General features: G+C 36.2%; 1 protein-coding gene across 8 annotated transcripts; it reads left to right on the top strand.

The window, feature by feature from the left end:
• Window positions 1-37,065: 37,065 nt before the first annotated feature.
• Window positions 37,066-55,511, top strand: LOC145673547 (uncharacterized). 8 transcript variants are annotated; one of them, XM_081743362.1, is made up of 3 exons: window positions 37,066-37,131; window positions 45,999-46,550; window positions 53,829-55,511. In XM_081743362.1, the coding sequence occupies exons 2-3, from the start codon at window positions 46,072-46,074 to the stop codon at window positions 54,463-54,465; spliced, it is 1,116 nt and encodes a 371-aa protein (XP_081599488.1). In that variant the 5' UTR covers window positions 37,066-37,131; window positions 45,999-46,071; the 3' UTR covers window positions 54,466-55,511. The 8 variants fall into 8 exon arrangements, with proteins under 8 accessions (XP_081599488.1, XP_081599486.1, XP_081599485.1 ...); XM_081743360.1 differs by having other exon boundaries at window positions 37,103-37,313; XM_081743359.1 differs by having other exon boundaries at window positions 37,103-37,341.
• Window positions 55,512-72,089: the final 16,578 nt, after the last annotated feature.

The following is a 72,089-nucleotide window of genomic DNA, read 5'->3' as shown; positions in this document are numbered from 1 at the left end:
TTTTAGAATTACTTTTTGATCATCATTTGGACCACTTGTATTACTAATGATTCTTTTCCAACGTGATTTGAATTCGTTTGTAGTAGATTGAAATCTGATTAGAGATTTTCGCCTAACACACCAGCGAGTAGGACAAAGAGGCAGCAAATGTTTAGGATCACTTTCGTTGATAGTTTTACAAGGTTCAAGAACAATGTCGGCGTATGTTGTCTATCGTTTTGCAGAATCCAGTTTGATGTTTGAAACGTCTTTCACTATGGCCCATACATGGCACAAAGATTCGCATTTTCGTGCTACTTCCTGCAATGGAAGATCTAATGCATGATTATTGCAATGAATGATAACAGCTTTCGGATGTTGAGTCGAAATTGTCTTCTGCACACCATTCACTCGTCCTGACATGATAGCTGCACCATTATGACCCTATTCGCGTATATTTTCTGCATTCAGGTTAAGTTTCGTTAGAATATCTTTGATCGTGAATTCTGTTTCCGATTTTGTGCCATGTGGGGTGATCATTCCCATAAATATTTTGTTGGGTTTGATGAATCAGAGTCTAAACAGCGCACACAGAGACAACTGTTCTTTCTTTGATATATCAGTTGTGGAGTCAGCTATGATTGTATAAAATGGAGACTCTTTAGCTTGTGCTACCAAGTCTCTATATTGCATATCCCATAATATTTAAGATTTCATTCTCTCAATAAGCACTAAGCCAGTTATCCCGTCGATTAATCCATTGATTGAGAACAGGCACATCCATTTTACTTTCAGCAAGGAGTGACATCAAATTATCCGTACTATGCAAATGTCCACTGATTGCTTGACCACTGCGAGCTAAATATCTAAGACTATTGGTTATTACAAATAGCGACTGTCTTGCTTGTTCTTGTTGTTTACGAACTTGGCCTGAAAGGAGAGTTAAAACAGGTGTTCTGTTTCTGCACTCATATCTTAACGCTTTCACTACCACTGGGACATATGTGTCCCACGATGCATTCTCAGAGGACCCGTGGTAATTTACCGCATGTTATTGCTATGAATCGATGTTCCACTAGTAAAGAGAATCCTGCTAATGGTTCACAGAATTCTTATGAACATTATCAAATAGGCAGTAGTGATAGTGAACGTGAACAATGAAAGTGAGAAACAATGTGCTAGTGATAAAGCAGTGGTTGCATGTACTGTCATTTGGAAAAGGATGCCGAAATGTAAAATATTTGTAATCATAAATACTATCCAATTGTTTTTCTGACAATATACGTATCATAATTGAAAATACAAGATGATCATTCATGCCTCTACCACTGGGACATATAGGTCGCACGTAAAAATATCAGTGGGATACATAATGTCCCACCCTTCCCACGTCGAAAAACGAAACGGCGGAAAATGTTTTTATATACATATTTATATGTTTGAAAACAACTTAAAGTAGCCATATATTAATGTTTCTCACTCCGAAAAAAATGGTAGTGAAAGGGAACGACAATGGAGTTCGCATTTTTCATGTGCTTTGAATTATTAATCCTACCTTATACATTTTTCTTCCTCACTATAAAACTTACTGCACTCTGCATATTGTTTGTAAGAACATTAAATTAACTTTATGGAAAATGTATTTAGGCCCTAAATGTCCTGTTACCAGGGGCGGATTCAGGGGTGCGATCGGGGCAAACGCCCCCCAGAAGAGGAAGCTTTCTTATTTTATATATATAAATTAAACCCATCCCAAACTTTGGAGCCCTTAAAAGTAGCAGTATGACAACCCACCGTCCCCCCCAGAAGTCGGTCCTGGATCCGCCCCTGCCTGTTACTAATTTAAACTGTTATATTTTTCAAACTTTAAAATCTCGCTCGACGACTCGTTTCATATTGCAGACTTAAGATTACTTAAACAACAATTTTTAAAGTATTTACAGTGTTTTGAGAATGTACACCAATGGAAATAAAGAGAATTTTCAATTATTTTTCCTAACTCTTTCTGTCTAACAGGGAGGCAGAAAAAGCGCCGGGCCCTTGTTTCAAAGAGAAAGATGAATCTGGAATAGAGAATTTTTTCACATTACCATAAAAAGCAAAATTTAATTCTTATAATCAGTGTTGTGTGATGTTCCTACAGTCTGAAAGTGAGGGGCAAAACGAATATCTTGCCCTCTCTGAAAATTTCAGGAGGGGCAACTACTCCCTTGCCTCCCCGGTTCCGGCGCCCCTGTGTATAGTTAATTAAATTACCTTCTGTAATACTAGTGCCTTGACGTTGCAGAATAGATGATAAGTGGTCGATGTTCAGTACACCCTCCAGAGCAAGGTGACCAGACGTCCCGTTTTAGCCGGGACAGTCCCTTATTTTCAACCGTTGTCCCGTTCTTTTCTGATTCTCAAACGGGACATCTAAATGTCCCGTTTTTAAGCAAACATGACCCAAGTGTCCCGTAATTATTATTCAAAATATAAATGGTCAATACTAATTCTACACTCTTCCGTACCAACACTCTTTGGGAAGGTTCAGCCGTGCCTAGAACTTCTGAATATTCAAATGAGAATTGAGTGTTCTGTGGTTCAAGTGGTAATTCTGAGTGTTGAAGTAGTTAAAAGTATTTTTGAGTAGTACTTAAGTTAGAAACGCTGTGTTAGCAATCTTACTTGTGTATTTTGTAAATTGAAAACATTGCTGAGTCCCAAAATGCAATGTGGAAGTCACCCCCTCCCCTTCCCCGTCGCCGATTCGTATGCATCCCGTTTTTAAAAGTAAAAGTTCTGGTCACCTTGCTCCAGAGGAAATATGAATAACCTGTAGCTGCGTTCTTTATTTTACTACACAACTTCTTGTTCATGACTATCCGAGACTTACATGAGGCTAAACTCTTGGTTGCATGACATCACTCAATGAATTTACAATTTTTAAAACATAAGAGTTTTAATCACCGACTTTATTTATTTATACAAATTTATACGTATTACTGGCTTCTACGGAATTAAACCCGTCCTGTATGAGAAATGACGTCACTCGGTGAGCACACTACACTATCCGGGGAAGGGGAAAGGAAACAAACGGCCTGGCCTGGGACTTGTATATTAGCTACAATCCCGGCATGAATGAGAAGAACCAGGGAAGAAACTCACTTAGGATGGCTAGCTTGGAAAAGCTGTTACACCTTTTCGACTGAGTGACCCATCGGATCTACTACCGAATATTCTGGAACGTTTCTAACTGAAAAGTGGATTTAGCACTTTACTACTTACTTCTCAATTTCACATTATATGTTTGAAGTTTTATCCAAAAAAGAAGTAAATATTCACAGCCCTTTCCAATTGCAAATAACTGATATGAACGGAACTTACGTGTTTCACTGTTATGATGATGCCCAATTACTGTTACGTACGAGCCAATACTTTCACTCGCACAGGTACTTTCGTAAGCAGATTCTTGGAGATTAGCATTGGCTGCAAGTGATGTCTTTCTGGGTTCAACTGCAGCATGATTTGCATGTAAATTAAATTTAACTGCAGCAACTATTGGCGTAATATACAATATAAATTGTGGGACACTCAACATAGGTGATTCTGTCGATGACAGTAAATCATTTTCAGTTACTGGTGTAACGTTGACTTCATTTGGTGATTCACTGTCTGCAACAAACATGAATAAAATATTTTATACTGTAACTGAACATATAATGACTAACTTGGAAAGGGGAGAGGTAATTTCAATAGAAAATGATATTGATAATTTTAAATACCAAATATATAGATAATAAAAAGCAAATTCTGAAGGAAACCAATATTCTAATCACACAAAGTAGGAAATACTTTTTTTTTTTTTTTGCTACGAGTAATAAAGTAGAATGGTCTTTGTACCAAAGTAAACCATGTATGACAATTACAAAGTATACGTATTTAATACAGGCTATAGCGCTGAACATAAATTTCTCATCTTCTTGTATATAAACACCAAGTGCTAAATTCGAACTTCTATCTACACTTTAAATACTTCACAAAATACAGGATGAGTCAAAAGTTCTTGGACACCTGAATAAGTTTGAAAATCTACTGGAAAAGTAAAAAGTGATTATGGGAACAGAGGTTTGATGAGAGGCTGCAACTTTAGGAGTGTATGTCATTCATGGCCACTATCTTGAAATCCGCTATTTTGGATTCAAGTCAATTTTTGTAAATGGGAAGCTGGGTGTATGACACATCAAATAACACTAGCTTGAGCTGAGGAATTTAGTGTTGTTTAGGAATTTGTTGTTTTCTATCTTGTACAGTTTAGAAGTTATTAATGTTCAAAAGTGGGAAATTACCTTGATACTGACCCAGTCCTCTCTTTATTCCAGGTGTTCTAAAATGGGTCTGACACGTGAACAGAAGATCGAAATCATCCTTATATCAGGGGAACGCAGCTACCGAACAATAGCAGCTGACTACAACAGACGGCACCCAGACAGAGAACCGGTATCACAGCCACAGCACGGTGGCTCACGTGATCACCAAATTCCGGGAGACGTGCTCTGTTCAAGATAGGACACGTAGTGGGCGACCAAAGACTGCTACCAATGAGGAAACTGCAACGGCGGTTGTTGCGTCGTTTGTGAAAAGTCCTAAACGAAGAACCCGTCGTGTGTCCCTAGCATGTGCAATAAGCCAATCCTACTATTACACGCCAATCAGAGGCATCCTTACAAGTTGCATATTCAACATAAACTGAACGAGGATGACCCTGATCGCCGGTTGGAGTTCTGCATGTGGGCTACTGAACAACACGAACTGGATCCTGCGTTTGCCAAGGGCATACTGTTCAGCGACGAGGCGTATTTCACTTTGAACGGGGAGGTTAATCGACATAATTGTCGATACTGGTGTGACGCAAATCCGAACTGGGTTGACCCGAGTCGAGAACATAGTCCACCGAAGGTGATGGTGTGGTGTGGCTGCATCATTGGGCCATTTTTCATTTACAACACCTTAACTGCACCACAGTATCTGATGCTGCTGCAGGACCTCGTGTTCCCTGCCACACTGAACGCTGACGGCATTTTCCCACCATATTTTCAGCACTATGGAGCCCCTGCACACTATGGACTTGGTGTCCGTGAATGGTTGGATGAACAACTGCCAGGGAAGTGGATTGGTCGCCGTGGTCCCGTGGAGTGGCCGCCCAGATCCCCTGACTTAACGCCCCTTGATTTTTATATATGGGGACATCTTAAGCAGATAGTGTATGCTCAGACAATCCGTGATTTGAGACACCTGGGGGAACGCCAAATTTCAGCCTGTGACCAAATTTCATGAGACATTCTCCTCCGTGTGCAGTCAGAGTGGTTGCGGCGACTACAGTTGTGCATTGCATGGGATGGACAACACGTAGAACATGCGTTGTAGCATTCAGTATCAAGGTAATTTCCCACCTTTGAACATTAATAACTTCTAAACTGTACAAGATAGAAAAAAAACAATTACACCACTAAATCCCTAAGCTCAAGCTAGTGTTATTTGATGTGTCATACACCCCCTTCCCATTGAAAAAATGACTTGAATCCAAAATGACGGATTTCAAGATGGCGGCCATGAATGACATACACTCCTAAAGTTGCGGCCCCTCATCAAACCTCTGTTCCCATCATCACTGTTTACTTTTTCCGTCGATTTTCAAACTTATGCAGGTGTCCAAGGACTTTGACCCATCCTGTAGTAACATTCCAAGAAGTAGACCTGAAGACACTTCTGCTAATTATGTCCATGGATAGCAGGGTTGGCTAAAACCATGGTTTTTATTGAAAAAATCCAAAAGCCCATTTTTTGGTTTAAACTCGTTTTTTTTTTTTTTTTTTGGTTTAAATAATTTGCTCCATGCATTTATATCACATATGGATAGAAACAAGCTTGTTTCGCCGTGGTGTTATTATGCAACAACCGGGTTACGCTGGAAGGGGTCACATAACCTTAAAGCGGATTGCAAGCCGCTTCTCGGTTTACATCCAAGAGAAATTGTCCTCCATTTGAACTCGAAAGGGGGACTAATTGACCACAATTGCGATACGTCTGCCGACTCACTCACAAAGGACTCCTGATAAAAATACGTTGCATTAATATAATATAGAACTGGCAGAGTCTTAAAAACCTTAGTGGGTGGTAATCGGAACTGTCCGAACAATCATATCCTCTTACTAGTGACATTGCAACTTAACTTATGTTCAACGACGTTACCATAGCTTTGGTCTCCATTACACTGTGATTAATGGCTTACACATGTGGGTTCTTTCTTTCTATATAGAGAAGGGGGAAATAAACAAACACTGACCAACTTGCCTACATATATAGATCATTCCTTCTCAATGGAAAAAGAAATATTCTGTTGAAAGCAGGGTGAAAGTGTCAAATAACAAAGTAACATCAAGCACTCGGAGTTTCCAGACTACGTTTTTCTTCCTCAAAACATTTAAAGACATTCCATTCCTTATTCATGTGACGGAGAAGATCAGCTTTTGCTCACCCTCTATTTTCGCTGCCGTCCAGTTCGAATTTTGTTCCTCTCTAAAGGAAGAAGGAAGATTTTTCCACTCAAAGTGTCAAATAACAAAACAACACAAACCATTCGGAGTTTCTACGCTACTTTTTCTTGTTTTTCGCCAAAACGTTTCTCAAGTGACAGAGAGGAATACACACTCCTCTGGTCGAGAATTGTCAGCTAGCTAGAATTTCTTGGTAACACCGGATTTCGGAGAAAGTATCTGTTTCACTACCATGTAGTAGGAGGAGAAGGTTAATAGGTCAATTTTCCATACCTCACCCTAAGATTTTTAAGATGTTTCTAAAAGTTTACATACTTGTTAATATAATAGTCAAGATTCATTTGAAAAGGACAAAAAATAAACAGTTGCACAAGTGAAACCATTATACAGAATTGCATATGGACAATTTCAAAATACTGTAGAGTACAGAAAATGTTATTAAGTTCAAGTTAGTTCACTACGACTTTTATTAGTCCCAGTTAAAGAAATACAAAACTTAATTTACATATCAATAAGAAAAGTGAATAAAGATACTAATTATTTGAGTCCATTTTGGCTTTGACCCATTTATACATAAATAGATACCAAAGATACTTCTAATTTCAATAAATGCCTCTCTGGGGTTGTATGAACCCTCAAAAAAGTACGGCATGTCGATGTATTTTGTCAATAGTAAACATTATTAAAACAAAACAATATTTAGAATTTTCCTTTGATTGCAATTGCATAACAATAATAACAAACTATAAAAAAATCACAATAGAAACATATATATATATATAAAGGTGATTTTGTAGTGTATCTTTGAGTAATGAACGGGAAGTTTAGGTCTGAATATAATACGAATAATATACGGGAGTGAAACGCGATAACCCACAAATGAGTGCTCATCAAGATTTTACGAACACTTACTTTTTTGGTTTAAACTTTTTTTTTGAACCAACTGGTTTAAACCAGACAATCCTGATGGATAGTACGATAACAATGTTGAATATCTGTTGGTAACATTATTTTCTTGATTTAGTAGGAAGATATCCTTTCTTTCACTACACATTTCTATTGAGTTTAGAAATTAAGATAATCTATTATCAAATCATATTTTACATTCGTGAACCATACGTCCTACATATCAGGAAGAAGATACGATATAATACATCACGTATTATTCGAGAAAAAATAATTGAAATTCCTTTTTAAAAAAAGCAAGATCAATTGAGTTTAGACTATCTAAGTATCTGGGTACGTTATCAAGAGCCATATACGAAGGTGTACAGAAAAATGCATATTATAACTTTTATCGATTATTTTACAATTGTACTCGCGAGACATACTGACACACATACCTTACAGCCTTTGAATGCGTACTCGATTATCACTATCTATTAATCTCTTCACTATACATAATTTCCAGCTTGAAGATACTACTTTATGAAAAAAATCTAACTTCAAAATTCGTAGGAACACCCCCCTCAGGACCCGAGGCAAATCTTAAGAGGTAGGGAGTCTGTTCACACCCAGACTCTTTTACACCCGAAGAACTCGAGAAGACAAAGTACACTTGCTCAATTTGACAGAAGGATGAATGCACCTTAAAGCCACTAGGCATGGGAGCATATAGGAAAAAATATCAGTTATTGTCGGGATTTGAACCAGGAGCACCTGATTCGTAGTCAGACGCACTACTGCCTGGATCAGAATGACTATATGCATTCATAATCACTTCCGTAAAATATAAAAATAATAATAAAATAAAACGTATGGATTCTATCCACGCTCAACACCAAAAAGAAACACATGGACTCAGATTAAAAACCAGACTAATTCTTTGCCCATCCCGGCGTATTTGGAATTCCTTTTCAAGGATCATTCAATCACAGCACACATAATACAACCTAACTCAGAGCACATTTCCCAAGATCAGTAAAATTAGTTATTAGTTAGTTAAAATTTTAGACAGTGCTTTTATTTTCAAAACAAGACAATGCTGCTTAAATTCTAAGGCAAGAAGTGACACCAATGCTTATAGTGTAAGTCTTCGTACATATACATATAAGCTTTGCGACAGCCTTTCCCAACCTGGGGTCCGCAAGTCAGTCTGAGAAAGGCACACACATACACAGTGGTGAGAAATACACCATTCTAAGTTAATGATCGAATAAATAATGACAAGTCAATCTCCAGAACGGCGCTACGATACTTAATGCCGTTTGCCACGACATACCGTTGTGAATCAACGTTTTCTTCTCTTAAACAAACACACCCATATATGCACTAACATGGGAAAAAATATAAATGCTAACCGTATATTATTGCAAAGGGTACTTTACATGGATTGTAGGCTCTAAAGGGGGCCACAGTGTGGAAAAGTTTGGGAAGGCTGCTCTACGATATCAAGGGTTGCGGTGGATCAGTGATATAGCTTCACCTCTGGTGCATAGGGTCCTAGGTTCGATTCCAGCTAACGGTATATGAACTTTGTGGTGGACAAACACTGTCTGCGTGGATTTTCCCGTTTCCATCCACTGTCTCCATCCCACCCTTTCGGTAATTTCTCATCACCGTCTCCTTTAACCTAGCCGGCATAATCGTGGGACGTAAAATTAAAAAAATAACAGATTTCTACGATATCAAATAAAGTATAAATACATAAATTTCCGGTACATCACATTACAATTGTTAGCATATATAAGAGGCACATTTTTACTTTGATTCGGACAGTGATTTCAACCAATTCACCTGGCCCGATTCCCGCAGCAGTTTTGGAATCACACTGAAGTTGCTCCACGCGATATTCGTTCTAAAGTTATTTCAGGAGTTCGCATGTTAATTACATGTTGATAAAATTTACCGCCCCAAGAATTTAGGAAACACCGGCTAGGTGAAGGTAGAAAATAGAAGAGACAACAGAGGCCCCGGCGTGAGCAATAGCTCTGGAGAGTGGAGGATATACAGTTCATCCAGTTCCTACACCACTTTCTACAATTCCTCCAGTTAAGAGGAGAGTTAATGAGGGGGAAGTAGCCACAATCTTGTATTATTTATGCGAGGGAAATCTATGTCAGGCGCTCCTAGTATTAAGGGAACTAATCAGTTACCAAACCCACTAATTATAATCGGCATGACTACGAAGAAAATTATAATGAAGGCATGGGCAGTTACAATTACGTTGTAGATTTGATCGTCTCGAATTAAGCTACCAGGACGGCCGAGTTCTGCTCGACTAAGAAGACAGTGATTTGTAGAAAATAATCATCGTTGCAATTAAATAGGATGGCCGAAATGTTAAGTGATAGATTGTAAATCTATTTATGGTGTAATAAACCTCCTATTGAGTGTTATGGTTAATATTATGATGTCGGACTGCAATTTCGGAGTAGTAGTTAATATACTAAGACCCAAAAGAATGCTTTTTATTTACGACTTTGAAGGCCATTAGTTTTTTTTAAAGTCTTATTTAAAGAGTGTTGATTGTAGAGGTAGAATAATTATACCCGTTAGTGAAATAATAATGAATGTTGATCTTATTGATGTTTCTTGATTTTTGTTCGACTGGTCGTAGTGGTTAATAATAAAAGCAGCGTAAGCAATTCGTAAGTAGTAAAAAGAGTAATTAGTGCTGTTATTACGATTAGAGTGAGACTAATAAATGATATTTGTTCAGCAGTTTTTATGATAATAATTAATTTCGGTAAAAATCTAAGAATGGGGGCAAACCACCTAGGGACAAAAGGCTAGTGAAAATGGCTAACTTCGTTAGAAAAGGTTTGATTAATGTGAAATATTTTGTTCATCTTGAAGAGGGTGACTATTATTGTTGAAAGCAGAGATGTGCGTCTACGCGTAAAAAACGATAGTTTACGTTTACGTGTCAACTATGCGTAGACAATGTAAACAATGTAGACTATGTAGAATATGTCAACAACACGTAATTTAATATGGCGTCGTGGACAATAAAGGAGCTTTCTTTTGTCGTTACCTTGCGAAATTGCGTACAAAATAAAATGCCTAGACCAGCGAATAGTAACTTTTGAATACTTAGTTTCGTCTTGATGATGGAAAATGAAAAATATTATGCATTTTGTAAAATATGCAAGAAAAAATTGGCAAATACAGCAGATTCGAGGCTGAAAGCCCACAGGTGAGAATTAGTTTTGTAAGTTTCATTATAAAAGCAGTGATAGAAGTGGAAAATCTAAGGAAGTGGTATATGCAGAGCAGAGTAAACATATAGGGCCTTATGCAGAGTCGTTCTGACGCGTGATTAGTGCCCTACTAAAAAGTTCGACAAACATATGTTTCCTGCTGTAGTCAGGCCTTTAGTATGAGGCTAATCTAACGTGAAAATGACTCTGCATAAGGCGGATACAGATTAGATAATTCCCTCTACTTTTTATATGTTAATCGTTTCCCTAATCTTTCACTGCACCGAAGCAAAACAACTGAATGAGGAAATATGAACAAACGAGCAACGAAATTCTTCCTTACATTTGATAGTGGTTGTCTACATAGTTTACACAGGAAAAGGTGTAATGTAGATTACGTATAGATTACAGTAGACAATCGCGTAGACGTAAAATTATAGTTTACGGCACATCACTGGTTGAAAGTAGTGCGTAGAATAGAAAGTAAAGTGATCATGTTATATCACTTAATAATAGAGTTATAAGTATCCAACCAGGATGATTAATTGATGAGAATGCTATGATTTTACGTCGGGATGTTTGATTTAGACCTCCAATTGAGCCTACAATTAAAGATAGGATTAGGGTCAGTTGAATTAAGCTGTAGAAGAGTAAGCCAAGAAATGCTAATTTTTGCCAGGTTATTAAATTAATGCAGTCTACTCAGAGTATAGCTTCTATTACTTCCAGTATTCAGAAGTGAAGGGAGCAGCCCCTATTTTAAATAGGAGAGAGATAGAGATTAGGTAATATGCACTTTGCAGTCCTATGTAAAGTAAACTGATTGCTATTAAGAGCAAGGATATTGCAATGGCTTGAACTAAAAAGTATTTTAGAGCAGATTCTGTATGACGTTGATTGTTGGTCTTTGAAATAAGGGGGATGAATGATAGAAGATTAATTTGAAGACCAATTCAAGTACCAAATCATGATGAGGAAGTTAGGAAAATGAGGGTCCCCAGCATAAGTGTTGTGGAGAATAATAGAGTTTTAGGATTGGTGAGCACTAGAAAAAGAACAGTAAATCTTCATATGCGGGGTATGAGCTTATCTTTCTACATCTTGGCGTACGGTGCATGTTGATTTTTGATGTCAGAGGTGAAAGTTTGATAATTTTAGGTGTAATAAGAGTATATTAAAATACTTGATTCATCCTATCACGATAGGGATGGTACCGAGACCGAGACGGACTTTTATATACCGAGACGAGACCGAGACCGAGACGGACTTTTAAATACCGAGACGAGGCCGAGACCGAGACAGACCTCTATAAATCGAGACGAGACCGAGACGAGACTTAGGTCAGTCTCGAAAGTCTCGGTCTCGTCTCGAATATTGATATTCATAAATACTAAAATTGCCTTCACTCAAAATTTGTTTCGTTGCTGTGTTAGATAATATGAGAACGGTTGACTGATGTACAGTGGCGTATTTAGGGGGTGGTTATCGGGCTCAAACCCCTCCCGAAATAAATTCGTGATAATTTTTAGCATTGCACGTACAACGCAAATGTTTCTCACTCGTTCCTCAAGCCTCTCCCGAAACAAAATCCACTGCTGATGCGAATAGAATTCTCTCTTCCCCCCCCCTCTCTCTCTCTCTCTCTCTCTCTCTCTCTCTCTCTCTATATATATATATATATATATATATATATATATATATATATATATATATATATATCTATATATGGTCACGGTGCCAAACAGGTCCACCCTGCATGGGTTCCCGGGGCCCAACTTTAATTTCAAATGGAAGCAAGGGGTGAGTGGTACCTCGTTTGATAGATCTTGAAAAACTAAAAAGCGTTGTGGCAAAAGATCTTTCATGTCGAGCACTGTATTCAAAATGGCCGCCAAGACATGTTGCCTCTATCAGATACAGTAAAACGTGCAGTACCACTAATATGAAAACGGTTGAATATAAATGAACCGAACAGAAACTCAAATAGAAAATGTCATGTGGCACATCGATTGATATTATCGCGGAGACTCCCAGGGCCACCCTTCAAGGGGGCCCAGGGCGCAACTTCAAAATTGTAAATGGAAACAAGGGGTGAATGACACCTCGTTCGACATATCTTTAAAAACTAAAGAGTGCTGTTGCAAAAGATTGTTCATATGGGTCACCGTTTTCAAAATGACCACCAAGACATGGTACCTACATCAGGTAAAACGTCCAGTATCACTAATATGAAAACACCAGAACAAATATTCGAATAGGAAACCACAGAGGGTATTTATTATTCTATAGCTCGCGAATGTTGCAACAGTCGAAAAGATGATTAGAGTGAAAGTGCCATAAAGGAAAGAAAGAAATCTAACTCCTAGAAAATAATCGCTCCAACCTCACTCCGTAAGTGAGTGAAGCGCGAAGATCGGTGAAATTGCAAATGAGAGTCTTAGTTTTTGCAAATTGTGTCTACGAAACAAAGTTATTTGAAATGTGTTTTTATAAGAGATAAATGTCTCTGTAATGGGATAAAATATGTAAAATTCTTGTTAAATGGTACCTTCCATTTTGATTGCAGGCAATAGTTTGATGCAAAAATGAATCAACTGAAATGCGAAACCAATTTGTCGAACAATGCAATTTTAGAACAATGTTTACAAACGTTGGTTTTGTTCAACAGTCGTCTGCATGATATTGGTTCGCTTCTTTTCCTTCTATGTCTTCTTGCATGTGATAGAATATGAGTTTCACTGAGATGTCCACAGTTACATTCCGAATAACTTTCAACGGTAATTTCAGTTGTGATCCTTAGTAACGAAACAGTACATACTGATGCAGATATGTCCCAAAAATCTTGCACGCAATGCGTTAAATTATCAGAGGCGAAGGGGCGGGTAAAATGTTGTTAAACTTGAATTTCACCTTATTTTTATTCACCTTATTTCACCTTATTTTTATTCACCTTATTTCCCTTTATTTCTATTCATTATAGTACCAGTCATTTGTATACACAAGTGTTTCAGACAAACCATATCTATTGCAAATAAAAAGTGCGGTTCTCATTTGAGATTTTACCATTCATTCCCGCTTCACTTACTTACGGACAGAGATCGGCAAGATCATTTTCTATCATTTCCTCTTTTGCACCATGTCAATTATACTTTAATAATCTTTTTCTCCGTTGCATTATACTCGAGCCGTGGAATGATAAATACCCTCTGTGCTTTCCTATGCGAGTTTTATTCTGTTCATTTATCTCCAACTATTTTCATATTAGGGGTCTAGTGGTACTGGAAGTTTTATCTGATACAGGCACCACGTCTTGGCGGCCATTTTGAAAACGGTGACCGATGTGAAAAATCTTTTGCCACAACACTTTTTACTTTTTAAAGATCTATGCAACGAGGTATTACTCGCCCCATGTTTCCATTTAAAATTTAAAGCTTGGCCCTGGTACCCCGTGAAAGGCGGCTCCGGGAGGCGCCGCGACAACACCATTTGGTGTGCCCCATGGCATTTTCTATTTGAGTTTTTGTTCGGTTTATTATGTTCAACCGTTTTGGAGATATCCCCGCGGAAAGATTAAAATGGACCATCCTGTATATATATATATATATAGCCGCGGACACAGTATATGATCAAGGGGGGGGGGCTAAACCTAGGATCTGCTATCTGTCTATCTATCTATCTATCTATCTATCTATCTATCTATCTATCTATCTATCTATCTATCTATATATATATATATATATATATATATATATATATATATATATATATATATATATATATTAAAAATGCTGAAATTTTGTACCAAGTTGGGAAATTCTTCTTGATACTCTGCAATATCACTAGATAAACAAGCAATGTTGCTAAAGCAAAATAAAGTTGTATTTTCTCAAATTGCGCTACGTAAAGTATTACATTTTTATTTATTTAACAAAACCACAGTAGCCCATACATTATTTATGTAGCTTGGAAATCTCGAATAACTCAAATGGCATGGACGGTGCAATGCGCATCAACTGTACCTTAGCGTCAAATACTGTGATCATGGTATAATATATTTCGAATGAATGAAGGAACAAAGTTACAAGAAACGGAAAATTTAAATGTTTCTAAATACTTTACTTCGTAAACCCGCTGACATATCACGTCTCATCATGCAGATGCTTCCAAAAGACTTAAATGCTTATAACGCCATTTACAACAATTGTTATTTCAAATCGTTTTAGAGATACCAAACACATTGATAGTGATTGTTATACTGCTTAAAATGACGCATTTTTATTAAATTTTTATAATGATTATTGCTTTCCTTTGCTTCTATAACATTACAACAGTTTTTGGTGGTTTTAATTACAACAAGTCGCAGTTACATTATTTTAAGCAGTGTTGCCCACTTAAATAGATAGCTAAATATTATTCTAAATATGTGCAAATAACGTAGATAAACTGCAAAATATTTTAAAACTACTCTTAATTTGTTTTATGGTGCAAGAATGCTTTCAAGAGACGATGTTTTTCATCGTCTTTGGGCTACTTATAATGTTAATGTTTAAATCTTCGTTCCAGCAATACATGTAAATGCAAATTGTAACTGAGATTAAATGTAACTGATACATTTTCAGTAACACTAGTTGTTCCCCTTAAGCCTTAGGCCTGGTGTACACTTTAGATTAAGATCGTGCTAATTAAAAGTTCTAATTGCACCCTAATTACATTTCACTTGGTTTAGTTTGACCACCGACCACCTCAAACTCGATCCATACCATATAGCTATATGCAATTATTCAAGAACTTACAGTTAGTAATACACAATGTTCACTTTTGTTTTGTTTTGTTTTAGGGTCCGCGGTGGCTCAGTGGTAGAGCGTTCACCTCTGGTGCTCGGGGTCCTGGGGTCGATCCCAGTTAGTGTTGCCACGAGACGAGACATTTCTCGTGTCTCGTCTCGTCTCGTCTCGTAAACGAGACGAGACACGAGACGAGACGGAACCCTCTTAGACGAGACACGAGACGAGACAGACGACTTGTCCCGTCTCGAAAACGAGACGAGACACGAGACGAGACGGGACGTCTTGTGAAATGTCTCGTCTCGTCTCGTGTCTCGAAAGTGAAAACGCTGGCGGGAATGGCCAAGATTGAAATTGCCAGTGGTCATATAGATTGCAAAAGGAAAATCCCCTTTGTGAGAAAACATGTTGAAAAGCCTTCATAGAAAAGTGTTCTCTGTCTATTGAATGAAACAATCGTGATACATGAGCTTCCAGGAATATCATCCTTAATCTCTTGTCCCAAACTCCCCTTGCTGTAAACTGAGGAATTCTCATTTTTTTTTCATTTCTGGCTGGAATGATTACAAACAAAACAAAGACAGGGAATATTTTTGCAAGATCAAGAAACCGAACTACCACCACCAGCTATTCAATTTGAAAACTGGGTAAGGTCTACACTCATCACAGCCTGTAGTTGAAAGTTCTGGCTGAGGTGGCAAAGGAGAACAGGCTACACTTGCCTTTATTCTCTGGTGGCGCGGCGGTATTATTTTTGCTAAATGTACAGAAACGGCAATTGAAGTACGTCATCTTGCAACTAAAATTTTGTCTTCTCTCTTTCTCTCCCTCCCCCCCTCTCTCTCTCTCTCTCTCTCTTACACACACACACATGCATACACATAAAAGAACGCTTTTACCATTTTACCAATCGCCCGCTTACAGCAGTCATGTTGTAAAATTCACCTCTTCGTTTGGAAGCCGGGAGAAGGACAAAGAAATCAACGAACCCTTCAAATTGTTTGCTTTCAGCAGATTTATGGTAGTAGCAATAACACTGGAAGTGAAGAGGTTTTACTGGGGGGCCTTCCTTTTGTTACGCGGAAATGTTTGATCTGAGCAGAGTGCGAAATTGCCCTCTGCTTCCATGTTTAGAGGAGGGTAATACTTCCCTTTCCTAGTGAAAAATATTCATTAGGACCTGAATTATCTTCAAAAATGGTTTCTTACAGGCGGATAAAACCTTCTGAACTTAATAAATGTAAAGAACATTTGGTATAATATTCATGGAACTGCGTTGAAAGCAGAAAATATCATGAGAATGATCAAAATTCGAACATTGAAGAACATAATTAACAGAAAAGAAATAGGATACCCAAACCATATTTTTAACCCTGCTATAAAATGTGTATCCTATATTTTTACTAATTCCTTACTCCCATGAAAATAACCTGGCGAGGATATTTTCTCCTAATTATTCAGACTGAAATCCTTTTATTCCGTACGATTTCGCCCCCTGACACAATACGGAAAAACAAATGCTGTTAAAATCCATGCACATGACCCTTCCGGGACTCAACCCGGAGAATTCAAGCCGATAGTCTATCGCCGCACACCGCTCGGCTTGGTATGAAGGTGTACCTTGTATGATTACGAGTAGATCACGACAATATAAGAAACTTTAATACAAAATGACCACCCAAAAATAATTTTTTTAGACCACTAGCTAATCTGGGTGTACTGTCATGAGTTTGTTACACAAACGGGGCAACCACCATATAGGGGCACACACCCCGCGGGTATGGGAACAGATTTGTGCCATGGAGATGTAGACTGGCCCCAAGCATTCTTTCCTCCGATGTGTCGTTCAGCTCCCATTACAATGGCAGTTTAAGTAGAGCTTACTGTGCAGTAACCTATAAAATTTCAATCAAATAATTTCCATTACTCAATAAAATTATTTGGTTCCAAGCTTTAAAAAAAATAATAATTGCAACAAATCTAAACATGCTAAAATGGAAAGTAGTTTTTGGATTGGTATGGGTTAACACTACGAAACCTAAAGGCTGGAATATACGAAATCAAAGTGTATACACACATTTATCTATCTATCTATCTATCTATCTATCTATCTATCTATCTATCTATATATATATATATATATATATATATATATATATATATATATATATATATATATATATATATATATATACCGACACTATAAAGCAAGTGGGCTGATAGTATACGGTAGTGTCGGGCAAGGGCGCCCATCAGGGAGGGCAAGGTGGGCGCTCGCCCCCCTTAGAGGAAATTGTACTTGGGAATATCAGAAACACAATCGAATTTTTATATTAGTTACAGCAAAATTTGAAACTATATTTGAAACGTCGCTTATACTCCCCCCCCTTGGAAACCAGAACATGGGCGCCCTCGTATGGTGAGACCTTTACATCGAACTTTGTTTGTCGTGTAAACATTATTTGACATTAGTGTTTTCATCTTCTACGTACCTATGAGCAATTTAATATATATTCGTGTATTGAAACTGGTGAAACAAATTTGTTTCAAAATGTTAAAAAAAAAAGCCAGGGTCGAGAAGACTCAGACAACTAACAGCAGAGATATATTATCTTGTAAACTATTTGTCCTTACCTTGTGAGCTTATTTGAATTTATTTTTAAGACCTTTAGGCAACTTTGGCCCACTCCGAATTGATGATGATGGAAAAATTAGTGGGATGAAGAAAGTGATAGGATACAAGACAACTTCGAGAAAACACACACACGCGATGTTTGTTCACCACAAAGCTCACATGGCACTAACCGAGATCGAACCAACTACCACACACACCGGAGGTGAATGCTTCACGGTGTAGCCACAGTGACATTTCTTGTCTTGTGTGTTCTGGGTAATAACTTAGTTGTATCTTGATTAGTATGGTGCAGTCTCCTACATTTTACTTTCGTTCCCATGGTATGCTGGTATATTTTTTACGAGACAAGACGAGACAAAACGAGACGAGACGAGACGAGACGGGACGGAACCTCTCGAGACGAGACACGAGACGGGACGAGCACATTTTTTCGAGACGAGACACGAGACGAGACATGCTTTGCACGAGACGGGACGAGACAGCCTGAAGTCTCGTCTCGTCTCGTCTCGTGGCAACACTAATCCCAGTCCCCGCCAAGTGAACTTTGAGGTGGACAAACACCGTATGCGTGGGTTTTCTCAGGGTTCTCCCGTTTCCTCCCACTTTCTTCATTCCACCATTTCATTCATTACTCATCATCAACGTCTCCTTTAGCCTAACCGGCATAACCGTAGGACGTAAAACAAAGATTTCATTTCATTTTGTTTTGTTTTAGTTTAACGTCCCATAGTTATGGTAGGGCGGCTAAAGAAGACGTGGAGTTAATGATTATAGTGGAATCCGAACAACTTCGGTCGTTCAACTTTACCCCTACCGGAAATCGAACTCGGGACCACGCGAACCGAAATCAAGAGTTCTAGCCGCTAGATCAAATGGGGGTCCTCACATTCTGTTGATTTCAATCATCCAGTCAGTGTTGTCAGATCCGATGATTAAAAAGTAGCGTGTCTGTACTCCGAAAGTAGCGAATTCGAACTATTTGTAGCCCAAATATATAGAAATGAATACTGATGGTGCTAATGAAATAATTTAATATAAGCTGGAAAGTGTGCTGGACGTATTGCAAGAAGAAATGGATCCAAAATTTAATGAAAATCATAGAGCGAAAAAAGTATTTTTGACTATTCAATCCATCATGTTGCAGCAAAACTACGAAATTTAATACAAAAGAAAACTGGAAAGTTAAGAATCACTTGTTTTGTCGAGTGAGAAAAAATAGATACAGATAACTCGAATTACCTATCTATTTATATAATATGTATGTCCATGTTTTGCAACTAATTTTCAGTCAATATAAAATTTCAACATAATAAACGCAAGATTAGTTTTCTCGAATAAAGATTGCATGCACCGTTGAGAGCTCAAGAATATGATCAATCTATGTTACGGCACTGAATATGTGCTTACGTAATGCATTACGACTTTATGAACTAGTATAAGAACAGAATGCAGTTAAAATGAGACGCGAACTATGCGAAACACCGGACTTTGAATCTAACTTGTTTTGTGATCCAACTCGTGACCTCACATAGCAAAGATGAGTGTAGTAGCTCCCACTACAAGGTTCAGGACGTTCGTGTTATAAAGTGTCAATTAAACACGGAGATGTGAAACGGTAATAAAACATTTCATCAATTTCAAACAAAATACGTATATTGTAGTAATAATTTACCCTGTTTGTTAAGATAATGAACATTATATTCTGTTTTTAAAATTACAGTCAAAGCAGAATGTATTGAATGAGAAATTGTAAAGTTTCAATTTCGGTACGATTAAATACATTCGTGCTGCTATGTGTTGCGTTATCCGTTAGGAGGTATTGAACAATTCTGATTCAAAGGAAGGAAATGAACTACTGTATAGTACTGGAGTTAATTTAATAGAGTTTAATTGTATAGGCAGTTTTGAGGCTATATGAGACAAAGTCTATTGCTGAAAGTGAAATATGGGTTCTATTAGGGTTTTAGGGTGATATACCCACTGATCATTGAACCTGGAATACGCGCATGGAAAGCATTAGCACTAGCAAATTAGCTACCAAGAGGTACACGATACCATAATTATAAGTCAAAATGAAAGGAAAAAATAACCAGAAACGACAGACTGTACAAGAATAATACTTTCACTATTTTAATTTCACACTATTTACTTCGAGACTTTCGAGACGAGACCGAGATTTGGTACTCGAGACCGAGATCGAGACAAGCATCTGTTGACCGAGACGAGACTGAGACCGAGACTGTGATTTTTTACTCGAGACGAGACCGAGACCGTCATTTATCAACCGAGACGAGACCGAGACTGTACAAAGTCTCGTCTCGTCTCGTCTCGATACCATCCCTATATCACGATAATCCTTTAATCAGGCATCTTATTATTTAATTATTATTTATAGCGGTATATGAGGATTTAAAAGATCGAGATTATGATAAATTAATTAAATTTAGGATTATTATATGTTACTAATAATTAAGACTTGAAAATCTATTAGATCCTCTTTATTAACCTGAGATACCGGCTAAAGGTATATTAATAAGCTTAACGTATCCATTAAATGCTAGTTTTTACCGCATATGTTTAGAGAGAATAAATATACTTGTATAGGATACAATTTTGTTTGAAGGGGGAAACTAAATTGTATCCTAAACAAGGGGGATAAAAGGGTTCATTTAATACTAATAGGATAAATATTGATTAAAGTTAAACGCATAATTAATAACTATTTAGTTTAGTATTATATCTTAATAATAAAGTATTATCCTGGCTTTTCTTCCCTTATTTATCTGATTGTACATATAACCTTTCGGGTGAGGGAAAAATGATTGTTGTTAGCCTTAAGGTAAATAATGAGGTATGATTGGTCGCAGTACTCGCTTTTGTTTATTAATTAGTGTTTGAAGTAGTTAAGATTTGGTAAGATCCGGCGAGATTCGTGCCAGCTGCCGCGGTGAGACGAAGGGGTCAGAGGGAAGGTTGATTGACGGTTAAGGTGTAGTTATAACTTGAATTGAAGAACTTTATTTTTATTTTTAGGTGAAATTATTATTTGGAATAAAGAGTTCTATGAAATTATTTTTTACACTAGAATTAGACGCCCTATTATTTTTAATGTGAAATAGAATACCTGGGTAATAGTAGTTGTATTCTTGAAACTCAAAGGATTTGACGGTATTTCAGACTATTCAGAGCAATTTGTCCCGTAATCGACAATCCACGATATATTTTACTTGCTGTTGTTTTATAGTTTGTATACTGCCGTAGTTGATGGTACTAGGAGAGAAGTTAGGTACCTTCAGTGTCTTTATTAGGAAAGGCTTCAGGTCAAGGTGCAGCTCATCAGTAAGAGGAGATGGATTACAACAAGATGTGTAATACAAATTTTGATATGAAATTATTTAAGTGAAGGTGGATTTGAATGTAATGTTAGTTATATTGCTAGCATGAGTAGGGCTATAGGATATGTACCCATCGCCCGTCGCTCTCATTTATTTAGGTGAGATAAGTCGTAACATGGTGGGTGTACCGGAACGTGTGCCTAGTTTGATTAATTACAAAATAGAGCTTGTTAGTTAAGCTATTCGTTTACATCGAACAGGTTTCTGTGCAATTCAGATTATTTTGATTGAAGAATATACTTATTATTATTGTTGTCTATATTAGTGTTAAGTGAATCAACTTGAATTGGTGTTATTGTATAGGGTATAGAATATTTATTTGTTAGTATTATAGTTAATTAGTACCTTAAGGGAATGTTTAAATAAGTGCAAATAGTTTTTGGGGAAGAAAACATGAGATGTTGTTCCTTTTGCATCAGGGGACACTAAATGATATAATTATTTCCCGAAATGGAAAGAGCTAAAATAATATAGTATTATAGGTGGTATATTATTTACTAATTTTATTTTAGTGGTGAAATGCCTTTCGGTTTGCACTATATCTGGTTGTACAAGAATTGAATTTAATTCAGCTGCGGTTAGCTTGTTAAGGATTTAATTTTCTTGTAGTTTGACCCTAAGTAATAGTAAGGGGGATTTGCTCTTTACTTTTCATCGTTTATAATGTGGTTTTATATTATGTGAAAGATGTGGGCTTAGAAGTAGCTATCATTTGTAATTTTGTTATAACTTATTTGAATTGTTTTATTACATTTAATTTATAATTGTACTTTTATCTTAAATTATCTTAGATAATTTGTAATGGTGTTATTTTGTATATTAGAGAGAATGAATAAAGGAATTCAGCAAGTTTTTCCTTCGCCTATTTATCAAAAATATGTCCTTTTGTTATAATATAAGGTCTGACCTGCCCAGTGAGGGTTTAAAATGCCGCGATGATGTTGAATTTTACTTTTGAGTGAAAAGGCTTAAATGCTTTAAGAAGACGATAAAAGCCTGTATATCTTTATATTATGTAGTGATTTTTATAGTTGAGAATATATACATTTGTTGTTTAAGTATTGCGTTGGTGCTACGAGAAGATAAATAAACTCTTTTTATGATGATTACTTTTGAGTGTTTTTATGATCCTCTATTAATCATTGCTAGACTAAGTTACCTCATTGATAACAGCGTATATTTTTTTGATATACGACAAAAGAGATTCCAACCTCGAGGTTGGATTACGATTTTATCTAGGTGCAGAAGCTTAGTATATATGATTAAAATTTTACATGATCTGAGTTCAGATCGGCGTGGGCCGGATCGGTTTCTATCCCTTAATTTGAAGTAGTACTTTAGTACGAAAGGACCAAGTACTAATAATATTTATTATTAAGGAATAAACATAATTAATGATTACTTTGGAAGATAAGTGGATTAGATTTAGGATCTAATAATGGATGATGTAAGTCCAGGTAATAGTGTAATAAGATTATATTGTAGATATTATTTCTTATTTAATTTTGATTATTTGTGTTTTAATTGGAGTTCCATTTTTAACTCCATTGGAGCAAAGGGTTTTAGGATATATTCACATCTGACGAGGTCCGAATAAAGTAGGGATTTGTGGTTTACCACAACCTTTTGCAGATGGAATTAAGTTGTTTACTAAGGACCAAGTTTTTCCTAATATATCTAATTATTATCCTTATTATTTAGCCCACGTTTTTAGTTTATTATTAACTTTATTAGTGTGATTAAGAATCCCCTATTTAAGTGTTATATTGACTTTTTCTGTAGGATAATTGTTTTTGGTGTTGTACCAGAATGGGTGTATATACTGTAATGCTTGCTGGTTGATCTAATTCTTCATATTCTTTGTTAGGAGGATTGCGGACGGTTGCACAGACTATTTCTTATGAACTTACTTTAGCTTTGATTTTATTATCTTTTGTATTTTTAGCTGAGAGATATAGATTATTAAGTTTCGGTTATTATTTGGAGGAATTATGATTTTTATCAATTACATTTCCTTTAGCGTTAGTATGTTTTTCCTCTTTAGTAGAGACTAATCGAACTCCTTTTGATTTTGCTGAAGGAGAGTCAGAACTTGCTTCAGGATTTAATATTGAATATAGAGAAGGAGGGTTTGCTCTTATTTTCATAGCTGAGTATGGTAGTGTTTTGTTTATAACAGTTTTGTTTAGTGTCTTGTCTTTGGCCATGATATTTTTTCTATTTAACCCTAGATTACTAGACTTATTTTTTTGTCTTCTAATACTAGACTGGGTGAAAATTCACCCACATATTTTTTAATTGTTTTTACTCTGTGTGTGATTTATTTGATTTGAAGCTTAGAATTATATTTTAAAGTAGATAAACTTATGCTTCTCTTGGACAATGTTTCGGTAAATAATATCAAAGGAAACCTGTGCAAAACTTAAATGAACTAAAATCCCACTTTCACCAATAAAATATTAGTCAGCATTTGTTTAATCACTAATAATTAAACTTTTATGCTTTACCCAAAATGTTTACAAAACTAAAACAAACATTTCCATAAGTTTTCATTGTGTGTATTTTATTTCTTTCGGCATATATTAAAATATACTTTTTTGGACAATACGAGAAAAGGTGCGTATCAGACAATTGTGAGAGATTATCTATACATTCAATACTAGACTGGGTGAAAATTCACCCATTTCTTTTTTTAATGTAAAGTGCGTATTAAGGAAATGTTTATTACTGAAAGTCTACTGTTCTTAGAGCACACGATTTTACTCAAATAGTGCTCTCAAAACTTCGCTACATTTTCATTCCACAAATCCTTTAACTGAACTTCATAGAGGAACCCTTATTGACAAGCTTTACAGAAAGTTCCTCTGTGCTCATTACACACAAAAGAAGCACAGTTCCAGATAGTTCCTCCACAAAATATTCAGCCAGTCTTTTGTTACCATTTGGTGTTTCCCTCCCGATATTAGGAATTTCGCTTACGAGGTAAAATGAGTTAGAATCGACCATAAGAACTATCTTAATACCATATTTGTCAGGCTTGCTTGGTATATACACATTCTAAATCGAATGCTAGGAGTTGCTTGTCAATGGTCACTTCACACGATGGTTGATAGTGCTTCTTGCGATGAGAAATAAATCTCTCCCACACCCAACGTATGTGGGTAAATGGATCTTTAGTTTGAAATAAATACAAATCTTTCATGAGACATCACACTTGGGTACACTTCCGAACCAAGCTCTCCCCATAAGACCTTAATTGACATGTGATTGTCTTGTCTAGCTCCTGAAATAAACAAAATACCAATATAAGCCTTGAGTTCTTCAACACTGAGATCATTTACTCAGCCTGGGTTTCCCTGTTCTTTGATGTGACATCTCCAGATTTGTGTAAAGTACAATTTTACTAAGCAGTTCGTCATCCATGAACAACGACCAGCAGTGCATATCAGAAGTTATTTTCCTTGCATTCCCTATAGGACCAGGAATGTTACGTATTATATTTTTCGCAGATACTCTCGATTTATTTCGAGGTTCAACAGTTGACCACATTCCATGTTTTCTTCCTTTGACAACTGGTTTCTTCAGAAGAAGATGAAGTGAATTTTAAGAATTAGGTTTCCAGGGTAAACTTCTTAATTCTTCGGTTTTTTTTTTAAAGATCTACGTCTTTGTTTTAAAGGATGTTTCACTGAGAGTGAATCGGCTTTTCTCCTTTTGGGACGTTGTTTTGAAAAGCTATCTTCTTCGGAGTCGGATGAAGAAACACACTCGTTAGGATTAAAATCGGGATCGAAATCATTATCGTCACAATCAATAATATCATCCTCAACTTCGTCTACTTCTAATTGATCATGTTCACTGTCCACAAATTCTTCTTCAACTGCATCAAAATTGTCTGTATCAAGTTCTTCCAAAAGTACACTAGCAATTTCCCGATCTCTCAAAATGCGCCTTTTATCCATGATATTCTTCCCAGTCACCAACGAATTTCCTCCCGAAAGGAAAAAGCAAATTAATCCACACAACACTTCATGAGCACTTACTATTACAGCACACAACTTGTGATTTCTTTTTTTTATGCTAGCCGAGGCTAGCGCCCGCCCAAAGGGTTACGCCCTTTATTCGGGATGAGGGAGTGAAGGAAGCTGGGCATGTTACAGTACATGTAGTTGGTTAATGGAGAGTTTTATTTATTTATTTTTTATTTATTTATTCCAATAAATCCAATGCAATAATGGTCATTATGGCCTTGTGGCTATAATCATTAGGAGCGGAAAGTGAGTCAGGATTTGAGGACAACTATGACAATACAAAGTAACATATACAATACAAATTAATATATACAAAAACAAATACATATATAGAATACAAATTAATATATGTATAAGCGATACTATAGAAAATGATGGTAATGTGATGAGATGAGAGTGAGGTGCGATTGACGATACAACACTAGGGAAATGTTAGTCGGACGAATGCAGGTTATCTTCTTATCCAGGGGCTGTGATTTCGTGTTTTTTTTAGGCTAGCCGAAGGCTAGCATCCTTTGAGAGGGCTATACCCTCTTTTAGGAAAGGGAGGTGAGGGGACCATTATGGGAAAAGGTATGGGTGGTTGGGCTATGGGCTATTATTTATTATTATATTCTTTATTATTTAACATGTTATTGGAAGGACATTATGATCTTTGCGATCATAAACATACTTGGAGGCGAACTGGAACATAAATCATGGTTATACGTGAGAACAAAATACTGCATATATAATATACGAAATATAGGATACATAATACAACATATAATATAGCAAGAAAGGTGAAGAACACACATAATATGGCAAGCATGAGAAATCAGACAACAAATATAAAGTGAAGTAGTGATAAGCGACATGTAGAAGTCATGATGAAAATGAGAGATGAGATGAAGTGCACTTGACGCCACAACACAACACAAGAAGTGTTAGAAAGTCGAATGCGGTTATCTTCTGCCTAGGGGCTGCTCTAGGCCAATGGAGACGTGGTGAACCCTGTTAGTGAAATGAAATTACTGTGCATATGATGGAAAGATATGCGGTAGATGAATATGCAAACGATAATCGTGGAGAATCTGTAGATCGAGATGGTCGGGAGGGACTGTGTAGCAATATAAAGTAAAGAGAAGGTGGAGTGGAGTATGATAATACCGTGCAGGAGATGAGTGGAGTGCAAGATGATGCATAGTTTCAAACAATAGGGGATGGTGATGTGTGTAGCGTTGAGTAATGAATTTTAAGCGGAGAGTTTCGAGATGGTAGGTAAGAGTTGGAAATGATATTAAAGAATATAGGTCTCGAGTTGGACTCGGGAGAGAAATGCGGAAGGCGATGCGGAAAGCATGTCTCTCAAGAATGGCTAATTTCTGATAATGTGAGTAAGGAGCGAAAATCCAAGCTGGAAAACCGTAAGTAAGAACTGGGCGGAGGAAGGCCTTGTATGTGTTGAGAATTATTTGTGATGAGAGACCCCAGGTTGTACCAGTTAGTCGTTTCAAGAGGTTGAGGCGGTTGTAAGCTTTAGTTTTCACACGGTTGAGATGTTGTTTCCACGTTAAATGATGATCGAATAGTATGCCTAAGTATGTAACGGTTCGGGTTGGAACGATGGCTGCTTTATGAACATGGAGTGACAAAAGAGATGGATTTCGGTGGACCTTGGTACGTTTACGGGGCGGTATGAATACAATGGCTTGGGTTTTGGTGGCATTAATCTTAAGTTTCCACTTAGAACACCAGTGCGTGAAGCGATTGATGGCTATTTGTAATGAATGATTGATGTTGTGTATAGTTTTGCCAAGTGCGAGAAAAGCTGTATCATCAGCGTACTGAAACAGATGGACGTCAGGAGGAAGATGTGGAAGGTCTGCAACAAAAAGGATATATAATAGCGGGGAAAGGGCGGAACCTTGAGGAACACCGCACATGGGAAAAATGGGATGTGAGAGTTGTTCGTTAATGGAAATATAAGATATACGACAGACAAGAAAATGATAAATGAGGCGAATGTATGCGATCGGAAACTGAAATTTAATGAGCTTATAAACTAGCGCCAGATGCCAAACCTTGTCAAAGGCTTTTTCAAGGTCAAAAAGGACGAGACACGAGGGTTGAATGGAGTTGTAATGGTTGGTTATGAGCGTGGTTAGTCGAAGGAGATGATCAGTAATGGAGAATGAGGGACGGAAACCTGCCTGATGAGTCGGGAGAAGTTGGCGGTCTTGTAAATATGGATGGAGGCGTTTCACCAGAATGCGCTCGAATATTTTGCTCAGTGTGGATGTCAACTGGATAGGTCGATATGAAGAAACATCTGACTGCGGTTTACCAGGTTTGGGAAACATGAGTGTCTTCGATACTTTCCAGTCCGTTGGAAAAAACCCTGTGCGTAAGATAAAAGTATAAATGAGTGCCAGAAGGGTGAGTAATATAGCGGGGCTTTCTTTAATATGCCGATAGGTGATTGAATCAAAACCTGGTGACGTGTTGCGTTTGCGCTGAATGACACTGGTGATTTCTGAGACTGTGATGGGATTGGTAAGAGCATGGTTAGGGACTGTATGAGAGATATGAGGTTGAAGTGAAGGATGGTTAAGATCGACTTGATCGACTGGATGAGCAATGTTGTCGGACTCTGAGGGTGTGAATATAGTTTGGAGATAGTCAGCAAATGCATTTGCTTTCTCGCTGTCGGAATGTACTGGTGTATCGTGTAAGAGAATCGGATATGGAGTCTTAGAGTGTTTGCCACAAAGAGCATTAAAGCGTTTCCAGTAGCGAGTAGAATGAGTTGTATCGAAGAGTTGATTACAAGTCTTAACCCATTGGCGTAATTTGTAAGCGGAAATATAGTTGCGGACCGTTCGTTGAAGTTGATGATGAAGTCATAGAGCTTCTGGATTTCTGGTGTGAAGAAATTCACGGTAAGATTGGCGTGATCGACGGACTAATGCTAGATATTGTGGCGGTAGTTTTGGACGGTATGGGAGTGATTCAGATTGAGGGATATGAAGTGCAGATGCCTGTTGAATGGAAGTGGTGATGAGATTGACCTGATGTGAAAGTTCTTCTGGGGTAGTAGGGGCTTCGGAATCAGCCAAAGTGTTTTAGAGATACGTACGATATTGTGGCTAGTTGGCTTTATCGTAACGGAGTGAAATACGTGGTGAAAGTGTGGATTTGACAGAAGCCAGACCTGAATGATAGATTAGCTTGATGGGAGCATGATCACTGCCCATTAAGTCTAAAACATCAATAGTGCAGTGATTAATGATGGTATTTGAGACTATTGCAATATCGGGTGTGGTGTTGCTGATAGGGCGAGTACAGCGAGGAAGATTGAGAAGACTACCTGTGGTATGAACTGTGATGTAGTCAGTAAAGGATGATTGATCGGCATTTGAACGGCTATGGAAGTTGACATCGGCCAAAATAATGAAGTGTTTATACGTATTTGAGATGTATGAGAAGAACGCATGAGGTATAGGAAGGCCGGGGCGCACATAGATAGTGGCAAGAGTGATGGCAATATTACGGAAATACAATGTGGTGATGAGATATTCAGGGAGATGTAAGAGGGGACAGTTGTGAGAGCGGAACGGAATGGTGTGACGGAAACCTATTGCAGCTCCACCATTGGCTCTGAGGGCTGGCATAGGGCTATCGTGGCGAAGTAATGTGTAACGTGATAGGGAGCAAGGTGAAGTGGGTTTCAGATGATTTCGTGTTTTTTTTTTTACCATGCAAAACCCGTAGAAGGGAATACCTTCTCTTGGGAGTGAAGTTAATGGTATAGGGAAACTAAGGATAAAATGGAAGGGCAAAGAGGTTTTATTTCATTTATTTGATATCTTTATTTATTCATTATATGGGGATCTTTATTCATCAATTGATTAACAATAATCGTCATTCAACGTATTCATTATTTGTCATTGTCTATGTATGATGAGATGAAAGATGCAGTGCAAATCAGACGCCACAACACAGTGATATTGGTTAGTTAAACAGATGAAGGGTTATCTTCTTGTGCCGGGGCGACTCGGCACATAATGAGAGACAGTATGATGCCCTTGTTATTGCGAATTAAGGTGCAAAAGATGGATAGACGTTGGGTGATAAATCTGGTGGTTGATATGCTGATAGTCGTCTATGTGTTCGTCAGGATGGGAAAGAACATACATTGTAATTAAATGCTGAAGGGGTGTAGGTTGTAGACGGGGTGGAACGTCTTGTTCAGCATCTATACGTATACTACTGCAAAGAATGGGATGGCCTTGCCTCCAACGAGTAGTGATGTATCTGGTACGCAGTTTTTCCAAATGAAGAAGAAGATTACAATTTCGTGTTACGCACTCACTAGTAAGTGTGATGAATTCAATTTTTTGTTAGCAAGAGCTGCTCATTCAATAGTAACGCAAACACTAGACTGGGTGAAAATTCACCCACCTGCCTGTATTTGACGCTGAACTAAATCTCAAAACACTACTTTCAATACTCGGTCACACACTGCACGGAAAAAGAGGAGAATACCAGGAACCACATGATACTAGATGGTGGTACCCTCTAGTAACACACTACGAAAGCAAACTATGGGTGAATTTTCATCCAGTCTAGTAATCTAGGGTTAATTTTTTGTAAGGTAGTATTTATTTTTTTTTATTTGAGTGTGGAGGACATTACCTCGGTTTCGTTATGACAAATTAATATATCTTGCTTGAAAGTGTTTTTCTCTTAATTAACTTTTATTTTTAGGTGCCATGAAGCTTCTTTTAATTTCTCTTTTAATTTAAGTGTATTAAATTGAGAATAAGTTCTTAAAGCCTTGCTCTGTTTAATGTTTTCAAAACATACTCTTATTCTCAGCCAAAGCACTAAGTTTTATTTTATTAGGAATCTCATAAGGTGGAGAGGTAAGGCACAAATAGGAAGTAGACAAGTGTGAGGATTTGTCTTGTTAAAATATAAGGATCTTCGACTCGTCGAGCACCAATTCAAGTTAAAAGGATTTCTGTGCAGACTATAATTCAAAACATAATTTTATTAATAGGGTAAAATTGTAATCCTCGTATTTTTCTGGTGTGGAAGAATGATATGATTATTAAAATGAGGATTGATATTACTAATGGAATAACACCTGCTAGTTTATTGGGAATAGAGCGAAGAATAGCGTAAGCATACAAGAACTACCATTCTGGTTGAATGGTGCACGGGTGTTACTAGAGGATTAGCCGGGGTGAAAATTTCTGGATCTCCTAATATATAAGAATTTCAAAGAGTAAGTAATATTAAGGACGTTATCATTACTAGGAATCCAATAGTATCCTTTGTTGAAAAGTAGGGGTAGAAAGGAATTTTGTCTTGATTTTTATTAATCCCTAAGGAGTTGTTAGAAACTGTTTGATTGAGAAGTAGAAGGTGTACTATTGATATGGCAACTAAAATGAAAGGTAAAAGGAAATGAAAGACAAAGAATCGATTTAAAGTAGCATTATCTACGGTGAATCCTCCTCAAATTCCTTGTACAACTATTGTTCCTAAATAGGGAATAGCTGAAAGTAAATTTGTAATGACTGTTGCCTCCCAGAAGAACATTTGACCTCAAGGTAAGACATATCATACGAAGGCTGTTGCTATAACTAAAAGTAATACATATATTGCTATGACGTACATATTGAAATATTATGAATTTTAATAGCTTAGCTTCTATCAAGATCTTGGTAAAAAAAAAAATATCGGACGTCAAACTTCGGAATAAATGCCAGAAAAAATCCGGAATTCGAAAAATCAGGAATTTATAAAATTCCGGAAGTTTTCAAAAATTGGATTTTTCCGAAATCGAATTTTTTCTAAATAAGGAAAATAAACTACGGATTTTTTCAAAAAATCGGAAAAATGGAACAGAATACTTCGGCTTATCTGAATAAGAAAAATTTCCGAAATTTTGATAAACAGAAAATTTTCTGCAGAAACGGTTAACAGAAAAGTCGTCGATAACCAGAAAATTTATCGGAAAATGGAAAATCAGCAAAAACATCTTTTCAAAACAGAAAAAATATAGACATATATAAACTATATAACTTCGATAATTATTTCTCAAATACAGTGACTCACAAAAGTATTCATACACCCAAAAAATTAGTCCAAAGGAAGTTATATGTGTGAGCAGGAAATTGAAAGTTATATTGAAACAAAGAGACGGAATAGCACTAACAGTTGCATGAGTTGAAAATCCGCCAATACTATAAGAAGACGAGCACAATGTGAATCACGTAATTATGATACTCAAAAAAGAATTCATACAGCGGGACAGTTATCCTGTTCTGTGCCTTGAGCACTTGTGCTGTCCAACTCGACCAATCGAACTGTATCTGCAGCAAGAGTTCATTGTATGTCTGTTAGTCTGCTCTCGTTGTGAGTGCTAATGGTCAAAATTGGGCGCAAGAAAAATGAACTTTCCTTAACACAACGTGATGGGGTTGTTTCTCTTTATAAAGAAGATAGTAGTTATCGTGAAATTGCAAAGACTCTCTCAATCACTTTTGGTTCTGTTAGTTCCATCAGAAAGAAGTATAAAGAGACTGGAACAACAGAAAATAGACGAAGATCGGGATTCCCAAAAGTGCTTACTCGCCGCGACCAACGGAAATTAGTCAATTTAGCACGTAAAGCACCCTTCAGAAGTGCTGTGTCTTTGGCTGAAGAAATGAAAATGAAATCTTTGAGTTTTACGTCCCACGGTTATGCCAAAGGAGACGGTGATGATGAGTAATGAATGGAATGGTGAAATGAAGAAACTGGGAGAACCCCGAGAAAACCCACGCACACGGTGTTTGTCCACCCCAAAGTTCACTTGGCGGGGGCTGGGATCGAACCCTGGACCCCTAGCACCAGAGTTGAACGCTCTACCACTGAGCCACCGCGGCCCTTAAGGCTGAAGAAATAGTGTCAACATCTACTTGCATTGTGAATCCTCAAACTCAGGGGCGTCATTTCAGATTTCGCTTGGGGGGGCAAGAGCACCGCCGACATAAGTCTTTCATGTTTTGTATTAGTATATTAGTATACAATTCAGTGGCGGCTCGTACTGTCATTAACAAAGCGTGCTACAATATATATATATATATATATATATATATATATATATATATATATACGTGTATTTACCCACTGAAGGCGGAAGTTGATATCCATCCTTCGATTCTTAATGCTGGCAAACTTTTCTATCACCCTTGGAGTTGAAATCTAGCATGTTCTTGATCAAACATTTTTCTATCGAGAGCATGGCAAGGGCAGTTAACCTTCCTGACCTACGGAAATTCCTCACGAATGTCTTAATTCCTTTTATAGGCGGAAAGCATATCTCAGGCTCTGCTGTGGACATTGGTATGGTCACTATTATTTGCAAAATGGTTGTTATTTCGCTAAAATTGTCCTGTAAGTTGTTTTTAAAGATAAGCTGACAGAACCAAAAGCTCAGTGCGAAGTTACTGCTTACCTAACATTGGGTAGCTTTCAACCGCAGTGTCCAGAATATGTTCCGGAAAAATCACTAAAATTTGCAGAATCCAGAAGTTTGGCGGCATCCAAATGGCTTGTTTTCTCAAATCGATTTCGCGCATCCGCAGAAATGCGATCACACACTTCTTTGGCATTGGGTACTCTGCAAGATATAATCCGCCCACATTTGTTTTCACCAACTGTTGGAAGAAACATATCACTTGTCCTAATATTGTCTGTGTCATTCCGAATTTTCTCAATGGCTTCAATGAAATATTTAAGTGCTGTTTGTACTTTAATGGTAGGCCTGCACTGAATTCGATTATAGAAAATATTCACATGCGGCATTATTTTGTGAAAGAATTCTAACCAAAACATGAATTCCCTGTGTTGGATTTCTCTAGTTCTGAAAAGCACTCTTTCGAAACATTTTAATTTTCATAGACGGAATTGACGGTTCGTGACTTGAAATTCCATCGAGTAGCTGACCCACTCGGAATACGTCGTACAGCCACTTTTTCCAAAACACGATACACGCTGTGGGGAGCAGGAGGAAAAATGTGGAAAATCCTGAAAGACTACAGGAAAAAAAAAAACCTTGTCGATTGATTTTGAGATGCAGTTCTTTCCATTATCAAATTTAATTGGTTAACAATGGACGTAGTGTGCCAAAGGAATGTGTTCTTTAATTTTAGATTGTACGCCATTAATTGATTCCTTATTACCGATGCCCCATTAAATGTATGTGCTATAATTTTACTACGATCTGAATCTGTGTCAAAAATGTTCAATTCATTTAATATGCACTCCCGACAATTCTGGGCTCCCGGACCTTTAGGATTAAAGAAAATAAAAAAAGAGGAGAAAAGAGAGAACCGAGCGGCGAGCGCCACCAGTAAGCAGAAGAAAAAAGCGAGAAAGAGGAATACTTGGCGCTTGCGCAGAATGTCTTCGGGCTCAACCTAACTCAGCACGGTGGAAGCTATTCTGGGTGTAAAAAAAGGAATGTGGACAAGGCATATTGAGATCTTTGCTCCATGCTAGAGATATGTTTGTTGAGTAGGCTTGTATAGTTCAAGCGGGCTCCATTCAGTACAGCCCGCTCGGTTCGTTAGTACAACTTCCACACTGCGGAAGTCGCTGATAATTGCGCTCCACGCTCGAAAAAGATCGTCATGGGAAAGTTCTGTATTTTGTTAATTAACGAACAGTTTAAACAAATGAATAGATGAAAATTTTTTGAACTAAAATTAGTCTAACACAAATACACAAATATAGGAAGCGTGCTGTAGCCCGGTAGCCCTACGTCAGAAACCGCTACTGATACAATTGATTAAAGTATTTATGTTCCTCAAACTCTTGGGGGAGCAATTGCCCCCTTCCCCCCCTAAATGACGCCCCTGCTCAAACTATACGAAATGTGCTATATAGTGTCAATTTTAATGCTAGTACAGCCAGAAAAAAAAATATATCTCAGAGGTAAACCGACAAAAGCGTCTAAAATTTGGCAACGAATACTAAGCCTAACGAATTTTGGGACAGTGTTGTATTTTCCGATGAATCGAAGTCTAATATATTCGGATCAGATGACAAAAGGTGGGTATGGCAAAAGCCAAAGAGTGAATTGCAATCGCAACACATTGTCCCTGCAGTAAAACACGAAGGAGGAAGTGTGGTGGTTTGGGGATGCATGGAAACTTCTGGAGTGGGAAACTTAGTTTTTATTGAAGGGGCCATAGATGCTAATAAATATATTAGTGTGTTGCGCTATAACTTATGAAACAGTGTGTAGAGGTTGTGTATTGACAGTCTTTGTTTTCCAACTTGACAATGACCCTAAGCACTTCGCTTAAAAACTAGGGAATGGTTCCTGTATAACGCTCCTTGACAGCTTCTGACTCCGCCATAAAACCCAGATGTCAATGCTATCGAACACTTGTGAGATTATCTGGGCAATACAGTACAGAAACGCCGTCCTTCGAGCAAGAAAGCACTACAAAAGTTACTTTTGGATGAGTGGTCTAAGATTTCCCCAGAAATGACCAAAACGCTCGTTCGGTCGATGCCGATGCGACTAGAGGCAATTTCTAATGTTAAAGGTATGCACAGAAAATATTAAAATTTTGAATTTCTTATACAGATTGTTAGAACTTGTCGTGATTTGTAGTTCGTGTTGCTGTATGAATACGTCTTTTGAGTTGAGAAAGAACATTTATTTACTTCTGTCTTCTGAAGATTTTTAGTTTTGAACTTTTTACGAACAAACATAGTAAATTATGTAGATTTTCAAATGATTGAAACATTGTTTTTCCATTTCCTCTTACTTAATTATATACAACACCGATATCTATACTACCAGCATACTTATAGAACGAATTTCTGGTAAAGCCAATTAATATGATAGGAAATATTGATTTTAAACGTAAAGTTTGAAGGATCCAGCAAAGGTTACAAGATGCCAGCGTATTTTAATAGAAATGATTTTCCATCATACCAGCAACATATTCTGGAAAGTAGCAAGATACGTTGGATTATCTTTCATCTAAAATCAGCAGCTGTCGCTGGTCAAAACTTTTCCAGCCAGAAAGCCAGCATCTTCCTAAAAACCAAAAAGTTCCAGCAAGAAATTTCTGCTTCTTCCAGCAAAAATTACAACCTGGACAATCTTCTAAATCACTTTGTTTCTTATTTTGAGCAGATAATAATGGATTCACATCAAACATATTGAGGATTTATTAATGTTACTAGTAGTTAGAACAAAATCAAAGAAATTATGCTGCAACCGAGAATCATAGAGCTATTTTACGTAACGATGAGCGTCAACGCAATGCAAAATTTACGCTTTAGTTTATTATAATCCGTTTAACTGTTATAAATATTTGTGTATATGTTTGGAACTGTTGGACCAGAATATTTTGCGTAAGTTTCGTGCTTTGTTGCTGTATTTTCTGTACTTTTGATGGTTTAGGTATGCTAGGTTAGCTTGTCTTAGGTTATGGTATTTACATTAGGAGGAGCAAAATGCTGTGCTTAAAATTCGTACTTTCTTCCCATATTTTCTGTGTTTTTATTGGTTTACGTTAGGTTAGGTTAAATCAGATTATTTTCACTTAGGTTATGTTAGTACTTAGTAATTACACTTAAGTTACATCAACTCGTTCCTACCGTAAGCATGGTAATTTTTACCTGATTTTGGCCCCCAAATTCCAAAATAATCCCATTATTTGCATGCTTTCCTTTGCTTAACACTCCGCAGATTTTGCGAATGCGTGGTACGAAATAACGTTCTCGGGTAAGGCGGCATGAACTTTTCTGTTGTTCAATTTAAATTATTGTACTTACTTTCTGAAACACTTTATAGCAACATTGTCCGTTATGGGGCGTTTACACTTAGTCGATTTGCGTTCGATTCAGTTGAATTGACGTCACTTTCAACTTAATCGACCGTGTAAACAGGACTTCAACTTAATCGCTTGTTGATCGAAAGCGACTAATCGACTAGCTTCTGAATTGAAAGACGTTCTATTTTCTGTGGTCGATTCTATTTTCTTCTGCTATAACACCGCAAATTGTACCAATTACTTTTTGCTTGGACATCTTTAAAATTGCCAGTCGATTTCGAATCGACCAGAGGAGAGCGAGTCGACAAGCAGCATTCAATTTCGGTTGAAACAATTGAACACATCCATCGATCTCATTCGGTCTAGTTGCTTCGATTTAGTCGCAAATGCAGCGAGTCGATTTAGCCGTGCGACTAAATCGACCAAGTGTAAACGCCCCATTAGTTATCTACTGATATAATCGAACAGTGATGTCAACCTGAAGGAATATGAAATCCCATGTCGAGATGCATAAAATCCCATGTCGAGATGTATTTTACATGTGAATTTCTCACGGTATACTAATTAAAAGTATGCTATAATATTAAAAATTACATTTTTCTGTGTTTGTTACTTTTTACAATATCTAAATGAATAAGCCGTAAATTTCGATCTCCTTTAAAAATCCCATGTATGCTACTTATTATCTCTTTCAAAGAAAATCAGATCAAAAACTCACACGATATAGGATTTTTCCCACAAGTTGGCATCACTGTAATAGAAAAGGAAAATATGGCGAAGATTAAGTACTGAGTGTTAGTTAATGACGCACAGTCAAACGATGCATTATGACATGGTCAATGTATTTTTAATTTCAAAAATACTCCATTGCAGATACACATAAAACAATTTTCCCTTTGTTGCTTATAGGATGTAGGCTATGTCGAAGGTTTTTATTTCGTTAACTACTAGTGTTTCTGGAGAAGAAGAAAAAACAGTACGCTGACACGAACTTAAATATATAAGTAATAAATCAGGTTACTCATTCAATGAAAGATTTCTTACGTTTATCGGTCATTTTCATTGTTCTTTAGAATATGTTTCGCTGGGCCACATGGCAGTATCCTACTTAGAATGTAAGAAATTCACGGAATCCATCCGAAGTAATGGTTAAATAATAATTTCCTTCACTATTTGCGTGATAGTGCATTCAATAATAAGAGTAAGGCATTACTCGAACAGACTTTTCTGCGAAATTTTCAAGCATTTATTGCGTCTCCTGCTTTCCTTTTGCAGAACATACATGAAGTGAGTAGCTAGTGCATAAAACGTGAAGCTTATGCTACGTGGCCACTACAAAGCACGAATGTTATATAACCGAGTGAGAACAGGAGTGTAGCAGGGGCTTGAGCGAAGCTAGGGGATGCGTTCTTTGGTTGCAGGCGCGTCAGCGACGAGGGGCATTATCCAGGATAGCGGGAAAATACATAAAATATCCGTAATTTTTGTACATTAAAAAACAATCATAATAATTTTTACCCATAAAATGGATTTATTGGTTTTCCGTGTACGAATGACCCGCTGCGTGGAAAAATTCGCCTTTTCTGAATTTTTGCTTCTTTTCAACACTTCACACGATTGATTTTGTTTCAACATAACATGGAACGTACAAACTTTGTAATATGATGCTCTTTATCACACAATTCTTGGTAATGAAACTGTATGTTTGCATTACGTCCATTGCTAACACTAACAGCAGATTCCCGTCGTTCATTTCCACCTTCTTCGCATTCTTGTATACCTCCGACTTCCGCTTCAGCAAATAGTTACACTTAGAATACGTTCACTACTATTCAAATTGTACTTCAATATGATATCCAATGACAGAAATTACTTATATTCACACTCTTCTTCTGTTAGAAAAAGTGCTTCACTTCGTATTTTACCTATATATTTTTTTTTTTCGTAGAACCGCCTGCTCGAGTGAACGCAGTAGTAATAATAAAGGTAGGTTTCCTTCCCCCTCACAATCTTGCACTTAAAAGATATCCAGTGTTCCTTATTTCACAAAATATACCTTAGCGATCAAAAGCGGTTAGAATCTCCGCAGGGCTCTTTCTTTTGAACCTTTATCACAATTGATACCAAAACAATGTACTCAGTTCTGAAGTAATGGAACGTGTTGGCGATGATTTGAAATCCCATCCACTAATAATAATAATAATAATAAGTACAATGCAAAACATAAACGAACTTGTGCTGAGCGTACATTTGCGTGGTTAGTATCCGTGTGCTTTTTAAGTACCAAAATTACACTATATGGACGATACCGTGTCTTAAGAAAACTTGGTCGAAGTTCGAGAATCCAAAAACAAGGAAACCATTTATATCCTTACCAAAAGGTTTAATTAGCATTAATTACTGACATGCAGTGAAGGAATAGAAAAGAAATGATTTTAATAAGTTCCGTGTTCTAAACTTGGTAATGTCCCAGATATGGAAGACAGGAATTTAATTCTCACATTGAACTTAGAAAATTAGGCCATAATGTTGCATGAAAAAATGTTTTACAGCACTGCGCCGAGCGAGCTAAATGCATAAAAAATATTGTCATAATATCGTGCGAATAAACGTTTCAAAATATATGTTTTGTGACTCATCCGACAAAAAAAAAAAAAAAAAAAAATCCCTTTATTGAGACACGTAATTAAATCGGTACTAAGTGTTATTGCATTTAATTTTAAAGTGAATCAAAATTTATTTCACACCTACTGTGATGTTATTTTTACTAGCACCAAAAAAAAAAAAAAAAAAACTACTTCAAATATTTATTAATTATTGTTAGTGGCGTATTTAGGGGGCTACTAGGCTTAATCCCCCCGAAATCTTACTATAGTAAAGTAGATGAAATATCTTGCACAATTTTCACATTTTCAGGCAATGCCCCCCCCGAAACAAAATCGTTTCTACGCCACTGATTATTATAGTTCAGCTTTTGGCCCTGATAAAGTTTACGAACGCGAGAACCGGTGGAAACTCGGAGTATTCGGAAGTTACAGGTGTGATGATAATCTCTTTGCAGTTAAACAGTGCGCTGCGCGTAGGTGATCATTATTTTGTCTTTGAAAAGTGTTGTTGAGTGAGAGTTCTGCTTCAGCTCACGGTCCATTTTGAAAAGGAGTAGAATCCAAAACACTATATTATTAAAATCGTACTGGAATGCAGTTTTACAATATTTAACTACTTGGTGGATTATTATTTTAATTTTTTTTTCAGTATTTTAGAAATCATCGTTTATCCCCTAAGATATTACTCGAGAAATTTGTTTACCTCAAGTAACAAGATTTTGTCATTTTGTATCCTTCACTTTAAATGAATGTCATTACCTACCGTCTTCCTTCTTTAAACAAAAGATGGTGGACGAATACATGGTTTCTGTTATACTTAGTTCCGTTGGTATTTAGATAAGTCTCTTTGTAGAATCGAAACTGAATTTAAAAGTTATTTAGTTTCTAGTCATATTGGGTTAGGTTAGACTCCAAATATTTAGTCCTCCTCGTCTAAACCGGAAGTTTTTCCTATATTTATAAAGGTGTACGGTCCATGCGAAGATGCCAAGATACGAGTATATTGGGTTTATCCCCCAGTGAGGGATAAGCCAAGATACGACGGTAGCAAGGGTTTGGTGTCGAGCTATTTAAATAGATTTGGGTTTTCCTCCGGCATCCCACCGCCAATGACGCGCCACACGATACGATTACAACTGAATATTATATATGGAGGTCTGACCGCCTTCAATAGCCGGGGTTTGGAAAATAACCATGTCTTTCGTAGCCTCAAGGGACTTCACCAAATCTAAATATAAAATAACTCGCGCACACAGAGGTTGTCTGGAAAGTAAGTGTAAAGTCGTACTGCATAGCTAAATGTGCATGGCAAACAAATCAATATAGCACTCACACAATGTTAGAGCTTACCTGAAATAAGCTTTTATCCGTACTACATTACGAATATATTCCAATAATAAACAACAGTGTACTTACGTCACTTATTGATTGCACTACGCATGTAAATTAGAGAATTAATAATACACTACTTTTGATTAAAAAATATTTTAAAATGATATGAAAGATATCGAGTTATTAATATTTCACATTCGCAAACAACACTTAAATTTTGGACAATAAGCATACGTATATTATATATGTATTTCACTTACTGGCCCATATTTAAATAAAGTACGGTCACATTACGCTATTTGCGTCGCGTAAATGAAAACAAAATTTATATCGATGAGGCGATAATGCAGAATCCAAAAACAATCCATCCATCATTCCATAGTGAAAGTTTCCAATTTCTTTCCATACTGCTGCTTTCCTAACCTTCGTAGATTATCGTTTGCCCATAGTTTACCGTATGCAGTTATATAAAATTTATAAACTAGCGTGTGCCTTTTTGATAATAATTCTTCCTGAACGAATTTTAAATATTCATGATACTTTCAGACAATTAATAGCGCAGTTTTAATATTCGTAAAAGATAGATATTAACTTTTGATTTTTACGTATTTCTGGTAAGGAATACTCATCGTCCTCGTCCCATTTTGAGTTCTACCGACGCACTACCCGCCTCTCTCTCATTCACGTTTTGTGTAGACAAAGAGAGCGGATTAATACAAACGTTATTGGGAAATAGTTTCTATAAAACTACACTTTATTATTAAATATTTTAGCCAGTTAAACACCATTAGGAGAATTGAATGTCTATTAATTAAGCGATTAATACGTAAACAGTGGATAATTCACTGACTATCAATTAATCACTGATAATTGAACATAATATTTTGGACAGCAGACTGCGTGGGTGTGAGTGAGGGAACGAGCAAATAACTTTCCAAATAGGATTCGGCAAGAGGTGCTGAAATGACTTGAGAAGAGAGCCACCTTCTGCGTAGAAAAATTTCATAGTTTCGCTCTTTTGCAAATTTCGACTGCTTAAGCACTAATTCCAGGAATTCCTCTTGTAAATACGAGGCTTCCTTAACGATTACACAACTTTAGTGTCACATCTTAAAAACAATCAGATCTCGTAACACAGGAACACAAAATTTTGTATCAAACATCACTAGAAACTTTGAGGTTTCCTATTTATTCTGGTTTATCATGTTATACATTTTTAGAACATGGCAATATTAGAAAGAGCAATACGTATTATATAAAATTCGCAGTAAATAAATAAATAAATAAAGGTTAACGAGACAGGCATGCAAAATGGAAGTCATGCATAATATTTCAACTACTATATTTTGTTTATTAATAGTATTTTTTTATATATAAAAAAAGCCATCACTACCCTGTATCAATTCATGTTAACTTTTTCATAAATGAAAAAAAAAAGTGGAAGCAATTCTCTAGTTCGTATTATGTGGTGGAGTTTTGTGTAAAATGTATTTTCGTGAGATCAGCGTAGTAATTGAATATCGTGGAAAGTTTTCTTCGTGATTCCCTTCCTTCGTATAATCAGTCGCTAGCAAATAATTTTCACATATGGGCCATTCCACGCGAAAGTGAGCCTGAACCCAAATTTTCGAAAATTGTTAAAATCAATGCATTTTTAAGTATATATGAAGTAAATAGAACGAAATTTACTTTTTTACAAAGAAAAACTTATTTATACTTAGAATTCATGTAAAATTTTAAGTCTGAGTTGTGAATTTGTAACATGTCAGCTGGGAGGAAAATTTTTATTCTTGTTATCGGCAACATTTTACGGTATATTGTGCATGTTTGGCTGAAGTAACTTCGAGCTATTCAAGATGCTTCTTTTTGCTGCAAGCTGCAGTTGAAATAGTGTTTACAGGATAAAAATTGTTTATAATATCATTAAAGATATAAAGGTCAACTTGAGTGTCCTGCCCGTGACAGAAAACTACCAAAAGTTATTGTACTGAATTACTAAATTTGTGAATGTGGTTCGTACTTAGTAGAAGTAACAATTTTCACGTGTACTTCACATTTACCAAATTTTGGACTAATGCTAACAATATTATTTCGATTTATTTCAATTTGAAAACTTGTCCTGCCCGTGACAGTGGGCATGCCACTGGTGGTATAGTTTGTGTACATTGGTTATTCACGATAGAAAATTATTCCATGTGTACTAAAATAAAGTTTTCTAAGCATGAACATTATTTACTTAAATAGAGGATTATGTACACCTGTCATATAAATATTATCATTAGTGTCACCTTTCTGTTCGTTTCAAGGGAGCAGTAGATGGGATTGAAGTACGTACAAAGCGGCCAGTATGGAACTTTGTGAAACAAAACAAAATAATTGTAGAATGTGCTGCTAATTTCGTAGCAGCTTTAAACTCTTCGTTTCAAAATATATCTGTTTTACTACTATCATCAGCAGAAATTGAAAAAGAAAAAAAAGACGTTTTGAATAAAAAGACGGGAAAATGCTCTTGTCAATTGAATGTCCTCAATCAAAACAGTTATTCCTGCAATTTGACAGTGAAAATTTGGTAGTTCGTCGAACTTTTAAATTAGAGCTTCATCCGTATAAAATCTTTAAATTTCTAACAGACTTTTATTCAGATTCTGAAAATGGTGACTCCAAAAACCATGAAGGTATCCTGAGGGACGACTTACAAGGCTTGTGCATGTTAACAAGTCTTGTGTTAGACCAGCTGTTGAAGATATAACACAATAAACATTTTTGTTGATGGGATTTTTCACTAGTGGACAGAAAAAGAAAACATAGACATGCAACTATCGCACAAAGCCCAGTAGAAGAGGACGAAGAAGTCAAGGAAATTCGTATGAAGACCGTCAGCGATTGCGGTAAAGTTTTCAAGACTGTTGAAGATGTGTCTTACGTGCATTTCGATCAAATAATACCTTTGATACCAGCAGTTCTGTGACCCGGGGGGGAGGGGAGGCGAGCGTGGTTACGGCCCCGGGCGTCAAAGTAAGGGGGTGCAAAATTCAGGAGGAAAAAATAATATATATATAAAATGGAACGAAAACAGTATTAAAAAGTGCTCAAAATCAACGAAAAGCAGAGTTTATTTTTGAAAATTTTCTTACGCATCACTCCAACCATGGTGACGCTCTGCGGCTGGTCTGTCGTTCTCACTCATATTTACGGGGGTGCCGTCGCGACACGTCGTATACTCTCGCCCCGGGCGCTGATTTTCCACGGCACGGGCACTGGATACCAGTGTGTTTTGTACGAATTTCCCTACAAGGTGGGTGCAAATGGGCAAATAAAACCATTTCCTAAAGTGTAGGTGGTGAGAAATAAGTGTACGGCATATTATTATTTTTATGTGGTAAAAGCGAGCCTCAACTAAAGTAAATATAATTATTTATGTAAAATGCTATAACAGAACAGCAGAAATTAACTTATTTTCCATTTTGTTTCATTTTTGAAATCATTCTTATTGAGATGTGTGTTGATTCACACGATGTCCTGACCGTGACAACCATGTGTCCTGCCCGTGACACAGTAAAGTTTAGTTTATTCATTAAATAAATATTTGGCAAATTTCTATTATGTGAAGTTTGTTTAAAAATTTCATTATTTATACATTTCCGTTTAAATAAAAACATTTTGAGTTAAGAATTCACAGAGTTTTGTAACATTCACTTGGTGTGTCGAAAGTCACTTCTCTTTTTTGTCCCCACCCGTGACAGACATTTAGGAATTAATATTTTCTACTCTAAACAGAAAAAGATACTGAAAGCATCAGCTACATATACTCCTAAGTCTGTACTGCTCATATATCATACAATTAGCAGAATTTATGTTGTACTTTTGGAAATATACAACTTTAAAGTATCAAAAATGTAGTGTAAATGTCCTGCCCGTGACGATGGAATGGCCCATATTTAGAAGGAATAGTTGGTGTCGGATGTTTCTGTTGTACATTATACAAATAGTAATCCAAAGCATTGAAATATATAAAGTACCTCCGCATGGAAAAGAATTTTATCTCTTTCGCAAAATGTTTGTTTCAAATTTATGAGCGTGATATCATAAGACATAGTTTGTCGACAATTTTGCCGTAAGAAAACATCCACATGGCTAGCTGATACACCTAGTGACTCTTTGAAATTCAAGTATATTTCAAGATTGGTAAATCTGTACAGGAATGAAAGAAAACAAAACACATTTTGTTTTGGAACACGTTTTTGCATGTGATGAAAGTCTCCATATTTTGGCCGCTCCGTGTTTATACTTAATTAGTATTTACAGTGTTAATATGTCATTCTAGTAATTTACTGTAGCAATGAAGAATTCAGAATGTTTTTCTTAGAGATGAAAAGAAATACTGGGAAACACTGGTAGCCCTTGTTAGTTCCTATCCGGAAAGGAATCACCTTTGGGGATTTTGTAGCTTCGGGAGGTGGTAAGCAGTCAATGTGGTACGAAACAAAAAAACTTTCTAATAACTTTTATATAAGGGATGAGTTTTTGTAACAGCTATTAAATAAGAGACCAAAAATTACGTATCACTGAAACCAATTTTTATAAAACAGAAGTAAAATAATGTTGTTTATTTGTAAAGTAGAAAAACTGACCGTTCCGATCGTAAAAGAAAAATATTTAAATGAGTAGGCATTTATATTTGTAAAATAAATTTGTATTGTAAATTTCATTAAGTAGAAGGGTAATAGAGTTCTCTAAATTTTCATTTACTTTAATTTTAAAAACAAATGGATGTTTCGTTAACATATATGCCGATGGGACAGTGCAATGTTAAGTTTTGGTCGTATTGATGTTGCTTTAAATATCGAGAAATATCTCATCGCAAAACAAAAGTGCTATAAGAGCAGATATCGTTTTGTTGAATATTTCAGTTCAGTAAAGTATATCGTATACCTACGCTTATACATACTATGTTTCGGAAAATTAAGATAGGTATGCGCTGTACTGTAAAAAGCTTAAGTGGGTATATGCCGAATTACATCCTATACAAGAGATTTCTAGATGCAATTTGTTTCTGGTGAGAGCCTTCTGTGCGAAGGATTTAAAAAGAAAATTAAAGGAAAAAAGCATTAATGGTACACCGATAAAATGTACCTGTGAATAGCAAAACAAATATAGTAATGTTCATGAAACGTTATATGTCCCTATAATATACTTGTACGTAAAGTAGAAGTATACTTTGATTGACTTTAACAACATAAAAAAGAAAGAAGATAACGGATATTGGTCAGTATTTCGATATTTCGGTATGGTTTTCTAGTCTTTGGTATTCAGGTATATAGGTATTTTCGTTGTAGGGGAATTTCAGATACTTTAAAATAGTAGTTTCGTTACATTTTGCATCCCTAGTCTGCTCCCAAAGAATTGTCCCCGCTAACATAATCCCATCACAAATGGAACTTACGGGAAAGTTCTCGAACACAGGTTCCTCCATAAATCTTCCTAGGTAGGTTGGTTTCTTTCCGTACCAAAGTTTAACATTTAATTCACATAGTATTGCCGAGAAAGCTGTAGCAAGTAAAGGCGAGTTAGAGCCCCGCAGGGCACGTTGTTTTCTGTCTTTATTATTGCTAAATGGGAAGGGAAACAAGTATTCTAGAAACTTGCCGGAACTTAGCGATATTTTCTCTCTGCATGGCAATAAATTTTGATAAAACGAATAACATTTTTCTTATTCTTTTCAGATTTGTTTGTTTTTGTTTAACATTAAGTGGTGAAGTTTCAAATGTCCAACTGGAACAATATTTAGCTAGCGAAATGTCTTTTCAGTATTTGAACCTTGCTTGTAATGAAACTGAGATGGAAACAGAAAACGTTCCTATTAAAGTTAAGGTAAAAACAGAGAACGAGCCATTTGAAAAGTGTAATTATAAACTATGTACGAGTAACACTAATGATGATAAAGATCCTCTTGCATTACGTTTGAAATATAAAAAAACACAAAGTGGAATGGAAGTGAAGAATATCGCTTCAGAAAGTAATCAGGATGAAACAATATCAGATTGGAAACTGAATTCGAGAGCAATATGTTTGGTCAAATGTTTGTCAACAGCTGAAATACTTGCAACAATGAAACGTTTTCAGAATGACATCAAACCAAAGTCTTCCGATTTTGCACACAATACGAAACAGTTAAGCAGTGACAACTCTGCCAGGATTGGAGACCAGATCGATCACGAAAAGGACGTTGAGGAAATTGATGATAGAGAAGCATATAACAATCCTCAGGCCCTCAGGTACGTTTAATCTGTTTCTTTAATCATAGTCATGTCTATATAAATATTTCTCTTCAACTGTTGCAATACTTAGTTAAATATTGTTTACATTTAACTTAAACAGAGTTAATGGAATTGCAAACATTTGAATAGATAAAATAACGGAACCTAATGCTTAATTATGTATGAGATGAGACAATTTGGCAATGAAATAAGTTTCCAAACGTAACGGTGAATCACTATAAACCTCCTCCTTATAGCAAGCCTTGAGTGCTATAATTGAATACTGACAAGCTACTGTGTAATGCCAAGAGCAATTCTTATTAAAAGTGCTCGTAAGTAAAACGATCATTCAGTAATACTTTAATCAAGATAAATTTGCTATCAAATCTCAAAATTATTTAACAAGAGTTGTTAAACACAAACTGCAATAGGAAATAATGGTATTTTACGAGCATAAAATTCAGTAATAAGTTTTCTATTATTGACGGCAGTACCTTACTGGCTTACCTATAACAGTACCCTCTCACTCAAGATACTTTCGTGATACAAAAGCTCATATAGTGCGCGACAAAACATTACCATCTTTTTCCTCAAAGGTGAAGATTTAGCGTAATATTTGTCCCTACTATGAATCCTTCTTTGTAACTAGATTCCGGCGTTGCCACTCCAACTCTGATAGAACTATATTCAGCTCTGACTATGCGTAACCCCAGTCGTGTAGAAGTTAAGCCAAGCTCTCGGTGATTGTGTCATGACTTCCCGGAGCGTTCAGCGTTGGTTTAACAAGTTTAAGGTCGATGATGAAACACTCGAAGACACATTACATGCGGGAAGACCAACACATGTAAAAAATGAAAATCTGCAAGCAGCAATTGAGGCGAACAATGGCCATATATGTGAGAAACTAGGACTATAATTCAGTTTGAGTGGAAGGACTATTCGGCAGCATCTTCATCAACTTGGGAAGCACTACAAGTTGGGTCGGTGGGTTGCACATGATTTGACTGCGGGGCAGAGAGCAACGCGAGCAGACACTGTGTTTCTTTGCTGTCTTGTCTGAGAAAGTAGCCATTCCTGGACAAGGTGTTGACATGTGACGAGAAGTGGGTCCTGTAGGAAGCTCCACGGCGCCGGTATCATTGGTTAGCATCTCATAGACCGGTTCCAAACAGCAAAAGCAGCAGTACACCAGAAGATGGTATTCCTGTGTTTGTTGTACTGCTCTCGACATCGTGCATCGGGAACTGTTTCCAGCTGGTCAGAGAATGAATGCAATTGTGTTCTTTCAGCAGTTGAGCCATGTTGAAGAAAAACAATACTCTGGAGCTAGCAGTACTGAATCGTAAAGAGGTTCTCCTGTTACAGAGTAACTCTAAACCCCACGTATCTAGGATGACTTTTGACACCATTCTACGCCTTGGATGTAAAACACTATTGTCTCTTTCATCCTCCGCGCACATTGCGTCGTCTGGTTTTCAGCTCTTCCCTTTCTTGTCATTCATCTTCGAGGACGCCAGTTCAAATCACTAGTAGAGTTGCATTTGATACATTCTTGGCTTCACTTCCCACCAACTTCTACCGGAATGGGTTCCATGGCCGTGGCAGAAGTTAATGGATGCAGATGGGGAGTATTTCATCTTTGAGGTACGTCCTAGGTGATATATTGATTTTGAAAGGTGGTGGGTAAAAAAGTATCAGAACGTTCTTGGTTATCTTGATACTTTGGTCAGCTTAAAACACAAATTACTTTGATATAAATTATGTCGGGAAGTATGAAATTGTTATTGAATATAGCAAAACTTGTCTATTCCCAGTTCATGCCTTTGCATTATGCTTTCACCATAAGTGACGTGAAAGCATGGTCTAGATAGAAGAGGGAGAGTATGTAGTGTATACTTCCTTAGATCTTCCACTTCACTGGGAATATCGTACAAGTACTGCGTAAGGGAATATCGTACAAGTAAATTTATTTACTTACTCGACCATCAAATACTGCTTTACGTTCCCAGTTACCTCCCGCCCTGCCGTTTTCTCCCTCACATCATTTGACTCTTCAGAAGGAATGCGATATATTTCATGCCAATGTTAGCAATTGACTGCAATATTTTATACTGAGTAGCGCTCGGTATTTGTTTCTCTGTTTTTTCTACATTAGTAACAAGGGATTTTCTGAGAAAAATTGCTCCAAACCCCTACAGGTACGCTTTTCCTACGCCTAATTTATTCTTGTTTCCTACCATTCTTCATAATAAGTTGAATAATGTATGGTGCACCGCAACACTTCTTCAGATTACTATTATTTCCAAATATATTAACAGTTGTCACAATACATCAGATGGATCCAGCGGTACAAACTTGTCGCAAAAGTAATGACAAATTTCATTCATCCCACTGGATCCATCTGATAACTAGGAGATAGGCCTATAATAAAACATAAGAGAAAAATACCTCATTCTACCCTCCATTACATGCATCAATTTACGACTAAATAACATGAATATTTACTTTCATTTATTTGAAATTTCTCACGTTACATTTTTAGTACCCATTTTTCAGATTATATCGAAATATACGTTACAGTGTAAAAAAAGTGTATGGAGAGAAATGACCCCTTACCCCTGCCTACATATGCCACTGCTTACATCTGAGTTACGTATATGTCTGCTTCAGTTATTCAAAGAAGTTTCAAATACAGTTTATGAAGAACGATACTCGAAATTCTTTCTAAAAAATCAGAAAAGAAAGTAAAAAGAGCCATAAATTATAACTTTCCAGCAATAAGGATCATGACTATTAATCGTGTTGATAAAAAATATTCGAGCAACTAATTTTATTAGATTAAGTTAGCGGGTCTCTTAAAAACAGGATAGTGAAAACGAGGACTCAGCCGTTTAGATTATCTGAAACAAATTGACATTAGCAGGAAATATCTTTCTTCTACATCATGCTGCTTTCTGCTATTAGATTTGCGAAACACAGAAAGTTGTTTCCAAGTAGTACCGTTCGAACACAACGTAGAGTTCTTTCCCATAATGGTTTCTTTCCGGTGGTACTTCAAAGTACTGTCTGTAAATATAGGGTTAAACAGAAACATTGCAAACGGTGCTTAATAATTGATTAATGCAATAGCAGGCATATACTTATTAGGATAATGTGTCCCTTGATTCGTTTATTAAATAATTAAGTATAAATTTGATTGGGTCATTGCCAGTGAACAATTGAATAGCTAATTTAAGATCTTCAATAAAGGGAGCAAATGAGTTTTATTTTAAGGAACTTTTGTTGGATTTATTCATAAGCGACATTTATATCGTTATTTACTAGAATAGATCGCGTCATTAGATAAGTAATGTTTGCCTGTATTCTATTGTATGGAACGAATGTCAGTTCAGCGTAGCCAAAATGATAAGTATATGGATTATGTGAAGATATTTTTCGTTTCTAAGATTACAAATAACAAGGGCGCCTGAGATATATGCGTAGCGTAAGAAATAAAGCAGATGACTTTCGATAGATGCTGGGAGGGCATTTTCCTTCATTAAGCTAGCTCTATTTTCGTTTATGTTTTTCCCCAATTCGAACTATTTTTTCTTAGTTAAGTTCTCTGTATTATTATTATTATTAAAGGTATTCACATTGATATTTGTCATGATGCTAGTCTTAACTTGTTAGCATGTACTTATTGTACACGTATGTTATGAGATCAGTTCTCTACATGCCACGACAAGAATGAGTTTCCTGTGTGGTTACACCTTTAGACTCCGAGGTACCACGAAAGTTCTCCTGTCATTATAAAAATTCTTACTTATTGAGCAGTAAAATTACATACAAAAGTAAGAGAAAAGTTATGTCTTACTGGTCAGACAGGAAGATTAAAGCAAACTCGTGGTGTCCTTTCATTGTCCTTGCCTGAGTTCGAAGCATTGCGTGCAAAATTGTTTCATCTCTACAGAAACAAGTAAGACAAAATAATCGCAAGTATCTCTGAGTGAAACACATACTGTCTTCTCCCTATTTGACTAGAATTTACTTTACACATATACGAACCAAACCAACGCTGAAGTGCATAGTTGTTCATCGGTAATTTGCGTACTGTAATCAACAAAGATAAAGTGTGAATGTATGTTGGAATACATTCTAATAGACATCTTTTAAATTTTCCTTCTATTGCTGTTTCGTTTGTAGTAATCTACCTGGATTCTACGCTTTTACTGGAAGTAACTAGCCAGCGTCCTTCACACGAAAGGGAAGAGTACATCACTTGAAAATACCATTAAGAAACACAACACTTCAGAAGCATTTGCATATTTAAGGAATTCTTGGCCTGTTCTCGAAGAGTTTAAAAATTCTTTCCAGATATTCATATGTTTCATATATGGAAAAAACTATATTTGACAACGTTATGTAAACCATTCAAGAATATAAAATGAGATGAACTATTGTTATTTCTGTTTTGTGGATCAGATTCTGAAGCAGTTACTTTCTGGTTTTATTGTGATACACATATGTGCGAAAATGCGATGATTCCGAAAGCTATGCACCCTTTCTGTTTCAAAGCAATAGATTAGAACTTAATGAGGACATATACTAATGTATATGGTTAACTGCAAGAAGCTGTCTCTATTCTTTAGGCTGAAATACTAATGTATATGGTTAACTGCAAGAAGCTGTCTCTATTTTTTAGGCTGAATCTTTGGGCCAAACGAGGATTGCATTATATTTAAATTTAGCATCCGGTTCAACACCGGGACTATATGAGACATGGACCTACTGCCTAACCTTTTATCCGAACCACATAACCTCCCACTAGGAATCGAACCTTGTTCTTCCTCGTCAATATCACGTACTCCATCTGCATGGGTGCTCATTAGCCAAGCGAGGATAATGAGGATAAAACGCCCGCTGTGATTCTTCTTTAAATAAATAATTAGTTCTATGCTAAAGTTTTTCAGTTTGGATACATGTAACCGATGACTTATCTTTACTTTTTTCCTTCCATTTTATGTGCAGTCTTCAGGTAAAGTTTTCGTCTATGCCAAACTGTGTTTGCGTGCCTTATAGTGTTAATTATGTGTAAATATCTTTGCGATAAGTCTGCTTATTCAATTCTAACGCTTCTTTCACATCACTTGGTTTTCCATATTGTTTCTGGTTCCATTCTCAAATGTCTATTCCAACATTGGGCAAAAATTCGATCCTCTTACTATTCACAGAGAGAAAATTGGAGTGGGTAAAGTTATAGTAAAATCTAGCCTAATAGTCTCGGTTGAATAACATTTGTTGGAAAATGAATGTGGGAAAAGAATGTTACAAGTTGTAAAATAACTTTGTTTCTTGTTTCCTGATACGATGAACATATCTTTGTTACGGAGGGCAATTGCTATTTACGCCATAAAAGTGGTAGCAGGTTAGTTCTTCGTACTGTATACATTAACAATATACAGCTGTGATTTATACATTTTAATTTTCCTTTCAGTTCGGTGTAACAACTCTTTTAAAAAATTAGTAAAGTTAGATTATTATCTTAAGTCTCTATGCCTATAAGTATCTAATAATATTCTATTCACTAATTTATCCTAATAATTTCCTTTGGTGTGATTGGTTGTGGATGAACTTGCTATTTACGTGTGCTTCATACAATTTTAATGGAGGAGATAACTCAAATATTCTTGTTAATGCCAATTTTCGGAGTAGATCACTCTCAAATGTGTTCATGATACACTTTTTCGTTGTTTTTTCTAGAGTGTTAATTAACACCATTCAATGTACTGTTCCGCAAAGAATAAAAATGATATATATTAAGGACGTATGAATTGTTTTAGGTTATCTTTGACTGCTTGTCTAATTTCACGCTCTTACCTATTTCTCTTTTTTTAATGGTGTTTTATTACTACATAGAATGCAGAATTTCCCCTTTGTTTACTAGGGTAGTGTTGCCAGATGTAACCGAAGATGTAAATCAACTTTTTACAATTCACATAAATTGACTCATAACTCATACGCAGTGGCGTATTTAGGGGGGGGCTTCCGGGCTTAAGCTCCCCCGAAATCACTTACTATAGTAAATTATATTAAATATCATGCAGAATTTTCACATTTTTAGGCAAAGCCTTCCCCCCCCCGAAAGTTAGCAAAGCCCCTCCTGAAACAAAATCGTAAATACGCCACTGCTCATACGTATGGATGTTCTGTCGTTAATTTTCAGCTTGTTTAGTTGTAGTAGCTTAGAGAGTATGGAGCAATAAAAAGAGTTTTTCATTTCCACCGATAACTAATCGGATGAAGCCTCTGTAAAAGGTAACTATGGAAATCGTAGTTTTCATAAATTAACAGTCAGAATTGGCAACACTGCTGACGTTGCGGTGCATCAAAAGGTGTGTCAAGGATTTGCGTACATTATACAATTCCTGGAAACAATGAAAAATAAACTTTGAAATTATCATGATAAAACTTTTCTTTACATGCACACGGGAACTGCTATTCATTTCAATTTGGTTACTTGTAAAGGAAGAGGTATACAAGAACAATCCTCGAACTATACAAGATCTGGTAACGAACATTCGCCGTGCCATTGGCAGCCTTAACACTTCGTAAAGTTGCTACCAGCATGGTGGAAAGTCTGAACCGATGTTTCAATCAAAAGAGGGGTCATTTTCAGCAACTATTATAGAGTTGATAACTCATTTCGTGAATGAGCCGGATGCATAGTAAACCAGTGCTGATAAATGCATGGAAGTAAAAATTTTATCATGCTAATTTCCAAGTTTGTTTTTCGTTGTTTTCAGGAATTGCATTTTGTAGACAAATCTTTTACACACCTTTTAATGCACTGAAATGGCAGCAGTGTTGCCAATTCAGAGTGTTAATTTATGAAAACCACGATTTCCCTAATTCCTCCTTATAGAGGCCCCATCGGATTAGTTATCGGTGGAAATTATTATTTTTTTTCTGATCCATAGTGTACAAACTACTCCAACTAAGGAAGCTGAAAACTAAGGACAATCAATTAACGTGTTATGATTCAATTTATGTGTTTTGCAAAAAAAAAAAAAAAAAAAAAAAAAAATTACACTTTCGGTTACATCTGGGAACACTGCGCAGTTCCTAGTGTACTCCAATCGTGCTTCCTAGTTTAAATATGTATATATATGAACAAGGCCTCATTTTGGTATAACCATTATTTATGTATTGCTTGAGGTTCCAAAGTTGTACCTTCTTAAACTTCGTGTTGCGTTGTATATTGGACACCCTTTATAACGTATAACGTTTCTTCATCTTCATATTTTTAATGTACAGGTTGGAGCAAGAGTGTGGAAATGGATTCATTGAAAAACCATATTTGACAAACCATATGTTAATACATCCATACCAAAAGTCTCATACGTGCCAAAAATGTGGAAAGGGATTTAAGCGTCGGTCAAATTTGTCAAGACACATGTATATACATACAGCTGAAAAATCTCATACCTGCCAAGAGTGTGGGAAGGGTTTCAGACGTAGATCACATTTGGCGGAACACATGTTTATACATACAGGTGAAAAACGTCACGCATGCGAGAAGTGTGGAAAAGCATTTAACAAAATGTCAAATTTATCATCACACATGTTTTTACATACAGGTGAAAAACCTTACGAATGCGAAGAGTGTGGAAATAGATTTAGTCATAGGTCATACTTGGTAAGACACATGTCAGTACATACAGGTGAAAAACTTTACACGTGTCAAGAGTGTGGAAAGGGTTTTAAGGGAAGGTCAGGCTTGGCAAGACACAGGTTAATACATACAGGTAAAAAACCTCACAGTTGCCAAGACTGTGGTAAGGATTTTAGGCTCAGGTCACATTTGACAAGACACATGTTAATACATAGAGGTGAAAAACCTCACAGTCGCCAAAAGTGTTGTAAGGGCTTTAGGCGTAGGTCACATTTGTAAAGCCACAAGCTTATACATACAGGTGAAAAACCTCACACTTCGCAGGAGTGTGGAAAGGTATTTAGTTAAAGGACAAGTTTAACAACACATATGTTTTTGCATATAGGTGAAAAGACTTAATCATGCCAAGAGTGTGGCTATACATTTAGTGGTAGGTCGTACTTTGTAAGACATGTTAATACATACAAGTGGAAACCTTTACACGTGCCAAAAGTGTGGATAACATTTAGTCATAGAGGAAAGTTGGTTTCACACGTTAATATACACAGGTGAAACACGACACAGGCCAAAAATGCGGAAAAGTATTTACTCTAAGATAAAGTTTAACAACACATTTTATTTCGATCAGAAGAAAAGAATCACACCTGCCAATAGTGTAGAACTGGATATAAGCGAAGGTCAAGCTTGGGAAGACGTTAATATATGCAGTTCAAAATCCCCACATAGGCGAGAGTGTGGTAAGGGATTTAAGCGTGGGTCACATTTGGCAAGGCACATGTCTATATATACAGGTGAAAATTCTTATACGTGCCAAGAGTGTGGAACTAATTTAGTCGCAGGTCAGAAAAAGACATTTTAATATATACCCGTAAATGTCTTAGACGCGCTGACGGTGTCAAAGAAATTTAGTACTAACTCGGGGTTTCAAAGACGTTAATGTATTCGGGTGAAAACCTTACATCTGCTATACGTGTGGAAACATCTAGCCGTAAGTCAGGTTTAGCAAGATACATGTCAATATAAACGAGTGACAAACGTCGGACTTGGTAGACTGTTAAGAAGAATTACGCAGTTGGTCAGATTTGGTAACGGTCATGACATTACATACAAGTGAAAAGTACCAGAGTGCAAAGAGTGTATAGGGAGTTTAAGGGTAGATCAAATTTGACAAAACATGTTAATACATACAGGTGGAAAACCAAATATGTTCCAAGAGTTTGGGTAAATATTTCTTCCATGGACACGATTAGCAATCATTGTACTATGTACTCCTGGAATTCCTCACGCTTTCTAAGATTAATAAAAATTGACTTAGTCGTAGCTTAGTTTTGAATAGACGTATTAATGCATAGTTATGAAAACATCAAAAGTGGGGAAAGAGATGTCATACGTCTAATTTGGCAGCGTCCATATCTGTATGTACTAATGAGTTCTTCACACGCAGGAAAAGTAGAAAGAAGTATATTCAAAGTCAAAGTTAGAAACGTTAAAATATAGGTAAAGTACATCACATGTGCCACTGGTGTGGAAATAAATGCAATGAATTTCGTATTTAGAAAGACACATATTAAGACATTTAGAAGGCAAAACTGTTACTAGTGAGGAGTATTCAAATGCTCAAATATGACATGCTTGGCAACGTATATGGCATATAAAAAATAGGAAGCTTGTATCGCTAAGATGCGAGAGATAATTCAATGAAAGTTTAAATATCCAGTTGGGAAACACCGTAGGCATTAAGAATGTTGTTAATTTTTTTCTTATAAAGTCAGTTTCGTGAGACACATGATGTCTCAAAACTATTTATTACTTATTTTCTGAGGTCATATTTGTAAGGGCCTATATATTTTCAGATATATATTAAAGGAAAGTTCAAAATTTTACTATTCTGCTAACTATCCAAATGAGGCAATTAGTCGCAGTTTTATCTCGGTGTGTTGTAATTGACGTAAAACATTTTTTTGAATTTAATCCGATTTGCGGCCAGTTCGATACATAGTAGTACATGCTTCCGACGTAGATTAGCTAGGCACAGGACTCATCTTCTGGTGCCATTTTGCGAGCGCGATATATATAAACTGTATATAATGTTTTTTTTGTGTGTGTGTGTGGTCTCTTTTCAGAAACTCTGGCTACACTACTAAAGTTACATAGTGTATATATATGCTTGGCATCAACGTGCATGGTTATTCTGTTTTTAGAATAAGAATACATTTACAACATACGTTATGTCTTCTGTGGTGGAAATCGAGAAGAAACCATCGCTTGTAATATGTTGTGTTATTAACAATTAACTACGCGAGCGTTTAATTAAATTACATGTTTATATTGCCTTACAATTTTCCAGTACATCTATTGTGACCAAATAACAAGTCTACCAAACAGTAATAAATCTTTTTTTTTTTAAAGAAATAAAAGTGTATAAGTTGCGTAAAAATTATTGCAAAATGAGCAATCTAAAAAGCATATCCTGTGAATTTTGTGTAATAGTGTATGGCCCAAACAAGATTTGAGTATAATTTTGGGGGTTCCAGATTTCCTTCAAACCACAACTGTATTGGTACATGAGGACCACGAAAAAGTAAGATGGCCATCTCGGAACGGTAGCTTTTCAAGATAGCGTCGAATGAAACTGGCGCCAGGGTTGATTTAGAAATCTGGCAATATCTCGGCTCCTAATTGCCGAATCTCAACGCTCTTTTTTTTAAACAATAGCTCATTATACTTGCAACAAGTCAAGTTGTCATCATTTTGTCGTATCTTAGATGACATATGAGGAAAATACAAAAAATGAATTTCGAAGCGCTGTAAGTTTTATTGATTCTAAATTAATCGTGACTACAAAAGATTTTATGAGAAAATATTTTGGGAAAAAAATTAATTAGCTTTCGTTTTATGTATTTGTAAACATACAATCAATAATATAGCCGGAAATATCACGATTTATATGTTCAAACATACGTGGCATTCAGAAAACTCAAAAAAAATAATTTTTAAAATAAACTTCTGCAAAAAAAAAAAAAAAAAAAGCACATAACATGAGTTAGATTTCATATTATTTTACTCTCTCTAAATGCGAATATATTTTGTAAATTTTAGTTCTCTTCACTGTCTGAAAACCCAACTACTTCTATAAGCGTATACTCCTCAGAATCTGTTTGAGGTAGATTGTCACAGTCTGCATACTTACAAGCAGGTGTATCTTCTTGTTATTAAGCAAACAAAAACTGCTAGTTAGCTTACAGGAACGGAAACAATGACAACCCAAAAGTTTCAAGACTGTTTCTGGAGCTCGTAATCAGTCATTCACTGAACAGATACGTGTCCGTTCCGTCAATTGTCCAGCTATGGTTTTCAGGCTCGGGAATTTCAGGAAAGTTCTCCCGGCATCGATTCCAAATTTCAAATTGGTAATTTACTCTCAGAGTATACTGATACGAGCAATCTTCTCAAAGAGTAAGTTGAACACAATCGATCACACTTCGTTTACTTCGAAATAATTGGGAGTGTGCTTCATTTACTTGATCAATACGCTTATGTCTCAAGTACAGGAAGCAAACAAACTTTTGTAGTTGGCTTGAAACTTCACTGTTTATATTCCAATCTTTTCCAAAGAAAGAAAATAAATTTATAAATTCATAATCATTTCGAAACAGTTTAATTGCATTTAATTTTTCTTTACTACACATAACACTAACTGAATTAGAACCAGTCATTGTGTGAAGGGAAGGTAAAGCACACAATAAAGGAGATCACAAAACTGAGACAAATTTCCTTACACCAATAAGTCGAATTCGTTTTTTGTTCCACGTTTAATGGAAACATTACTTTCATTTTAATATGCACAGACGCATATGCATAAAGAACGAACGCATCCATGTCATTTGATTTACATATGACATTTGAAAACTCTTGTAAGTCATGTTTAATATGTAACATCATTCTCGTATCAGATTCTTCTTGAGAAGATGACAGTTCTGGGACTTTATTGATATCTTCTCCTGTACTTTTTGAACACTCCTTTCCATACATTACGAACAATTTTTTACATCTTTCAAATTCATTCTGTTTTCTTTTGCTGTCAACTTTCTGCTAGGTCTCGTTAGTTTGTTCTTGCTATCATTACTTCTGATGAGTCGCTTCCAGTTTGGTACTTTACGTGCACTCTTCAAAACACGCAGTGATATGACTTCATCAGTATCTCACAAAGTTCCTTCAGCAGACTTTATTGATTTCTCTTTATAAGTCAAAAACTACGTTTATTAGGCCACTGACATGACTTACTTTTAAAACTTCTAGCAGGTTTAAATGAGATATTTCATCAAAAGTACATTTTCTCAATATAACTTACGAGTAAGCTCCATTGCGTCAATAACTGTTGTAGATTTACCTTGCGGACGGTCAGTAGATTAAACCATCCCTAGAGATAATTCGCTAGTCTGGCTTTATTGTTTTTCCTTAAAGTACATCAGGATAGGCTAGACTCAATGACAAAAGGCCCAAAGGATGACTGAAAACTTCCTCTATGTCTAGGTTACGGTTTTCTGCTAACAAAATCATATTCCCGAAAATATTTCTATCTGTCTTTAAAATTATTTCTTTGTTATCGTTTTTTGCCTAACCGCTGGTTATTCTTGAGTGCAACTTTTATTTTTATTTTTATTTTATTTATTTATTTATTTATTTGTGTAGTCAAAGAAACATTTATTCTTTTCTAAACGATCATGTTGGAAGTCTTGGTAAGCTTTTTCCCTTTTCTCTCTTGCCAATAATAAATCCTTTTGAACTTCTGTCTGCGTTTCTGTCTTTGAAATGTGTAATGTTAAGGTATTTATGTCGAAAGGGTTTGTCCACTTATTTTACAGAACCTCAACTAAGGCCGAGACATGTTCTTCGTCTTTAGAAATACGGGTCTTCTGAAGATTCCACTGCTCGTATTTCTTTTCTTGAATGATTTCCACAAATTTTCGCATCTTCCCAAGTGCTAAAGCTCGATATTCTGCGGTTAAATAGTATTTAGTGACTACTAGCTTTAAACTGAATCCTTTTGTCCCACCTGCTGTCTGTGTATCTTTATTTACTGTCTCCTCTAAATCCTGAACAACTGGAATTCTTGCAAATTGATTTTTTAATTTAAGCTGGACAGAAAATTCTTGACATGTAGAACTCAAAGCTGGAAAGATTTGTATTTTCCAATTGGGATAGTTCAGTCAATTGACTTGATAGGTACCTGGAGTAATTCATTTTATCTAAAGAAAACACCATGGAATCATTTCTTGTAAACATGAAATATAGTGTAACCTACAACTTTCTCTCGAATCAAGCTCAACAGCAACTCCATTAAATCTATGCAAAATATCCAGAAAGACGAAGTACTCCATACTCATGTCTCTAATGATTCAGATAGCCTTCAATAACAATAGAAATTTCTTTGATTTTGTTGTCTCCGTATAACGTTTTAAAACTGTTTTGAGAAATGTTTTCAGCAAATGAACAAAATAACTAATTTAATTCTGTGACTGTAAAAGGAAGCTTATATTTTTGACTTCGACATGATCCAAGAACTCATTCTCAATTATTTTCATTAATTCGGGGAGCCTTACAGCACGGTTGTTTTGCTTTTCGTCTAAGACTTGACAAATTAAGCCAATTGCAATTCTTTCTGATTCTACTGTTAAGACTAAGTACAGCATTACTAATAACTTCCGAATATTAGAAAGTAGCTTACAAACTATGTGACAAGGTCCCATCACTAGGAAAATACTGTCAAATTCATTGAGATGGAACCATTTAATTTCTGCTGCTTTAGAAAAGCTGACCTGATCTACAACAACAAAACTATTTTCCAAATTTAGCGTTGACTTTATTTGATTGCACTTTTCAATATTTCATAAACTCTTGACTTATTAATTGCTGGGTGACTTATGGAATGCAAATAAGCTATTGGATTTGGTTAACGTTTTTCCTGACTAGTATGTTAAATCCTGTCCAAGAGCTAACTGTCTAATTTCCAGAATTGCAATGAAGACAGAACCCAAAGTAAATTTTTCCGTTTAGATTCCGAAAACAAGCTAAGGCAATCAGGATTTTTCTGTGTTGTAATGTCAGGAGACCCAATCTTCTTACCAGCACTATATTCTGGTAAATACTATGCACCTTTTCTTCTTATTATTAAATACAGGTCTCAGAGGGAGACACGAGTCTGATGCTTTCTGAATTACAATGCCATTAACTGTGTGAGTTTACGCAAACATTCCTTCTCAATATTCATTGTTTACGATGAATTGCAGTGCTGCCGCGCACACCTTTGAATATTCAGATCTTGATATTTCCGGCTGTATTATAGATAGAATGCTCACAAATACATAAAACGAAAGCTAATTAATGTGTCTTCTCTTTTGGCTAAAGTATTTTTTCATAAGAACCTTTTGTTGTTACGATTAATAGAGATTAAATAAAACTTAAGACGCTTCCACATTCAGTTTTTGTTATTTCCCTCATATATCATCCAAGATACGGCAAAATAATGACGTTACTTGTTGCATATATAATGAACTATCGTTTAAAAGCAAAAGCGTTAAAATTCGATAATTAGGAGCCGAGATATTGCCAGTTTTATAAATCGACCCGGGCGCCATCTTGAAAAGCTACCGTTCCCAGACGGACATCATAGTTTTTCGTGGTCTCATGTACCAATACAATTGTGGTTTGAAGGAAATATGGTCGCCCGAAATTATACCCACTTTACCTATACTGGCCCATGAACTATAAGTTTCTTTTTGAAAAAAATTACCATTTCAAAACCAATGGTATTACATGGTCAATTTTTAATACTGAGAGGTACGAAAGAAAGTATTCACGTCCGTTTAGGAAAATTAATAAAATCTATGATAAAAGTTAAAGCGTGAGAAACACTTGGCATTATTTTTTCACAAACTATTTACAAAATTATGGCTGAAGAGGAAAGAAATTCTTGGAAATGATAGTGGACAATGTTGAAGCATTAAATATTGAATCAGTACTAGTGTTAGAGATTGCATTCAGCTTAAGATAATTCTTACAGATAAAATTTACAATTCAACTCTTGATAACACAGTCAATATTTTAGTGAAGTGTTCGGCGCATTAAACATTAAAAACTCGTTTTTCATATCCAGAAATAATTTATGTATATCTAGGAAAATCGGAGCATATTTTACTAATATAATGAAAATTTTTAAAAATGATATTAAGAGCATGGTTTTCAAGTACCAATCAGTTATATTATGCTCCTATTTATTGTTATCATTTCATTTTGTAAAGTCGGCTATTAACGCATAAGAGCCCAATGTTTTGAAAGTAACTGTTGATTCAATTTAGTGATTTTTAGAGTATATTTAAGGATTTTTAAATCTGTTTTAGGTTTCTAGAAGCAATTGTTAACTGTGATACAAACACATTTATTTTCAATTTAGCGCGCATCTGTCCAAATAAAATATAAAATTCTAGGATACATGTTTTTTCTGCAGTGTGTGATATATATGGTCGGTACTATTCCTGTATTTTGCTGGCTTGGATCAGCAGAACCTTATAAAAACATCACTCAACATAGCAGAGAAAGATCTGCCATACGTACTCTACAGAAAAAAAGTGTGAAAAGTAAAATTTAAAGGGAAAACGTCTCAATTCTTAGAATGGAACTCATCGTGAATTATTGTGTTGAATCATAAAAAATAGGAAATTACTTGCATTGCTTTTAAGAAAATATCATTTCTTAATTAAATTATCGTAATACTTAAAAACCGTTAAGTAATATCTCCCTAAATTTCTAGTGTATCCAGCGTATGTATTTCGTTTTCTGAATAATTTCACTACGTCTTCTGGTTTGTTGAATTGGATTTTGGAGTTTCTTACACAACCGGTGGTGTATGAGACTTGGACATACAGCTTTATATGGAATAAAAACCACAAGATTACTATGACATGTGACTACGAGTGCGTTCACTTCGTTCTTTATCTAACTTCCTGTTATTCTTCGAATGAAATATGCAAACATGAGATGAAGGTAGCAGTAGTTAACAACTTGTTCGAATGCATAAGACTTACTTTCTTTATCCTTTGAAAGTTTACGATATAAGTTAAAAGACGCCACGTAAGTTAAAAGACGGAGATAAATCGATACCGTAAAACGGGGCTACTTTGACATTTAGGGTTACTTTGACATAGAGCGGGGCTACTTTGACAGATGAGCAATTCGTGCTTCCTGTGAGAACTGTTGCATATACTTTCATAGATAAAGGCTGATATGGTGTCCACGGTGCGAATTGCCGGAGGGGATGAGGGATTTCTCCCATTGTATTTCTACCCCCTCTCAATATCCTTCCTGTCCCCCAATATATAATATAAGGACTTCTAGATCCGCCACTGTTTATTCCCCCCAAAAATGAATAATCTAATTCTCACTCTGACGATATAGAGAGTGGATTCAATGTGTACTGTGCAAAAAATGGGTGTATGGGTTTTGTAATGGTGGATCAAAAAAAACTCAGTATGCTTGTTACGACTGTGATGTTGACGACTAAGGTTTTTCTTTCCATTGTTACATGTAAAGATAACACACCGGTACATATGTAATTATGTTAAAAGTAAAGTAAAGTAAAAAAAAAGAATAAAAAATAAAGTAACAATGTAAGGTAAAGAACCGTGTATGTTCAAAGTAAAAGATGTTAAAAGTAAAGCTTTAGAAAAACTTGTATAGTGGTGTATAATGATATACCACATCAAAATAAAGATTTCGTGCTTATCCAGTATACAGCATACCGTACCTTACACATGACCAAAATAGTGTTTTATACACTTTACATAAATTCCATGTCAATATAACTCCATACGTTGAGTAACTTAGAACTTATGCAGCAAATACATAAAATGTCAAAGTAGCCCCACCCTCGGGACTACTTTAACCTGTATTTCTTAATTTCTTCCCGCCAAAACTTACTTGAAGAGACTTAGGTTTAGTAGTGGATGTGATAGCCTAGATACCTATTGTTATGATGAGAATAGGATCATTCATTGGTTGCAGAAAGTGTCCGGTGTACACATCTAAACTAGTCCAAAACCTGTCAAAGTAGCCCCGTTTTACGGTAGTAAGAATTACATATGCTAGACAAGATTAGAATATATTGAGCCAGTTGAACTGCAGCGAGACGAAGTGAAAACAGAACAGCAAATTCGAATTTGGCAATTTCCTACTGACGTTTTTCAAGAATCTAGATGCGAGCTCATTCTACTTTGTTGTTTCCCGACTATTCAAGTGCATCTATCTCGTCGTTCAGTCCACGCCGTTACCGACCTGTGAAAATTCTGCAAAGAGAAGTGAGGTGCCATACACGTGATCCAAGTGGAAGGTATTCTCCTGGAATGGAAACGTAGGTACCGGGAATAGCCAGTAGAGGTGGCCTGCAGATCGCACAGAATGTGTGATGAAAACCAGGTGTTTCCTAGGTATGTGGCACAGTGAAATTTGGTTCAATATATTATATAGTATATCGTTGTGAGTTTAAATTATAAAGGTAACTAAGATACTTCTGTCGCCTTTTCATCCGCCACCTTCGAAAATCGATATGTCATCTAAGACGTACCTGGAAGATCAAAATTAGTTCCCATCAGCATCGACTACTTTTTTTAACGTTCTGGAAGACCATGGATTCTATCGCAGTAGAATTTGGTGGGCCATGACGCGAAGAGGGTATCAAGTGCATTTTTCAATTCTACTAGGAATTTGAACTGGAATCCCCTAAGGTAAATGTTCAAGGAATGGAAGAGGTGATAATCCGACGGTGCAATGTCCGGGAAGTATGGCGGATGCAATGGTCTTTCCCATCCAAGGCGTAGAATCGTGTCCCTGGTCATCCTATTCGCATAGGGTTTAGCGCTGTCCTGTAACACGAGGACCCCTCTGCGATTCAGAAGTGCTGGCTCCAGACTTTTTCGTAAACACTGCTTAACTGCTGATAGTACACAGTTCCATTAATGATCTTAAAAGCTGGTAGCAGTTCCCGATACACGATGCAGCGAGCAGTCTACGAACACACAATGGGACATTCCTCTGACGCAGTGCTGGTTTCGGCTGCTTTAGAACCGCTTCTTGCGATGCTAACGAATGATGACGGTGGTGCTTTTCACAGAACCCACTTCTCATCACATGTTAACAGCCTGTCCAGAAATGGCTCCTACCTCAGACAAGATAGCAACGAGACACAGGTTCCTGTTCGCGTTGCCTTCTGGCCCGGAGTTAAATCATTGGGGACCCATCGACCCGACTTGTAGTGTTTCCCAAGTTGATGGAGCTGCTCCTGAATGGTTTCTCCACTCTCACTTTATTGTAGTCCCAGTTCCTAACATATCTGGCCACTGTTCGCCTCAAGATCTTCATTTTGTACATGTGTTGGTCTTCCGGCTCATGGTACGTCTTCGTGTTTTTCGTAACTGTCTCTAAACTTGCTAAAGCACCGCTGCATTGTCCGCGTAGTCACAACACTCTCACCAAACGCCTGACACATCATCCGCCCCCTGCAGCGGCGTTTGACCCTAGTTTGAACTCGGCAGCATACATCTCCTTATGACGCTCTATGAAGGTCATATATTCACTGTGTCCTTACGCAAGTTAACGATGTAATTGAACTGTTACAAGCAGGTTGTATGTTGGATATACCCACAACGTCAACTGACCTTCACCTATTTCCATTTGCATTCAACTCAAGGCGTGAGGGCCAATTCAACACAGACCTCCAGAAAAGGAGACTGAACTTTCTTGGTTACCTTTATAGATTCCTTGCTTGTAGTTACTCTTTGTATCAAGAATGATGTTCCAGTTCTGTATTTTCTGTATATAAAGTGAGAATAACATATGTATTTATGAGTATATTTTTTCTTTTCACATATATTAATTAAGTTATTCTGTATAGTTTGTCCATAAATATTAATAGATCTATATATCTCAGAAGTTATATTCTGTGAACTACTTTGTGATTTTTTTTATGTAAGGTTACTTACAATATTTAAACTCCTAAGTTAAACCCGACATTCAAAATCGGTATTGAAAGCAGGGGTGGATAACTTAACGTAACGAAAATAGCTCTCTGTAACAAAATATTGATTATTTAATGTAGGTACGTACAAGGTATAACACCAATTTTCGTTATGACACCGTAACGTTATTCGAGCATGTAACATTATTGTACCTTAACTTATTGAAGGAACAAATCTGTTTCGATTATTCCTTGTCACGCTTGTCGGGAGAAAATGTAGAACTGGTACCAGCAGAATGAGATTCTTTCCTCTGAGGGTTATCTGATGGAACGAATATGAGCGAAGCAGAAGCTATTTTGTTACAAATACTATTTGCCACACGAGTAACACAAATGAACAGATAGGTTTGGTAAAGGTATTGTATTCATCAGTTACAAATCTTATCAGAACTTTGGATAGCTCCTCGGACAAGGTATCAATTGTATTGTTCTTCAGAGGGTGACATTGAATTTCGTTCTTCAGGTGGTGAAGCAGAACGAAATTTCACTTTGATATGTTGTTATTACAAATATAAAGTAGAGACATGGAGAAAAAAACTTGGTCGATTTCTGTGAATATCATAGGAGAAAGTCAGTTACATACAAGGAAAAAGGCAAGTGGAAGAGGGAAGCAGAGAATGAGACTAAAGTAGCAAAGGGGTGGGAAAAATAGAAATGTCTTTCATTCTTCATCTTGCTTTGTTTTCATAGCGCTCTTCGCTGTCCACAACAAGAGTAAGATTAATATATTAATGTAAGAACTGTTCCTTGATGGATGGGCGCAAGCCTGTGAAAATCATCATCATCATCATCATCATATTATTATTATTATTATTATTATTATTATTATTATTATTATTATTATTATTATTATTAAAGCAAAACTTTACGGTTCTATAGCCCACAAAATAGGCAAATTGCGTAATGCATGGCCACGTCATTGGCTATCAGTATGCATTATTTTTGGAGCATTTCACCGCAGTTTGCTGATTCTTAATCCAGGCAGATCCCCAATTGGCTCACTATAGAAGGCAGTTTTACCAGCTTCTTTCGCAGTTCCACAAGGCGAATGTCGGGATGTCTTTAAGCATAAAACATGCCTGATTTTCTCTTCCTTTTTCCATTATTAATGTTAAATATTCTGTTGTAAATTGGCCATAGAGGCTGCATTTGAAATAATGTTATATAAATAAATGAATGTTTAGAGCACACCAGGCAAGCACCCAGATTTTTTCTTTGGAGGCTTCCGAAGATTTTTGCGGGCCTAATACTATATTATGTAGTATTGAACCTGTGTTATTCAATACCCGAAAAGACAAGTAATTGTTAGTGCCTCCTATTAAAAATGATAGTGCTAGAGATATTAAATAAAGTTTTTAGGCTATATCAATCATTTCGATGATAAACAAGTATACTTTTATTAAGAAAGTTCACAAATGTTGGTCCAGTTACGAAGTTTTGTGGGGAGGAATCTGAATCCGGTGGACCCCACATAGGTCCTGGTTTCAATTTCCAGTGGGAGCATAAAGTACTTTTTCTGTGTTGACTCAGTATCTTGAGAGAACGGAAAAGTTTACGGTAGACTAGCGGAGTCCGGTTACGTGCTATGTGCCTTCGTTTTACTTACAGGAATGATGCTGTTGTTTGAGGTTGCAATTCATCAAGTATAAAAGGGGGAAAGGGAGTTGGTAAAATCTATCTCATTTTGAAAGTTTACACATGTACATGGAAGACAATTTCAATATACACTATGTAAAATATTTATATGACATAACTTGGTGTATATATTCTTTATAATATCTTGAATAATCTGTCAAGAATAAAAGTGTATGTTCACCTACCTCATAAATTTATATATATATATATATATATATGCTCAACGATAATTTTCGTTAGAAAGTATTCGAAAGTAGCATAACGTACTTTTCTTTGAGGCTTCCCGATTATTCCTTATGCAGTGAGTTAACATCAGTAAGAAATAAGTTAGTGGGTTGACTCTCCTAACCCCCTGCATTTCTTTAGAGTTCAACGACAAATTTTCTACAATTCATTCGGTTTCGATGTGCATTTCCTTTGACTCTTTTCCGTTATCCCCATGGCTTGGGATTAAATTCCTCAAGAACGAGCGCTGAATTTAAACCTCTCATGTAGTATGGATTACCCTCTTCTCCCTCGATTCAAAAATTTTTTCTCGATAATTTCCATTACAACTGTTGGATTTTAGTGTAATATGTCGTATATTTTCCTTAATGCTTCATAATCATTTCCACTACTTCGATTTAAACTGAGTGAACTTATCTCCCTCCCACTAGGTTAATATATATAATACTAGCTGAAATATCAATTTTTCGCATGGGTCAGATAAAATATCTATCTGACAAACTGAACAACGAAAGAAAAATTATCAGTCATTTTCTACTACTTTTACATATCCCGATAAACGCCCCCTGAGACTTCTGGTGCGAATTTTAAAAAACGCCTCTGCTCTCTAGCCGATGGGGGCTGTATTTGGAAGTCAATGCCTGTGGGTGTATCATCATTCATCCCAGTTACCTCGAAAACTATGGATTTAACACTAATATAGGTCACTTTGGATTATCTTCACGTGTCTTTTTATCCCCCGATAACCCCCAGCCCGCAGCCGAATGGAGTGAATTAAGATGTTAATATGATCGGAGTTCCACTATTGATATCAGCGACTGCGAAAACTATGCATTCGACAGTAATATAGGTTATTTTCTACTATTTTTACATGTATACGCTTTCCGTCCCCCTGAGACCCACTGATTTGAATTAAAAAAAAACTCTTCGCCTTGGTCTGGGACCTGGACCAAAGTACTCGTGACTAGATTTGGTAACTTTCGGTCCACTCGTCTGATCCGTAGGCCGCACACAGACACACAGACAAACATATATACATACATACATACATACATACATATACATAGTGTGTTCTGTGGTAACTCGTCTAAGGGGAGAAAAGCCCTTCCAATCATTTTGTTATCGGGCCAAAAGAAAATATTCATTAATGCAAAGCATGAGCACAAGAAACGATTAGAAGTATATACATACGTACATGATCCCAATGAAAATGTGTATAATGCAAACTATATACACACATAAGGGAATACGCTTTACTCCTTTCCCAGAAAAATCAGATTAAGGGGGCAAAAGCCTTTCCGGAAGTTTGTAGAGCTAGCTTTAAATAATATAGAAAACCACATCCAATTTACTTTAAACTTAGTGCAAACATAGCAACAATAAATAAGAGATAATGTTTATTCTCCTTTTCTGTGAAAACTGGTATAAAGAGTTACTGGCCCCTCTCGAAATATTTTGCAGCTAAATCCGAAAATAGAACAATATGAGTAATGCATTTTTAGCTTCGTTTATGCGTACATTACAACGATAAAATAAGGTAATATGATGTTTGTCTTTTATGTGAAAAGCCCGTTTAAGGGAAATATTTTGCCCCTTCCGAAATATTGTAATGCTAGTGCGAGAAACGGTAGAACGTATCAAATTCTCTTGAACAGAAAATGAAATAAATAAGTAAACTTGTATATACGTACACTCATGTCCAAAATGATTGTCGCATATCTATAACTATCTTCTTGTAAGAATATAAATTGATAATGATTTTGCAGGGTACTTTTAATACTGATACTATGTGTATAATCGGGAAATGTATATTTGTGGTTAATTCCATAGGAAAAGAATTATAAATACGAAAATTAGAATGAGTAAAACAAAATGTTGCTAAATGGAAAAGAAAGTTTTATTTTCGTTTCATTGTTCTTATTTACTGTTCTTTTGACATGTAATTTACCACATACATGTCTTTGCCAATTATACACATATCAACATTATAAGAAATGCAAGGCGAATTCGTTATCAAATTATATTCTTACAACAACATATTTATAGACATGCGACAATAATTTAGGATATGAGTGTACATACTACCGATAAAATATGAATGCTGTTTTCTTTCCTGCGGAAACCAGGGACAACACATCTCTGAACATTTTGCAGCTAACTCCGTAAGTGGCAAAATCCCCTTGGAATTATTTAGTAGAGATTGTCGAATTCGTAATATCAATATGTACTATTAATTTGTAACTTCGTACAATAGCTGAACAGGAATGAATCCAGAGGTTAGCCTGGTGGAAAATACCCCAGAAGTTCAGAATTCCCCCGGGAATATCATGTAACAATTTTATATTATCTAGGTTTTAGTTTTATGTATTTTATACCGAATGAAGCAAAAATGTAAAAAGTAAAATTTATGTTACTCTATTTAAAGTATAGTAGAATCTTAATAGATAGGGATTAATATACTGGGGTATCTCCGAGATTGTACTATTTGCACGTTGTTTTAGAAAAATGAAATTCTATGTTATTTACTAAGGTTGCTAAACCCATCGATTAATACAGAACACTCACTCCTTGCTATAGTATTCCTGGCCTGTACTTGTGACCATGTTAAATGTGTTGTAAGAAAGATTTGGGATACTTGGTTCAATATTCGATTCGAGACGAAAGAGAGACTGGGTTGGACTGCGAATTACATTTATTTTATATTTCATCTTAGTTTTTTTTAATAGATAATGTTAGGGTAGCAGCAGTAATTTAAATTATTTTCAATTCTTTTAGAAATGGCATAGTGGGTCCAAATAAGATAATTGAAAATACTTTCTACAAGTGCTGGAGGGTCTTTAAGCAGAACGAAAATGAACCATTGGAAAAGGTCTTGAGAGGGGGGAGGGAAATCCCTGCCTGTGAGCAGCACACCTGTTCGCGAAGATCAAATTGGAGCAAAAAATCCTTCAATATATAATCCATTGCAATGTTACCAAAATGTTCGTTACTCTTGATCTAAAATTAAACGTGAAATTGAAACAATCATCCACTTCTATTGCTTTTCTGTGTACTTATGAAGCATTTTAAGTTGCTGAGTACCATACTTCATTAGATATTCATGAAGTAAAATTTGCATGTTATCTTATGAGGACCGATAAACCAGTGGTAAAAGGTGTAAGATCCCCGATATTTATTAGCCGATATCAACTCACGTAGCCATAAATACAACTTTTTCTGCTTGTTGATTGCTGAAGCCATAAACAATAGTGTGATGAAGTGCATCAACTTCGTCGACACTTTTAGGAACATTTTCCCGAAGGTCTGCTTTCACAGTTATCCTAAGGAGCTCATCAGAACATGCTGTTGGTCGGTGGATGCGGGGTTTATTTTTCAATATTTTCACTGGCACGGAAGTTTACAAATCAGCACCATATAATGTGTTTATTCACCACTCCTGGAGCATACGCACTGTTTGTATTTCGTGGATGTGAAGAATGTTTTAACTTGAACTCTTGAACACAAATACCAATCGCATTTGTGCGTTCTCCATTATTCATTTTCACACTATCCCGTTCAACAACAAAGGACCGCATGGCTCAGTGATAGAGCATTCACTTTTGGTGCGTGTCGTCTTTGGTTCAATCCCAGCTCGCGCCAAGTAGGCTCTTGTGGTGAACAAACCTCATATACGTGGAGTTTCTCGTTCCGTTTCTTTCCACTTTCTTTATCCCAGTGTTTTATTTATTCTCATTATCACCATCTTTAGCCTAACCGGCATAAACGTAAAATTGAAAACTTTCATTTCATTTCTGTACAGCGACAAGCTACTTTCTTGCTCGTTTTCTGAACATGTACACATGATCTTGATTTGTTGATAATTTGAGCTGGAGAGAGTTGTTTCTTAGCAGACATAATATCCAATATTTCAATCACCAGTATTGTGTGAAATCTATATAGTAGGTTGATTTTAAAATGTTCGTACCTAAAGAGCTTATTACAACCAAGAAAGTACTTACGAGAGTCACTGGCAAGAGGGTGTAATAAGAGGGAGATATGAAACAAGTTGAGAATTACTAATCTATACTGAAATACTCTGTACCCATCACTGTATAGCCTTAGCAAGAATAAAATGAATGAAACCTCTGTTCCAAGACACGATTTTCAAATATGTTTAAAAGCATGTTTTAATCTATTTAATACGTGTTTTTTTCTGTGTGTTTTAGAACATGTTTGAAACACTTTGAACGACTTTTTCATGTTTTAAACATGCTTTGTTCTTTTTGTTACTACTCAATGCACTGTAAAGATATACGCTTTACTCGGACCAGTTTGTTTTCACCACCTTAGAGGTGTATATACAGAAAGGGAAAGTAAAAGATGCCACCAAAAAGTACAGAAAGTGCTCAAGAGGTACACAGAGCAATATAGTGTGGAGTTCTTGTGTACTATTCATTGCTGGCGGAAAGTTTTCTTTTCTTTTGCTTTTTTTCTTTTCTGTACATCAAAGGATTACACCAAAAAGTTTACAGAAATAAAAAATAAGCTTTTCATTGTTGCATTGTTACGTTCTCAATGATTTTACATTGTAAGTATTGGTTTTAAAAATATTAATACAGTATGTTAAATTTGCAGTTAAACAGAGTTTTCCAAGAATCTTGCTATATATTTTAAATTATGCATGCTTTATTATGCTTTAAAAATTAGTTTCTTCTAGACCCATAGACAACCACAACCATGTTCAAGATACCAACCATATGTCTAAATTGCTATTAAGCTTTTTATGTTTTTGGGTTGTCCTAATGATGAATAATGCGAAAGCAAAGATCAAGTAGAAGAACGTAACTTTGTTCATTACTAATAACTCTAATTAGATAATTATTACTACCCACTAATTAAGTTCCAACTCTTTGCAATAACAATGCCTCAACAGTATAAAATATACTTTGGATAGCAGGAACAAATATTCGATACAAATCATGGACGTAATTTAGCG

This window comes from Thermobia domestica, chromosome 16, assembly GCF_964235325.1.
Source record: "Thermobia domestica chromosome 16, izTheDome1.hap1.1, whole genome shotgun sequence".
NCBI lineage: Eukaryota > Metazoa > Arthropoda > Insecta > Zygentoma > Lepismatidae > Thermobia > Thermobia domestica.
The sequence above is the reverse complement of the archived record's forward strand: the minus strand, read 5'-3'. Positions and strand labels throughout refer to the sequence as shown.

What these genes read in the sequence shown, in the direction of transcription:
- LOC145673547 (XM_081743355.1), top strand. An exon ending in AACAATCCTCAGGCCCTCAG is followed by an intron (nt 46,551 to 53,828) that starts GTACGTTTAATC and finishes TTTAATGTACAG; the next exon opens with GTTGGAGCAAGAGTGTGGAA.